We start from the raw sequence: 71,245 nt of genomic DNA, 5'->3' as shown, positions 1-71,245 counted from the left end.
ATCCGTTCCCAGTCCCGCGTATGCTGCACCTGTTCCCAGTCCCGGGAATGCTGCACCCATTCCCAGTCCAGAGAATGCTGCAACCCTTCCCAGTCCCGGGAATGCTGCACCCGTCCCCAGTCTCGGGAACACTGCCCCCGTTGCCTGTCTCAGGAATGCTTCCTCCTTTCCCAGTCCCTGGAATGCTGTGTCCGTTCCCAGTCCCGGGAAAGCTGTGTCTGTTCCCAGTCCCGGGAACTAATATCTTCTCCCAGTCCTTTGAACGCTGCATAAGTTCTCAGACCCGGGAATGCTGCACCCATTCCCAGTCCGGGAATGTTGCATCGTTCCCAATCCCGGGAATGCTGCATCTGTTCAAAGTCCTGGGAATGCTGCATCTATTGCCAGTCAGGGGAATGCTGCATTCGTTCGCAGTCCCGGGAATGCTGCATCTGTTCCTTGTCGCGGGAATGCTTCACCCGTTCCCAGTCCCAGGAATGCTATATCGTTCCCAGTCCCGGGATTGCTGCACCCGTTCCCAGTCCCGCGTATGCTGCACCTGTTCCCAGTCCGGGGAATGCTGCACCCATTCCCAGTCCAGAGAATGCTGCAACCCTTCCCAGTCCCGGGAATGCTGCACCCGTTCCCAGTCTCGGGAACACTTCCCCCGTTGCCTGTCTCAGGAATGCTTCCTCCCTTCCCAGTCCCTGGAATGCTGTGTCCGTTCCCAGTCCCGGGAACGCTGTGTCAGTTCCCAGTCCCGGGAATGTTGCACCCATTCCCAGTCGCGTGATTGCTGCACCCATTCCCAGTCCGGGAATGCTGCATCGTTCCCAGTCCCGGGAATGCTGCATCTGTTCCTTGTCGCGGGAATGCTTCACCCGTTCCCAGTCCCGGGAATGCTGCATCGTTCCCAGTCCCGGGAATGCTGTACCCGTTCCCAGTCCCGCGTATGCTGCACCCGTTCCCAGTCCCGGGAATGCTTCACACATTCCCAGTCCCGGGAATGTTGCACTCGTTCGCAGTCCCAGGAATGCTGCACTCGTTCCCAGTCCCGGGACTGCTGCAACCGTTCCCAGTCGCGTGAATGCTTCACCCATTCCCAGTCCCTGGAATGCTGCATCCGTTCAAAGTCCCGGGAATGCTGCATCTGTTCCTAGTCAGGAGAATGCTTCATTCGTTCCCAGTCCCGGGAATGCTGCATCTGTTCCCAGTCAGGAGAATGCTTCACCTGTTCCTAGTCCCGGGAATGCTGCATTGTTCCCAGTCCCGGGATTGCTGCACCCGTTCCCAGTCCCGCGTATGCTGCACCTGTTCACAGTCCCGGGAATGCTGCACCCATTCCCAGTCCAGAGAATGCTGCAACCCTTCCCAGTCCCGGGAATGCTGCACCCGTTCCCAGTCTCGGGAACACTTCCCCCGTTGCCTGTCTCAGGAATGCTTCCTCCCTTCCCAGTCCCTGGAAAGCTGTGTCCGTTCCCAGTCCCGGGAATGCTGTGTCAGTTCCCAGTCCCGGGAATGCTGCACCCATTCCCAGTCGCGTGATTGCTGCACCCATTCCCAGTCCGGGAATGCTGCATCGTTCCCAGTCCCGGGAATGCTGCATCTGTTCCTTGTCGCGGGAATGCTTCACCCGTTCCCAGTCCCGGGAATGCTGCATCGTTCCCAGTCCCGGGAATGCTGTACCCGTTCCCAGTCCCACGTATGCTGCACCCGTTCCCAGTCCCGGGAATGCTGCACCCATTCCCAGTCCAGGGAATGCTGCACCCCTTCCCAGTCTCGGGAATGCTGCCCCCGTTGCGAGTCTCAGGAACTCTGAATCCCATCCCAGTCGCAGGAATGCTGCATTTCGTCCCAGTCCCAAGAACGCTGCGTCCGTTCCCAGTCCTGAAACGCTGCGTTCGTTCCCAGTCCTGGGAATGCTGCATCTTCTCCCAGTCCTGGGAATGATGCATCCGTTCCCAGTCCCGGATTGCTGCACCCATTCCCAGTCTCAGGAATGCTGCACCCGTTCCCAGCCCCGGGAACACTGCACTCATTCCCAGTCCCCAGAATACTGCATCTGTTCTCAGTCACTGGAATACTGCATCTGTTCCTAGTTCCGAGAATGCTGCATCTGTTCCCAGTCCCGGGAATGATGCATCGTTCCCAGTCCCGGAAATGCTGCATCCGTTCAAAGTCCAGGGAATGCTGCGCCCGTTCCCATCACCGGGAATGCTGCACCCATCCCCAGACCCGGGAATGCTGCATCCATTCCCAGTCGCAGGAATGCTTCACTCGTTCCCAGTCCTGGGAATGATGCACCCGTTCCCAGTCCCGGATTGCTGCACCCATTCCCAGTCTCAGGAATGCTGCACCCGTTCCCAGCCCCGGGAACACTGCACTCATTCCCAGTCCCCAGAATACTGCATCTGTTCTCAGTCACTGGAATACTGCATCTGTTCCTAGTTCCGAGAATGCTGCATCTGTTCCCAGTCCCGGGAATGATGCATCGTTCCCAGTCCCGGAAATGCTGCATCCATTCAAAGTCCAGGGAATGCTGCGCCCGTTCCCATCACCGGGAATGCTGCACCCATCCCCAGACCCGGGAATGCTGCATCCATTCCCAGTCGCAGGAATGCTTCACTCGTTCCCAGTCCCGGGAATGCTGCATCCGTTCCCAGTGCCGGGAATGCTTCACCCGTTCCCAGTCCCGGGAATGCTGCATCGTTCCCAGTCCCGGAATGCTGCATCCGTTCAAAGCCCAGGGAATGCTGCGCCCGTTCCCATCACCGGGATTGCTGCACCCATTCCCAATCCAAGGAATGCTGCATCTATTCCCAGTTGCGGGAATGCTTCACCTTATCGCAGTCGCGTGAATGCTTCACCCGTTCCTAGTCCCGGGAATGCTGCATCCATTCCCAGTCCCGGGAATGCTGCATCTGTTCCCAGTCCCAGGAATGCTGCATCTGATCGCAGTCCCTGGAATGCTGCACCCGTTCCCAGTCCTGGGAATGCTGCACCCATTCACAGTCCCGGGAATTCTGCACTCATTCCCACTCCCGGGAATGCTGCATCAGTTTCCAGTCCCATAAATGCTGCATCTGTTCCCAGTCCCAGGAATACTACATCTATTCCCAGTCCCAGGAATGCTGCACCCGTTCCCAGTCCAGGGAATGCTGCACCCATTCACAGTCCCGGGAATTCTGCATCCGTTCCCAGTCCCGGGAATGCTGCACTCATTCCCACTCCCGGGAATGCTGCATCCGTTCCCAGTTGCGAGAACGCTGCACCCATTCCCAGTTGCGAGAACGCTGCACCCATTCCCAGTACCGGGCATACTGCATCTGTTCCCAGTCCTGTAAATGCTGCATCTGTTCCCATTCCCAGGAATACTACATCTGTTCCCAGTCCCAGGAATGCTGCATCTCTTCCCAGTCCCCGGAATGCTGCACCCGTTCCCAGTCCCAGGAATGTTGCACCCGTTCCCAGTCCTGCGAATGCTGTATCCGTTCCCAGTCCTGGGAACACTGCACCTGTTTCCAATCCCAGGAACGCTGCATTTGATTCCAGTCCCGTAAATGCTGCATCTGTTCCCATTGCCAGGAATACTACATCTGTTCCCAGTCCCAGGAATGCTGCATCTGATCGCAGTCGCTGGAATGCTGCACCCGTTCCCAGTCCTGGGAATGCTGCACCCATTCACAGTCCCGGGAATTCTGCATCCGTTCCCAGTTCCAGGAATGCTGCCCTCATTCCCACTCCCGGGAATGCTGCATCAGTTCCCAGTCCCATAAATGCTGCATCTGTTCCCAGCCCCAGGAATACTACATCTATTCCCAGTCCCAGGAATGCTGCACCCGTTCCCAGTCCAGGGAATGCTGCACCCATTCACAGTCCCGGGAATTCTGCATCCGTTCCCAGTCCCTGGAATGCTGCACTCATTCCCACTCCCGGGAATGCTGCATCCATTCCCAGTCGCGAGAACGCTGCACCCATTCCCAGTCCTGGGCATGCTGCATCAGTTCCCAGTCCCATAAATGCTGCATCTGGTCCCATTCCCAGGAATACTACATCTATTCCCAGTCCCAGGAATGCTGCACCCGTTCCCAGTCCTGGGAATGCTGCACCCATTCACAGTCCCGGGAATTCTGCATCCGTTCCCAGTCCAGGGAATGCTGCACTCATTGCCACTCCGGGAATGCTGCATCCGTTCCCAGTCGCGAGAACGCTGCACCCATTCCCAGTACCGGGCATACTGCATCAGCTCCCAGTCCTGTAAATGCTGCATCTCGTCCCATTCCCAGGAATGCTGCACCCATTCCCAGTCCTGGGAATTCTGCATCCGTTCCCAGTCCCTGGAATGCTGCATTCATTCCCACTCCCGGGAATGCTGCATCCATTCCCAGTCGCAAGAATGCTGCACCCATTCCCAGTCCTGGGCATGCTGCATCAGTTCCCAGTCCCATAAATGCTGCATCTGTTCCCAGTCCCAGGAATACTACATCCATTCCTAGTCCCAGGAATGCTGCACCCGTTCCCAGTCCTGGGAATGCTGCACACATTCACAGTCCCGGGAATTCTGCACTCATTCCCACTCCCGGGAATGCTGCATCAGTTTCCAGTCCCATAAATGCTGCATCTGTTCCCAGTCCCAGGAATACTACATCTATTCCCAGTCCTGGGAATGCTGCACCTCTTCCCAGTCTAGGAAATGCTGCAGCCGTTCCCAGTCTCGGGAACGCTGCCCCCGTTACTAGTTTCGGCTACGCTGCATCCCTTCCCAGTCCATGGAATGCTGCATCTCTTCACAGTCACGAGAATGCTGCACACGTTCCCAGTCCAAGGAATGCAGCGTCCGTTCCGTCGTGGGAACGCTGCGTCCGTTCCCAGTCCCATAAATGCTGCATCTGTTCCCAGTCCCAGGAATACTACATCTATTCCTAGTCCCAGGAATGCTGCACCCGTTCCCAGTCCTGGGAATGCTGCACACATTCACAGTCCCGGGAATTCTGCACTCATTCCCACTCCCGGGAATGCTGCATCAGTTTCCAGTCCCATAAATGCTGCATCTGTTCCCAGTCCCAGGAATACTACATCTATTCCCAGTCCTGGGAATGCTGCACCTCTTCCCAGTCTAGGAAATGCTGCAGCCGTTCCCAGTCTCGGGAACGCTGCCCCCGTTACTAGTTTCGGCTACGCTGCATCCCTTCCCAGTCCATGGAATGCTGCATCTCTTCACAGTCACGAGAATGCTGCACACGTTCCCAGTCCAAGGAACGCAGCGTCCGTTCCGTCGTGGGAACGCTGCGTCCGTTCCCAGTCCCGGGAATGCTGCGTCCGTTCCCAGTCCCGGGAATGCTGCATTTTCTCCCAGTCCCGGGAATGCTGCCGCTCTTCCCAGTTCCAGGAATTCTGCCCGCGTTCCCAGTCCCAGGAATGCTGTGTCAAATCCCGGTCCTGGGAATGCTGCACAAGTTCGCAGTCCCGGGAATGCTGCACAAGTTCCCAGTGCCCGGGAATGCTGAACAAGATCGCAGCCCCGGGAATGCTGCACCCGTTCCCAGTCCCATAAATGCTGCATCTGTTCCCAGTCCCAGGAATACTACATCTATTCCCAGTCCCAGGAATGCTGCACCCGTTCCCAGTCCTGGGAATGCTGCACCCATTCACAGTCCCGGGAATTCTGCATCCGTTCCCAGTCCCGGGAATGCTGCACTCATTCCCACTCCCGGGAATGCTGCATCCGTTCCCAGTCGCGAGAACGCTGCACCCATTCCCAGTTCCGGGCATACTGCATCTGTTCCCAGTCCTGTAAATGCTGCATCCATTCCCAGTCGCAAGAACGCTGCACCCATTCCCAGTCCTGGGCATGCTGCATCAGTTCCCAGTCCCATAAATGCTGCATCTGTTCCCAGTCCCAGGAATACTACATCTATTCCCAGTCCCAGGAATGCTGCACCCGTTCCCAGTCCTGGGAATGCTGCATCCATTCCCAGTCGCGAGAACGCTGCACCCATTCCCAGTACCGGGCATACTGCATCTGTTCCCAGTCCTGTAAATGCTGCATCTGTTCCCATTCCCAGGAATACTACATCTGTTCCCAGTCCCAGGAATGCTGCATCTGATCCCAGTCCCCGGAATGCTGCACCCATTCCCAGTCCCGGGAATTCTGCATCCGTTCCCAGTCCCGGGAATGCTGCACTCATTCCCACTCCCGGGAATGCTGCATCCATTCCCAGTCGCGAGAATGCTGCACCCATTCCCAGTCCCGTGCATGCTGCATCAGTTCCCACTCCTGTAAATGCTGCATCTGGTCCCATTCCCAGGAACACTACATCTGTTCCCAGTCCCAGGAATGCTGCATCTGATCCCAGTCCCGGGAATGCTGCACCTGTTCCCAGTCCTGGGAATTCTGCATCCGTTCCCAGTCCCTGGAATGCTGCACTCATTCCCACTCCCGGGAATGCTGCATCCATTCCCAGTCGCGAGAACGCTGCACCCATTCCCAGTCCTGGGCATGCTGCATCAGTTCCCAGTCCCATAAATGCTGCATCTGTTCCCAGTCCCAGGAATACTACATCTATTCCCAGTCCCAGGAATGCTGCTCCCGTTCCCAGTCCTGGGAATGCTGCGCCCATTCACAGTCCCGGGAATGCTGCATCCATTCCCAGTCACGAGAACGCTGCACCCATTCCCAGTACCGGGCATACTGCATCAGCTCCCAGTCCTGTAAATGCTGCATGTGGTCCCATTCCCAGGAATGCTGCACCCATTCCCAGTCCTGGGAATTCTGCATCCGTTCCCAGTCCCTGGAATGCTGCACTCATTCCCACTCCCGGGAATGCTGCATCCATTCCCAGTCGCGAGAACGCTGCACCCATTCCCAGTCCTGGGCATGCTGCATCAGTTCCCCGTCCCATAAATGCTGCATCTGTTCCCAGTCCCAGGAATACTACATCTATTCCCAGTCCCAGGAATGCTGCACCCGTTCCCAGTCCTGGGAATGCTGCACCCCTTCCCAGTCTAGGAAATGCTGCAGCCGTTCCCAGTCTCGGGAACGCTGCCCCCGTTACTAGTTTCGGCTACGCTGCATCCCTTCCCAGTCCATGGAATGCTGCATCTCTTCCCAGTCACGGGAATGCTGCACACGTTCCCAGTCCCAGGAACGCAGCGTCCGTTCCGTCGTGGGAACGCTGCGTCCGTTCCCAGTCCCGGGAACGCTGCGTCCGTTCCCAGTCCCGGGAATGCTGCGTCCGTTCCCAGTCCCGGGAATGCTGCCGCTCTTCCCAGTCCCGGGAATGCTGCCAGTCTTCCCAGTTCCAGGAATTCTGCCCCCGTTCCCAGTCCCAGGAATGCTGTGTCAAATCCCGGTCCTGGGAATGCTGCACAAGTTCGCAGTCCCGGGAATGCTGCACAAGTTCCCAGTGCCCGGGAATGCTGAACAAGATCCCAGCCCCGGGAATGCTGCACCCGTTCCCAGTCATGGGCATGCTGCATCCGCTCCCAGTCCCATAAATGCTGCATCTGTTCCCAGTCCCAGGAATACTACATCTATTCCCAGTGCCAGGAATGCTGCACCCGTTCCCAGTCCTGGGAATGCTGCACCCATTCACAGTCCCGGGAATTCTGCATCCGTTCCCAGTCCCGGGAATGCTGCACTCATTCCCACTCCCGGGAATGCTGCATCCATTCCCAGTCGCGAGAACGCTGCACCCATTCCCAGTTCCGAGCATACTGCATCTGTTCCCAGTCCTGTAAATGCTGCATCTGGTCCCATTCCCAGGAATGCTGCACCCATTCCCAGTCCTGGGAATTCTGCATCCGTTCCCAGTCCCTGGAATGCTGCACTCATTCCCACTCCCGGGAATGCTGCATCCATCCCCAGTCGCAAGAACGCTGCACCCATTCCCAGTCCTGGGCATGCTGTATCAGTTCCCAGTCCCATAAATGCTGCACCCGTTCCCAGTCCTGGGAATGCTGCACCCATTCACAGTCCCGGGAATTCTGCATCCGTTCCCAGTCCCGGGAATGCTGCACTCATTCCCACTCCCGGGAATGCTGCATCCGTTCCCAGTCGCGAGAACGCTGCACCCATTCCCAGTTCCGGGCATACTGCATCTGTTCCCAGTCCTGTAAATGCTGCATCCATTCCCAGTCGCAAGAACGCTGCACCCATTCCCAGTCCTGGGCATGCTGCATCAGTTCCCAGTCCCATAAATGCTGCATCTGTTCCCAGTCCCAGGAATACTACATCTATTCTCAGTCCCAGGAATGCTGCACCCGTTCCCAGTTTTGGGAATGCTGCATCCATTCCCAGTCCCGGGAATGCTGCATCTGTTTTCATCCCGGGAATTCTGCAACCGTTCCCGGTTCTGGGAATGCTGCATGTGTTTCCAGTCCTGGAAATGCGGCTTCTGTGGCCAGTCCATGGAATGCTGCATCTTTTCCCAGTCCCGGGAATGCTGCATCCGGTTCCAGTCCTGGGATACTGCATCCGTTCCCAGTCCCAGGAATGCTTCACCCATTCCTAGTCCTGTGTATGCTGCACCTGGTTCCAGTCCCGGGAATGTTGCACTCGTTCGCTGACCCAGGAATGCTGCACTCGTTCCCAGTCCCGGGAATGCTGCACCCGTTCCCAGTCTCGGGAATGCTGCCCCCGTTGCCAGTCTCAGAAATGCTGCATCCCTTCCCAGTCCCGAGAATGCTGCAACCCTTTCCAGTCCCAGGAACGCTGCACACATTCCCAGTCCCTGGAACGCTGCAGCCATTCCCTGTCCCGGGAATGCTGTTCCCAGTCTCAGGAACTTGCTTCTTCTCCCAGTCCTCTGAATGCTGCATACGTTCCCAGACCCGGGAAAGCTGCACCCATTCCCAGTCCCGAGAACGCTGCACCCGTTCGCAGTCCAGGGAACACTGTACCCGTTCCCAGTCCCGGGAACGCTGCATCCATTCCCAGTCCCAAGTATGCTGCATCGGTTCCCAGTCCCGGCAATGCTCCGTCTGTTCCCAGTCCCAGGAATGCTGTATCTTCTCCCAGTCGCGGGAATGTAGCATCCGTTCCCAGTCGCTGGTTTTTGCACCCATTCCCAGGTCGCAGGAATGTTGCAACTGTTCCCAGTCCGGGGAACGCTGCATCCGTTCCCAGTTCCAAGAAAGCTGCACCCATTCCCAGTCCTGGGAATGCTGCGTCAGCTCCCAGTCCCGGGAATGATGCAAATGTTCCCAGTCCCGGAAATGCTGCATCTGTTCCAGTCCCTGGAATACTGCATCTGATCCGAGTCCCGGGATAGCTGCATCCGTTCGCAGTCCCAGGAAAGCTTCACCCATTCCCAGTCCCAGGAATGCTGCACCCATTTCCAATTCCAGGAGCGCTGCGTCCATTCCCAGTCCCGGGAATGCTGCACCCATTCCCAGTCCAGAGAATGCTGCAACCATTCCCAGTCCCGGGAATGCTGCACCAGTCCCCAGTCTCGGGAACACTGCCCCCGTTGCCTGTCTCAGGAATGCTTCCTCCTTTCCCAGTCCCTGGAATGCTGTGTCCGTTCCCAGTCCCGGGAAAGCTGTGTCTGTTCCCAGTCCCGGGAACTAATATCTTCTCCCAGTCCTTTGAACGCTGCATAAGTTCTCAGACCCGGGAATGCTGCACCCATTCCCAGTCCGGGAATGTTGCATCGTTCCCAATCCCGGGAATGCTGCATCTGTTCAAAGTCCTGGGAATGCTGTATCTATTGCCAGTCAGGGGAATGCTGCATTCGTTCGCAGTCCCGGGAATGCTGCATCTGTTCCTTGTCGCGGGAATGCTTCACCCGTTCCCAGTCCCAGGAATGCTATATCGTTCCCAGTCCCAGGAATGCTGCATCTCTTCCCAGTCTCCGGAATGCTGCACCCGTTCCCAGTCCCAGGAATGTTGCACCCATTCCCACTCCTGCGAATGCTGTATCTGTTTCCAATGCCAGGAACGCTGCGTTTGTTCCCAGTCACGTAAATGCTGCATCTGTTCCCATTGCCAGGAATACTACATCTGTTCCTAGTCCCAGGAATGCTGCATCTGATCGCAGTCCCTGGAATGCTGCACCCGTTCCCAGTCCTGGGAATGCTGCATCCATTCCCAATCCTTGGAACACTGCACCCGTTTCCAGTCCCAGGAATGCTGCATTTGTTACCAGTCCCGGGAATGCTGCATCCATTCCCAGTCACGAGAACGCTGCACCCATTCCCAGTACCGGGCACACTGCATCAGTTCCTAGTCCTGTAAATGCTGCATCTGGTCCCATTCCCGGGAATTCTGCATCCGTTCCCAGTCCCGGGAATGCTGCATCTCTTCCCAGTCACAGGATTGCTGCACACGTTCCCATACACGGGAATGCTGCACACGTACCCAGTCTCAGGAACGTTGCGTCCGTTCCGTCGCGGGAACGCTGCATCTGTTCCCAGTCCCGGGAATGCTGCGTCTGTTCCCAGTCCCGGGAATGCTGCATCTTCTCCCAGTCCCGGGAATGCTGCCGCTGTTCCCAGTTCCAGGAATTCTGCCCCCGTTCCCAGTCCCAGGAATGCTGTGTCATATCCCGGTCCTGGGAATGCTGCACAAGTTTCCAATCCCAGGAATGCTGCATCCATTCCCAATCCTTGGAACACTGCACCCGTTTCCAATCCCAGGAATGCTGCATTTGTTACCAGTCCCGGGAATGCTTCACCCGTTCCCAGTCCAGGGAATGCTGCATCCGTTCCCAGTCCCGGGAATGCTGCACTCATTCCCACTCCCGGGAATGCTGCATCTGTTCCCAGTCGCGAGAATGCTGCACCCATTCCCAGTCGCGTGCATGCTGCATCAGTTCCCATTCCTGTAAATGCTGCATCTGGTCCCATTCCCAGGAATACTACATCTGTTCCCAGTCCCAGGAATGCTGCATCTGATCCAAGTCCCGGGAATGCTGCACCCGTTCCCAGTCCCAGGAATGTTGCACCCCTTCCCAGTCCTGGGAATGCTGCATCCATTCCCAATCCTTGGAACACTGCACCCGTTTCCAATCCCAGGAATGCTGCATTTGTTACCAGTCCCGGGAATGCTTCACCCGTTCCCAGTCCTGGGAATGCTGAATCCGTTCCCAGTCCCGGGAATGCTGCATCCGTTCTAAGTCTCATGAATACTACATCTGTTCCCAGTCCCAGGAATGCTGCATCTCTTCCCAGTCCCCGGAATGCTGCACCCATTCCCAGTCCCAGGAATGTTGCACCCGTGCCCAGTCCTGCGAATGCTGTATCCGTTCCCAGTCCTGGGAACACTGCACCTGTTTCCAATCCCAGGAACGCTGCGTTTGTTCCCAGTCGCGAGAACGCTGCACCCATTCCCAGTCCTGGGCATGCTGCATCTGTTCCCATTGCCAGGAATACTACATCTGTTCCCAGTCCCAGGAATGCTGCATCTGATCGCTGTCCCTGGAATGCTGCACCCATTCCCAGTCCTGGGAATGCTGCACCCATTCACAGTCCCGGGAATTCTGCATCCGTTCCCAGTCCCGGGAATGCTGCACACATTCCCACTCCCGGGAATGCTGCATCCATTCCCAGTCGCGAGAACGCTGCACCCATTCCCAGTCCTGGGCATGCTGCATCAGTTCCCAGTCCCATAAATCCTGCATCTGTTCCCAGTCCCAGGAATACTACATATATTCCCAGTGCCAGGAATGCTGCACCCGTTCCCAGTCCTGGGAATGCTGCACTCATTCCCACTCCCGGGAATGCTGCATCCATTCCCAGTCGCGAGAACGCTGCACCGATTCCCAGTCCTGGGCATGCTGCATCAGTTCCCAGTCCCATAAATGCTGCATCTGTTCCCAGTCCCATGAAATCTACATCTGTTCCCAGTCCCAGGAATGCTGCATCTCTTCCCAGTCTCCGGAATGCTGCACCCGTTCCCAGTCCCAGGAATGTTGCACCCATTCCCACTCCTGCGAATGCTGTATCTGTTTCCAATGCCAGGAACGCTGCGTTTGTTCCCAGTCACGTAAATGCTGCATCTGTTCCCATTGCCAGGAATACTACATCTGTTCCTAGTCCCAGGAATGCTGCATCTGATCGCAGTCCCTGGAATGCTGCACCCGTTCCCAGTCCTGGGAATGCTGCATCCATTCCCAATCCTTGGAACACTGCACCCGTTTCCAGTCCCAGGAATGCTGCATTTGTTACCAGTCCCGGGAATGCTGCATCCATTCCCAGTCACGAGAACGCTGCACCCATTCCCAGTACCGGGCACACTGCATCAGTTCCTAGTCCTGTAAATGCTGCATCTGGTCCCATTCCCGGGAATTCTGCATCCGTTCCCAGTCCCGGGAATGCTGCATCTCTTCCCAGTCACAGGAATGCTGCACACGTTCCCATACACGGGAATGCTGCACACGTACCCAGTCTCAGGAACGTTGCGTCCGTTCCGTCGCGGGAACGCTGCATCTGTTCCCAGTCCCGGGAATGCTGCGTCTGTTCCCAGTCCCGGGAATGCTGCATCTTCTCCCAGTCCCGGGAATGCTGCCGCTGTTCCCAGTTCCAGGAATTCTGCCCCCGTTCCCAGTCCCAGGAATGCTGTGTCATATCCCGGTCCTGGGAATGCTGCACAAGTTTCCAATCCCAGGAATGCTGCATCCATTCCCAATCCTTGGAACACTGCACCCGTTTCCAATCCCAGGAATGCTGCATTTGTTACCAGTCCCGGGAATGCTTCACCCGTTCCCAGTCCAGGGAATGCTGCATCCGTTCCCAGTCCCGGGAATGCTGCACTCATTCCCACTCCCGGGAATGCTGCATCTGTTCCCAGTCGCGAGAATGCTGCACCCATTCCCAGTCGCGTGCATGCTGCATCAGTTCCCACTCCTGTAAATGCTGCATCTGGTCCCATTCCCAGGAATACTACATCTGTTCCCAGTCCCAGGAATGCTGCATCTGATCGCTGTCCCTGGAATGCTGCACCCATTCCCAGTCCTGGGAATGCTGCACCCATTCACAGTTCTGGGAATTCTGCATCCGTTCCCAGTCCCGGGAATGCTGCACACATTCCCACTCCCGGGAATGCTGCATCCATTCCCAGTCGCGAGAACGCTGCACCCATTCCCAGTCCTGGGCATGCTGCATCAGTTCCCAGTCCCATAAATCCTGCATCTGTTCCCAGTCCCAGGAATACTACATCTATTCCCAGTGCCAGGAATGCTGCACCCGTTCCCAGTCCTGGGAATGCTGCACTCATTCCCACTCCCGGGAATGCTGCATCCATTCCCAGTCGCGAGAACGCTGCACCGATTCCCAGTCCTGGGCATGCTGCATCAGTTCCCAGTCCCATAAATGCTGCATCTGTTCCCAGTCCCATGAATACTACATCTGTTCCCAGTCCCAGGAATGCTGCATCTCTTCCCAGTCTCCGGAATGCTGCACCCGTTCCCAGTCCCAGGAATGTTGCACCCATTCCCACTCCTGCGAATGCTGTATCTGTTTCCAATGCCAGGAACGCTGCGTTTGTTCCCAGTCACGTAAATGCTGCATCTGTTCCCATTGCCAGGAATACTACATCTGTTCCTAGTCCCAGGAATGCTGCATCTGATCGCAGTCCCTGGAATGCTGCACCCGTTCCCAGTCCTGGGAATGCTGCATCCATTCCCAATCCTTGGAACACTGCACCCGTTTCCAGTCCCAGGAATGCTGCATTTGTTACCAGTCCCGGGAATGCTGCATCCATTCCCAGTCACGAGAACGCTGCACCCATTCCCAGTACCGGGCACACTGCATCAGTTCCTAGTCCTGTAAATGCTGCATCTGGTCCCATTCCCGGGAATTCTGCATCCGTTCCCAGTCCCGGGAATGCTGCATCTCTTCCCAGTCACAGGAATGCTGCACACGTTCCCATACACGGGAATGCTGCACACGTACCCAGTCTCAGGAACGTTGCGTCCGTTCCGTCGCGGGAACGCTGCATCTGTTCCCAGTCCCGGGAATGCTGCGTCTGTTCCCAGTCCCGGGAATGCTGCATCTTCTCCCAGTCCCGGGAATGCTGCCGCTGTTCCCAGTTCCAGGAATTCTGCCCCCGTTCCCAGTCCCAGGAATGCTGTGTCATATCCCGGTCCTGGGAATGCTGCACAAGTTTGCAGTCCCGGGAATGCTGCACAAGTTCCCAGTGCCCGGGAATGCTGAACAAGATCCCAGCCCCGGGAATGCAGCACCCGTTCCCAGTCCCGGGAATGCTGCGTCTGTTCCCAGTCATGGGCATGCTGCATCCATTCCCAGTCCCGGGAATGCTGCATCTGTTTTCATCCCGGGAATTCTGCAACCGTTCCCGGTTCTGGGAATGCTGCATGTGTTTCCAGTCCTGGAAATGCGGCTTCTGTGGCCAGTCCATGGAATGCTGCATCTTTTCCCAGTCCCGGGAATGCTGCATCCGGTTCCAGTCCTGGGATACTGCATCCGTTCCCAGTCCCAGGAATGCTTCACCCATTCCTAGTCCTGTGTATGCTGCACCTGGTTCCAGTCCCGGGAATGTTGCACTCGTTCGCTGACCCAGGAATGCTGCACTCGTTCCCAGTCCCGGGAATGCTGCACCCGTTCCCAGTCTCGGGAATGCTGCCCCCGTTGCCAGTCTCAGAAATGCTGCATCCCTTCCCAGTCCCGAGAATGCTGCAACCCTTTCCAGTCCCAGGAACGCTGCACACATTCCCAGTCCCTGGAACGCTGCAGCCATTCCCTGTCCCGGGAATGCTGTTCCCAGTCTCAGGAACTTGCTTCTTCTCCCAGTCCTCTGAATGCTGCATACGTTCCCAGACCCGGGAAAGCTGCACCCATTCCCAGTCCCGAGAACGCTGCACCCGTTCGCAGTCCAGGGAACACTGTACCCGTTCCCAGTCCCGGGAACGCTGCATCCATTCCCAGTCCCAAGTATGCTGCATCGGTTCCCAGTCCCGGCAATGCTCCGTCTGTTCCCAGTCCCAGGAATGCTGTATCTTCTCCCAGTCGCGGGAATGTAGCATCCGTTCCCAGTCGCTGGTTTTTGCACCCATTCCCAGGTCGCAGGAATGTTGCAACTGTTCCCAGTCCGGGGAACGCTGCATCCGTTCCCAGTTCCAAGAAAGCTGCACCCATTCCCAGTCCTGGGAATGCTGCGTCAGCTCCCAGTCCCGGGAATGATGCAAATGTTCCCAGTCCCGGAAATGCTGCATCTGTTCCAGTCCCTGGAATACTGCATCTGATCCGAGTCCCGGGATAGCTGCATCCGTTCGCAGTCCCAGGAAAGCTTCACCCATTCCCAGTCCCAGGAATGCTGCACCCATTTCCAATTCCAGGAGCGCTGCGTCCATTCCCAGTCCCGGGAATGCTGCACCCATTCCCAGTCCAGAGAATGCTGCAACCATTCCCAGTCCCGGGAATGCTGCACCAGTCCCCAGTCTCGGGAACACTGCCCCCGTTGCCTGTCTCAGGAATGCTTCCTCCTTTCCCAGTCCCTGGAATGCTGTGTCCGTTCCCAGTCCCGGGAAAGCTGTGTCTGTTCCCAGTCCCGGGAACTAATATCTTCTCCCAGTCCTTTGAACGCTGCATAAGTTCTCAGACCCGGGAATGCTGCACCCATTCCCAGTCCGGGAATGTTGCATCGTTCCCAATCCCGGGAATGCTGCATCTGTTCAAAGTCCTGGGAATGCTGTATCTATTGCCAGTCAGGGGAATGCTGCATTCGTTCGCAGTCCCGGGAATGCTGCATCTGTTCCTTGTCGCGGGAATGCTTCACCCGTTCCCAGTCCCAGGAATGCTATATCGTTCCCAGTCCCGGGATTGCTGCACCCGTTCCCAGTCCCGCGTATGCTGCACCTGTTCCCAGTCCGGGGAATGCTGCACCCATTCCCAGTCCAGAGAATGCTGCAACCCTTCCCAGTCCCGGGAATGCTGCACCCGCTCCCAGTCTCGGGAACACTTCCCCCGTTGCCTGTCTCAGGAATGCTTCCTCCCTTCCCAGTCCCTGGAATGCTGTGTCCGTTCCCAGTCCCGGGAACGCTGTGTCAGTTCCCAGTCCCGGGAATGCTGCACCCATTCCCAGTCGCGTGATTGCTGCACCCATTCCCAGTCCGGGAATGCTGCATCGTTCCCAGTCCCGGGAATGCTGCATCTGTTCCTTGTCGCGGGAATGCTTCACCCGTTCCCAGTCCCGGGAATGCTGCATCGTTCCCAGTCCCGGGAATGCTGTACCCGTTCCCAGTCCCGCGTATGCTGCACCCGTTCCCAGTCCCGGGAATGCTTCACACATTCCCAGTCCCGGGAATGTTGCACTCGTTCGCAGTCCCAGGAATGCTGCACTCGTTCCCAGTCCCGGGACTGCTGCAACCGTTCCCAGTCGCGTGAATGCTTCACCCATTCCCAGTCCCTGGAATGCTGCATCCGTTCAAAGTCCCGGGAATGCTGCATCTGTTCCTAGTCAGGAGAATGCTTCATTCGTTCCCAGTCCCGGGAATGCTGCATCTGTTCCCAGTCAGGAGAATGCTTCACCTGTTCCTAGTCCCGGGAATGCTGCATTGTTCCCAGTCCCGGGATTGCTGCACCCATTCCCAGTCCCGCGTATGCTGCACCTGTTCACAGTCCCGGGAATGCTGCACCCATTCCCAGTCCAGAGAATGCTGCAACCCTTCCCAGTCCCGGGAATGCTGCACCCGTTCCCAGTCTCGGGAACACTTCCCCCGTTGCCTGTCTCAGGAATGCTTCCTCCCTTCCCAGTCCCTGGAATGCTGTGTCCGTTCCCAGTCCCGGGAACGCTGTGTCAGTTCCCAGTCCCGGGAATGCTGCACCCATTCCCAGTCGCGTGATTGCTGCACCCATTCCCAGTCCGGGAATGCTGCATCGTTCCCAGTCCCGGGAATGCTGCATCTGTTCCTTGTCGCGGGAATGCTTCACCCGTTCCCAGTCCCGGGAATGCTGCATCGTTCCCAGTCCCGGGAATGCTGTACCCGTTCCCAGTCCCACGTATGCTGCACCCGTTCCCAGTCCCGGGAATGCTGCACCCATTCCCAGTCCAGGGAATGCTGCACCCCTTCCCAGTCTCGGGAATGCTGCCCCCGTTGCCAGTCTCAGGAACTCTGAATCCCATCCCAGTCGCAGGAATGCTGCATTTCGTCCCAGTCCCAAGAACGCTGCGTCCGTTCCCAGTCCTGAAACGCTGCGTTCGTTCCCAGTCCTGGGAATGCTGCATCTTCTCCCAGTCCTGGGAATGATGCACCCGTTCCCAGTCCCGGATTGCTGCACCCATTCCCAGTCTCAGGAATGCTGCACCCGTTCCCAGCCCCGGGAACACTGCACTCATTCCCAGTCCCCAGAATACTGCATCTGTTCTCAGTCACTGGAATACTGCATCTGTTCCTAGTTCCGAGAATGCTGCATCTGTTCCCAGTCCCGGGAATGATGCATCGTTCCCAGTCCCGGAAATGCTGCATCCGTTCAAAGTCCAGGGAATGCTGCGCCCGTTCCCATCACCGGGAATGCTGCACCCATCCCCAGACCCGGGAATGCTGCATCCATTCCCAGTCGCAGGAATGCTTCACTCGTTCCCAGTCCCGGGAATGCTGCATCCGTTCCCAGTGCCGGGAATGCTTCACCCGTTCCCAGTCCCGGGAATGCTGCATCGTTCCCAGTCCCGGGAATGCTGCATCCGTTCAAAGCCCAGGGAATGCTGCGCCCGTTCCCATCACCGGGATTGCTGCACCCATTCCCAATCCAAGGAATGCTGCATCTATTCCCAGTTGCGGGAATGCTTCACCTTATCGCAGTCGCGTGAATGCTTCACCCGTTCCCAGTCCCGGGAATGCTGCATCCATTCCCAGTCCCGGGAATGCTGCATCTGTTCCCAGTCCCAGGAATGCTGCACCCGTTCCCAGTACCAGGAATGCTGCATCCCTTCCCAGTCCTGGGAATGCTGCGTCTGCTCCCAGTCCCGGGAATGATGCAAATGTTCCCAGTCCCGGAAATGCTGCATCTGTTCCAGTCCCGGGAATACTGCATCTGTTCCCAGTACCTGGAATACTGCATCTGTTCCGAGTCCCGGGATAGCTGCATCCATTCCCAGTACCAGGAATGCTGCACCCGTTCCCAGTCTCGGGAATGCTGCACCGGTTCCCAATCCTGGGACTACTGCATCTGTTCCCAGTCCCTGGAATACTGCATCTGTTCCCAGTCCCAGGAATGCTGCACCAATTCAAATCCCGGGAATGCTGCATCGCTTCGCAGTCCCGGGAATGATGCACCCCTTCCCAGTCTCGGGAACGTTGCACCCATTCCCAGTCTCGGGAACTCTGCCCACGTTGCCAGTCTCAGGAACGCTGCATCCCTTCCCAGTCCCGGGAATGCTGTGTCCATTCCCAATCCCGGGAACACTGTTCCATTTCCAATCCCAGGAATGCTGGGTTTGTTACCAGTTCCGGGAATGCAGCACACGTTCCCAGTCCCGGCAATGCTCCGTCTGTTCCCAGTCCCGGGAATGCTGCATCTTCTCCCAGTCGCAGGAATGTAGCATCCATTCCCAGTCCCGGATTGCTGCACCCATTCCCAGGTCACAGGAATGCTGCACTTGTTCCCACTCCGGGGAACGCTGCCCCCATTTCCAGTCCCGGGAACGCTGCATCCATTCCCAGTCCCAAGAATGCTGCACCCATTCCCAGTCCTGTGAATGCTGCGTCTGCTCCCAGTCCCGAAAACGATGCAAATGTTCCCAGTCCTGGGAATACTGCATCTGTTCCCAGTCCCTGGAATACTGCTTCTGTTCCGAGTCCCGGGATAGCTGCATCCGTTCGCAGTCCCGGGAATGCTTCACCCATTCCCAGTTCCAGGAATGCTGCACCCCTTCCCGGTCTCGGGAACACTGAACCCATTGCCAGTCTCAGGAATGCTGACTACCTTCCCAGTCCCAGGAATGCTGCACCCGTTCCCAGCCTCCGGAACACTGCCGCCGTTGCCAGTCTCAGGAACGCTGCCAGCCTTCGCAGTCCCTGGAACACTGCGTCCATTCCCATTCCCGGGAACGCTGTGTCTGTTCCCAGTCCCGGAACTTGCATCTTCTCCCAGTCCTCTGAACGCTGCATACGTTCCCAGACCCGGGAATGCTGCACCCATTCCCAGTCCCGAGAATGCTGCATTCATTCCCAGTCGCGTGAATGCTTCACCCATTCCCAGTCAGGAGAATGCTTCATCCGTTCCTAGTCCCGGGAATGCTGCATTGTTCCCAGTCCCGGGAATGCTGCATCGTTCCCAGTACCGGGAATGCTGCATCCGTTCAAAGTCCCGGGAATGCTGCATCTGTTCCCAGTCAGGAGAATGCTTCATTCGTTCCCAGTCCCGGGAATGCTGCATCTGTTCCCAGTCAGGAGAATGCTTCATCCGTTCCTAGTCCCGGGAATGCTGCATTGTTCCCAGTCCCGGGAATTCTGCACCCGTTCCCAGTCCCGCGTATGCTGCACCTGTTCCCAGTCCCGGGAATGCTGCACCCATTCTCAGTCCAGAGAATGCTGCAACCCTTCCCAGTCCTGAAACGCTGCGTTCATTCCCAGTCCCGGGAATGCTGCATCTTCTCCCAATCCTGGGAATGCTGCATCCGTTCCCAGTCCCGGATTGCTGCACCCATTCCCAGTCTCAGGAATGCTGCACCCGTTCCCAGCCCCGGGAATGCTAAACTCATTCCCAGTCCCCAGAATACTGCATCTGTTCTCAGTCACTGGAATAATGCATCTGTTCCCAGTCCCGGGTTTGCTGCATTTGTTCCTAGTTCCGGGAATGCTGCATCTATTCCCAGTCCCGAGAATGCTGCAACTGTTCAAAGCCCAGGGAATGCTGTGCCCGTTCCCATCACCGGGAATTCTGCACCCATCCCCAGTCCCGGGAATGCTGCAACCATTCCCAGTCACGTGAATGCTTCACCCGTTCCCAGTCCCGGGAATGCTGCATCCGTTCAAAGTCCCGGGAATGCTGCATCTGTTCCTAGTCAGGAGAATGCTTCATTCGTTCCCAGTCCTGGAAATGCTGGATCTGTTCCCAGTCAGGAGAATGCTTCACCCGTTCCTAGTCCCGGGAATGCTGCATTGTTCCCAGACCCGGGATTGCTGCATCCGTTCCCAGTCCCGCGTATGCTGCACCTGTTCCCAGTCCCGGGAATGCTGCACCCATTCCCAGTCCAGAGAATGCTGCAACCCTTCCCAGTCCCGGGAATGCTGCACCCGTCCCCAGTCTCGGGAACACTGCCCCCGTTGCCTGTCTCAGGAATGCTTCCTCCTTTCCCAGTCCCTGGAATGCTGTGTCCGTTCCCAGTCCCGGGAAAGCTGTGCCTGTTCCCAGTCCCGGGAACTAATATCTTCTCCCAGTCCTTTGAACGCTGCATAAGTTCTCAGACCCGGGAATGCTGCACCCATTCCCAGTCCGGGAATGTTGCATCGTTCCCAATCCCGGGAATGCTGCATCTGTTCAAAGTCCTGGGAATGCTGCATCTATTGCCAGTCAGGGGAATGCTGCATTCGTTCGCAGTCCCGGGAATGCTGCATCTGTTCCTTGTCGCGGGAATGCTTCACCCGTTCCCAGTCCCAGGAATGCTATATCGTTCCCAGTCCCGGGATTGCTGCACCCGTTCCCAGTCCCGCGTATGCTGCACCTGTTCCCAGTCCGGGGAATGCTGCACCCATTCCCAGTCCAGAGAATGCTGCAACCCTTCCCAGTCCCGGGAATGCTGCACCCGTTCCCAGTCTCGGGAACACTTCCCCCGTTGCCTGTCTCAGGAATGCTTCCTCCCTTCCCAGTCCCTGGAATGCTGTGTCCGTTCCCAGTCCCGGGAACGCTGTGTCAGTTCCCAGTCCCGGGAATGTTGCACCCATTCCCAGTCGCGTGATTGCTGCACCCATTCCCAGTCCGGGAATGCTGCATCGTTCCCAGTCCCGGGAATGCTGCATCTGTTCCTTGTCGCGGGAATGCTTCACCCGTTCCCAGTCCCGGGAATGCTGCATCGTTCCCAGTCCCGGGAATGCTGTACCCGTTCCCAGTCCCGCGTATGCTGCACCCGTTCCCAGTCCCGGGAATGCTTCACACATTCCCAGTCCCGGGAATGTTGCACTCGTTCGCAGTCCCAGGAATGCTGCACTCGTTCCCAGTCCCGGGACTGCTGCAACCGTTCCCAGTCGCGTGAATGCTTCACCCATTCCCAGTCCCTGGAATGCTGCATCCGTTCAAAGTCCCGGGAATGCTGCATCTGTTCCTAGTCAGGAGAATGCTTCATTCGTTCCCAGTCCCGGGAATGCTGCATCTGTTCCCAGTCAGGAGAATGCTTCACCTGTTCCTAGTCCCGGGAATGCTGCATTGTTCCCAGTCCCGGGATTGCTGCACCCGTTCCCAGTCCCGCGTATGCTGCACCTGTTCACAGTCCCGGGAATGCTGCACCCATTCCCAGTCCAGAGAATGCTGCAACCCTTCCCAGTCCCGGGAATGCTGCACCCGTTCCCAGTCTCGGGAACACTTCCCCCGTTGCCTGTCTCAGGAATGCTTCCTCCCTTCCCAGTCCCTGGAAAGCTGTGTCCGTTCCCAGTCCCGGGAATGCTGTGTCAGTTCCCAGTCCCGGGAATGCTGCACCCATTCCCAGTCGCGTGATTGCTGCACCCATTCCCAGTCCGGGAATGCTGCATCGTTCCCAGTCCCGGGAATGCTGCATCTGTTCCTTGTCGCGGGAATGCTTCACCCGTTCCCAGTCCCGGGAATGCTGCATCGTTCCCAGTCCCGGGAATGCTGTACCCGTTCCCAGTCCCACGTATGCTGCACCCGTTCCCAGTCCCGGGAATGCTGCACCCATTCCCAGTCCAGGGAATGCTGCACCCCTTCCCAGTCTCGGGAATGCTGCCCCCGTTGCGAGTCTCAGGAACTCTGAATCCCATCCCAGTCGCAGGAATGCTGCATTTCGTCCCAGTCCCAAGAACGCTGCGTCCGTTCCCAGTCCTGAAACGCTGCGTTCGTTCCCAGTCCTGGGAATGCTGCATCTTCTCCCAGTCCTGGGAATGATGCATCCGTTCCCAGTCCCGGATTGCTGCACCCATTCCCAGTCTCAGGAATGCTGCACCCGTTCCCAGCCCCGGGAACACTGCACTCATTCCCAGTCCCCAGAATACTGCATCTGTTCTCAGTCACTGGAATACTGCATCTGTTCCTAGTTCCGAGAATGCTGCATCTGTTCCCAGTCCCGGGAATGATGCATCGTTCCCAGTCCCGGAAATGCTGCATCCGTTCAAAGTCCAGGGAATGCTGCGCCCGTTCCCATCACCGGGAATGCTGCACCCATCCCCAGACCCGGGAATGCTGCATCCATTCCCAGTCGCAGGAATGCTTCACTCGTTCCCAGTCCTGGGAATGATGCACCCGTTCCCAGTCCCGGATTGCTGCACCCATTCCCAGTCTCAGGAATGCTGCACCCGTTCCCAGCCCCGGGAACACTGCACTCATTCCCAGTCCCCAGAATACTGCATCTGTTCTCAGTCACTGGAATACTGCATCTGTTCCTAGTTCCGAGAATGCTGCATCTGTTCCCAGTCCCGGGAATGATGCATCGTTCCCAGTCCCGGAAATGCTGCATCCATTCAAAGTCCAGGGAATGCTGCGCCCGTTCCCATCACCGGGAATGCTGCACCCATCCCCAGACCCGGGAATGCTGCATCCATTCCCAGTCGCAGGAATGCTTCACTCGTTCCCAGTCCCGGGAATGCTGCATCCGTTCCCAGTGCCGGGAATGCTTCACCCGTTCCCAGTCCCGGGAATGCTGCATCGTTCCCAGTCCCGGAATGCTGCATCCGTTCAAAGCCCAGGGAATGCTGCGCCCGTTCCCATCACCGGGATTGCTGCACCCATTCCCAATCCAAGGAATGCTGCATCTATTCCCAGTTGCGGGAATGCTTCACCTTATCGCAGTCGCGTGAATGCTTCACCCGTTCCTAGTCCCGGGAATGCTGCATCCATTCCCAGTCCCGGGAATGCTGCATCTGTTCCCAGTCCCAGGAATGCTGCATCTGATCGCAGTCCCTGGAATGCTGCACCCGTTCCCAGTCCTGGGAATGCTGCACCCATTCACAGTCCCGGGAATTCTGCACTCATTCCCACTCCCGGGAATGCTGCATCAGTTTCCAGTCCCATAAATGCTGCATCTGTTCCCAGTCCCAGGAATACTACATCTATTCCCAGTCCCAGGAATGCTGCACCCGTTCCCAGTCCAGGGAATGCTGCACCCATTCACAGTCCCGGGAATTCTGCATCCGTTCCCAGTCCCGGGAATGCTGCACTCATTCCCACTCCCGGGAATGCTGCATCCGTTCCCAGTTGCGAGAACGCTGCACCCATTCCCAGTTGCGAGAACGCTGCACCCATTCCCAGTACCGGGCATACTGCATCTGTTCCCAGTCCTGTAAATGCTGCATCTGTTCCCATTCCCAGGAATACTACATCTGTTCCCAGTCCCAGGAATGCTGCATCTCTTCCCAGTCCCCGGAATGCTGCACCCGTTCCCAGTCCCAGGAATGTTGCACCCGTTCCCAGTCCTGCGAATGCTGTATCCGTTCCCAGTCCTGGGAACACTGCACCTGTTTCCAATCCCAGGAACGCTGCATTTGATTCCAGTCCCGTAAATGCTGCATCTGTTCCCATTGCCAGGAATACTACATCTGTTCCCAGTCCCAGGAATGCTGCATCTGATCGCAGTCGCTGGAATGCTGCACCCGTTCCCAGTCCTGGGAATGCTGCACCCATTCACAGTCCCGGGAATTCTGCATCCGTTCCCAGTTCCGGGAATGCTGCCCTCATTCCCACTCCCGGGAATGCTGCATCAGTTCCCAGTCCCATAAATGCTGCATCTGTTCCCAGCCCCAGGAATACTACATCTATTCCCAGTCCCAGGAATGCTGCACCCGTTCCCAGTCCAGGGAATGCTGCACCCATTCACCGTCCCGGGAATTCTGCATCCGTTCCCAGTCCCGGGAATGCTGCACTCATTCCCACTCCCGGGAATGCTGCATCCGTTCCCAGTCGCGAGAATGCTGCATCTTGTCCCATTCCCAGGAACACTACATCTGTTCCCAGTCCCAGGAATGCTGCATCTGATCCCAGTCCCGGGAATGCTGCACCCGTTCCCAGTCCTGGGAATTCTGCATCCGTTCCCAGTCCCTGGAATGCTGCACTCATTCCCACTCCCGGGAATGCTGCATCCATTCCCAGTCGCGAGAACGCTGCACCCATTCCCAGTCCTGGGCATGCTGCATCAGTTCCCAGTCCCATAAATGCTGCATCTGGTCCCATTCCCAGGAATACTACATCTATTCCCAGTCCCAGGAATGCTGCACCCGTTCCCAGTCCTGGGAATGCTGCACCCATTCACAGTCCCGGGAATTCTGCATCCGTTCCCAGTCCAGGGAATGCTGCACTCATTGCCACTCCGGGAATGCTGCATCCGTTCCCAGTCGCGAGAACGCTGCACCCATTCCCAGTACCGGGCATACTGCATCAGCTCCCAGTCCTGTAAATGCTGCATCTCGTCCCATTCCCAGGAATGCTGCACCCATTCCCAGTCCTGGGAATTCTGCATCCGTTCCCAGTCCCTGGAATGCTGCATTCATTCCCACTCCCGGGAATGCTGCATCCATTCCCAGTCGCAAGAATGCTGCACCCATTCCCAGTCCTGGGCATGCTGCATCAGTTCCCAGTCCCATAAATGCTGCATCTGTTCCCAGTCCCAGGAATACTACATCCATTCCTAGTCCCAGGAATGCTGCACCCGTTCCCAGTCCTGGGAATGCTGCACACATTCACAGTCCCGGGAATTCTGCACTCATTCCCACTCCCGGGAATGCTGCATCAGTTTCCAGTCCCATAAATGCTGCATCTGTTCCCAGTCCCAGGAATACTACATCTATTCCCAGTCCTGGGAATGCTGCACCTCTTCCCAGTCTAGGAAATGCTGCAGCCGTTCCCAGTCTCGGGAACGCTGCCCCCGTTACTAGTTTCGGCTACGCTGCATCCCTTCCCAGTCCATGGAATGCTGCATCTCTTCACAGTCACGAGAATGCTGCACACGTTCCCAGTCCAAGGAACGCAGCGTCCGTTCCGTCGTGGGAACGCTGCGTCCGTTCCCAGTCCCATAAATGCTGCATCTGTTCCCAGTCCCAGGAATACTACATCTATTCCTAGTCCCAGGAATGCTGCACCCGTTCCCAGTCCTGGGAATGCTGCACACATTCACAGTCCCGGGAATTCTGCACTCATTCCCACTCCCGGGAATGCTGCATCAGTTTCCAGTCCCATAAATGCTGCATCTGTTCCCAGTCCCAGGAATACTACATCTATTCCCAGTCCTGGGAATGCTGCACCTCTTCCCAGTCTAGGAAATGCTGCAGCCGTTCCCAGTCTCGGGAACGCTGCCCCCGTTACTAGTTTCGGCTACGCTGCATCCCTTCCCAGTCCATGGAATGCTGCATCTCTTCACAGTCACGAGAATGCTGCACACGTTCCCAGTCCAAGGAACGCAGCGTCCGTTCCGTCGTGGGAACGCTGCGTCCGTTCCCAGTCCCGGGAATGCTGCGTCCGTTCCCAGTCCCGGGAATGCTGCATTTTCTCCCAGTCCCGGGAATGCTGCCGCTCTTCCCAGTTCCAGGAATTCTGCCCGCGTTCCCAGTCCCAGGAATGCTGTGTCAAATCCCGGTCCTGGGAATGCTGCACAAGTTCGCAGTCCCGGGAATGCTGCACAAGTTCCCAGTGCCCGGGAATGCTGAACAAGATCGCAGCCCCGGGAATGCTGCACCCGTTCCCAGTCCCATAAATGCTGCATCTGTTCCCAGTCCCAGGAATACTACATCTATTCCCAGTCCCAGGAATGCTGCACCCGTTCCCAGTCCTGGGAATGCTGCACCCATTCACAGTCCCGGGAATTCTGCATCCGTTCCCAGTCCCGGGAATGCTGCACTCATTCCCACTCCCGGGAATGCTGCATCCGTTCCCAGTCGCGAGAACGCTGCACCCATTCCCAGTTCCGGGCATACTGCATCTGTTCCCAGTCCTGTAAATGCTGCATCCATTCCCAGTCGCAAGAACGCTGCACCCATTCCCAGTCCTGGGCATGCTGCATCAGTTCCCAGTCCCATAAATGCTGCATCTGTTCCCAGTCCCAGGAATACTACATCTATTCCCAGTCCCAGGAATGCTGCACCCGTTCCCAGTCCTGGGAATGCTGCATCCATTCCCAGTCGCGAGAACGCTGCACCCATTCCCAGTACCGGGCATACTGCATCTGTTCCCAGTCCTGTAAATGCTGCATCTGTTCCCATTCCCAGGAATACTACATCTGTTCCCAGTCCCAGGAATGCTGCATCTGATCCCAGTCCCCGGAATGCTGCACCCATTCCCAGTCCCGGGAATTCTGCATCCGTTCCCAGTCCCGGGAATGCTGCACTCATTCCCACTCCCGGGAATGCTGCATCCATTCCCAGTCGCGAGAATGCTGCACCCATTCCCAGTCCCGTGCATGCTGCATCAGTTCCCACTCCTGTAAATGCTGCATCTGGTCCCATTCCCAGGAACACTACATCTGTTCCCAGTCCCAGGAATGCTGCATCTGATCCCAGTCCCGGGAATGCTGCACCTGTTCCCAGTCCTGGGAATTCTGCATCCGTTCCCAGTCCCTGGAATGCTGCACTCATTCCCACTCCCGGGAATGCTGCATCCATTCCCAGTCGCGAGAACGCTGCACCCATTCCCAGTCCTGGGCATGCTGCATCAGTTCCCAGTCCCATAAATGCTGCATCTGTTCCCAGTCCCAGGAATACTACATCTATTCCCAGTCCCAGGAATGCTGCTCCCGTTCCCAGTCCTGGGAATGCTGCGCCCATTCACAGTCCCGGGAATGCTGCATCCATTCCCAGTCACGAGAACGCTGCACCCATTCCCAGTACCGGGCATACTGCATCAGCTCCCAGTCCTGTAAATGCTGCATGTGGTCCCATTCCCAGGAATGCTGCACCCATTCCCAGTCCTGGGAATTCTGCATCCGTTCCCAGTCCCTGGAATGCTGCACTCATTCCCACTCCCGGGAATGCTGCATCCATTCCCAGTCGCGAGAACGCTGCACCCATTCCCAGTCCTGGGCATGCTGCATCAGTTCCCCGTCCCATAAATGCTGCATCTGTTCCCAGTCCCAGGAATACTACATCTATTCCCAGTCCCAGGAATGCTGCACCCGTTCCCAGTCCTGGGAATGCTGCACCCCTTCCCAGTCTAGGAAATGCTGCAGCCGTTCCCAGTCTCGGGAACGCTGCCCCCGTTACTAGTTTCGGCTACGCTGCATCCCTTCCCAGTCCATGGAATGCTGCATCTCTTCCCAGTCACGGGAATGCTGCACACGTTCCCAGTCCCAGGAACGCAGCGTCCGTTCCGTCGTGGGAACGCTGCGTCCGTTCCCAGTCCCGGGAACGCTGCGTCCGTTCCCAGTCCCGGGAATGCTGCGTCCGTTCCCAGTCCCGGGAATGCTGCCGCTCTTCCCAGTCCCGGGAATGCTGCCAGTCTTCCCAGTTCCAGGAATTCTGCCCCCGTTCCCAGTCCCAGGAATGCTGTGTCAAATCCCGGTCCTGGGAATGCTGCACAAGTTCGCAGTCCCGGGAATGCTGCACAAGTTCCCAGTGCCCGGGAATGCTGAACAAGATCCCAGCCCCGGGAATGCTGCACCCGTTCCCAGTCATGGGCATGCTGCATCCGCTCCCAGTCCCATAAATGCTGCATCTGTTCCCAGTCCCAGGAATACTACATCTATTCCCAGTGCCAGGAATGCTGCACCCGTTCCCAGTCCTGGGAATGCTGCACCCATTCACAGTCCCGGGAATTCTGCATCCGTTCCCAGTCCCGGGAATGCTGCACTCATTCCCACTCCCGGGAATGCTGCATCCATTCCCAGTCGCGAGAACGCTGCACCCATTCCCAGTTCCGAGCATACTGCATCTGTTCCCAGTCCTGTAAATGCTGCATCTGGTCCCATTCCCAGGAATGCTGCACCCATTCCCAGTCCTGGGAATTCTGCATCCGTTCCCAGTCCCTGGAATGCTGCACTCATTCCCACTCCCGGGAATGCTGCATCCATCCCCAGTCGCAAGAACGCTGCACCCATTCCCAGTCCTGGGCATGCTGTATCAGTTCCCAGTCCCATAAATGCTGCACCCGTTCCCAGTCCTGGGAATGCTGCACCCATTCACAGTCCCGGGAATTCTGCATCCGTTCCCAGTCCCGGGAATGCTGCACTCATTCCCACTCCCGGGAATGCTGCATCCGTTCCCAGTCGCGAGAACGCTGCACCCATTCCCAGTTCCGGGCATACTGCATCTGTTCCCAGTCCTGTAAATGCTGCATCCATTCCCAGTCGCAAGAACGCTGCACCCATTCCCAGTCCTGGGCATGCTGCATCAGTTCCCAGTCCCATAAATGCTGCATCTGTTCCCAGTCCCAGGAATACTACATCTATTCTCAGTCCCAGGAATGCTGCACCCGTTCCCAGTTTTGGGAATGCTGCATCCATTCCCAGTCGCGAGAACGCTGCACCCATTCCCAGTACCGGGCATACTGCATCTGTTCCCAGTCCTGTAAATGCTGCATCTGTTCCCATTCCCAGGAATACTACATCTGTTCCCAGTCCCAGGAATGCTGCATCTGATCCCAGTCCCCGGAATGCTGCACCCATTCCCAGTCCCGGGAATTCTGCATCCGTTCCCAGTCCCGGGAATGCTGCACTCATTCCCACTCCCGGGAATGCTGCATCCATTCCCAGTCGCGAGAATGCTGCACCCATTCCCAGTCCCGTGCATGCTGCATCAGTTCCCACTCCTGTAAATGCTGCATCTGGTCCCATTCCCAGGAACACTACATCTGTTCCCAGTCCCAGGAATGCTGCATCTGATCCCAGTCCCGGGAATGCTGCACCTGTTCCCAGTCCTGGGAATTCTGCATCCGTTCCCAGTCCCTGGAATGCTGCACTCATTCCCACTCCCGGGAATGCTGCATCCATTCCCAGTCGCGAGAACGCTGCACCCATTCCCAGTCCTGGGCATGCTGCATCAGTTCCCAGTCCCATAAATGCTGCATCTGTTCCCAGTCCCAGGAATAATACATCTATTCCCAGTCCCAGGAATGCTGCTCCCGTTCCCAGTCCTGGGAATGCTGCGCCCATTCACAGTCCCGGGAATGCTGCATCCATTCCCAGTCACGAGAACGCTGCACCCATTCCCAGTACCGGGCATACTGCATCAGCTCCCAGTCCTGTAAATGCTGCATGTGGTCCCATTCCCAGGAATGCTGCACCCATTCCCAGTCCTGGGAATTCTGCATCCGTTCCCAGTCCCTGGAATGCTGCACTCATTCCCACTCCCGGGAATGCTGCATCCATTCCCAGTCGCGAGAACGCTGCACACATTCCCAGTCCTGGGCATGCTGCATCAGTTCCCCGTCCCATAAATGCTGCATCTGTTCCCAGTCCCAGGAATACTACATCTATTCCCAGTCCCAGGAATGCTGCACCCGTTCCCAGTCCTGGGAATGCTGCACCCCTTCCCAGTCTAGGAAATGCTGCAGCCGTTCCCAGTCTCGGGAACGCTGCCCCCGTTACTAGTTTCGGCTACGCTGCATCCCTTCCCAGTCCATGGAATGCTGCATCTCTTCCCAGTCACGGGAATGCTGCACACGTTCCCAGTCCCAGGAACGCAGCGTCCGTTCCGTCGTGGGAACGCTGCGTCCGTTCCCAGTCCCGGGAACGCTGCGTCCGTTCCCAGTCCCGGGAATGCTGCGTCCGTTCCCAGTCCCGGGAATGCTGCCGCTCTTCCCAGTCCCGGGAATGCTGCCAGTCTTCCCAGTTCCAGGAATTCTGCCCCCGTTCCCAGTCCCAGGAATGCTGTGTCAAATCCCGGTCCTGGGAATGCTGCACAAGTTCGCAGTCCCGGGAATGCTGCACAAGTTCCCAGTGCCCGGGAATGCTGAACAAGATCCCAGCCCCGGGAATGCTGCACCCGTTCCCAGTCATGGGCATGCTGCATCCGCTCCCAGTCCCATAAATGCTGCATCTGTTCCCAGTCCCAGGAATACTACATCTATTCCCAGTGCCAGGAATGCTGCACCCGTTCCCAGTCCTGGGAATGCTGCACCCATTCACAGTCCCGGGAATTCTGCATCCGTTCCCAGTCCCGGGAATGCTGCACTCATTCCCACTCCCGGGAATGCTGCATCCATTCCCAGTCGCGAGAAAGCTGCACCCATTCCCAGTTCCGAGCATACTGCATCTGTTCCCAGTCCTGTAAATGCTGCATCTGGTCCCATTCCCAGGAATGCTGCACCCATTCCCAGTCCTGGGAATTCTGCATCCGTTCCCAGTCCCTGGAATGCTGCACTCATTCCCACTCCCGGGAATGCTGCATCCATCCCCAGTCGCAAGAACGCTGCACCCATTCCCAGTCCTGGGCATGCTGTATCAGTTCCCAGTCCCATAAATGCTGCATCTGTTCCCAGTCCCAGGAATACTACATCTATTCCCAGTCCCAGGAATGCTGCACCCGTTCCCAGTCCTGGGAATGCTGCACCCATTCACAGTCCCGGGAATTCTGCATCCGTTCCCAGTCCCGGGAATGCTGCACTCATTCCCACTCCCGGGAATGCTGCATCCGTTCCCAGTCGCGAGAACGCTGCACCCATTCCCAGTTCCGGGCATACTGCATCTGTTCCCAGTCCTGTAAATGCTGCATCCATTCCCAGTCGCAAGAACGCTGCACCCATTCCCAGTCCTGGGCATGCTGCATCAGTTCCCAGTCCCATAAATGCTGCATCTGTTCCCAGTCCCAGGAATACTACATCTATTCCCAGTCCCAGGAATGCTGCACCCGTTCCCAGTCCTGGGAATGCTGCATCCATTCCCAGTCGCGAGAACGCTGCACCCATTCCCAGTACCGGGCATACTGCATCTGTTCCCAGTCCTGTAAATGCTGCATCTGTTCCCATTCCCAGGAATACTACATCTGTTCCCAGTCCCAGGAATGCTGCATCTGATCCCAGTCCCCGGAATGCTGCACCCATTCCCAGTCCCGGGAATTCTGCATCCGTTCCCAGTCCCGGGAATGCTGCACTCATTCCCACTCCCGGGAATGCTGCATCCATTCCCAGTCGCGAGAATGCTGCACCCATTCCCAGTCCCGTGCATGCTGCATCAGTTCCCACTCCTGTAAATGCTGCATCTGGTCCCATTCCCAGGAACACTACATCTGTTCCCAGTCCCAGGAATGCTGCATCTGATCCCAGTCCCGGGAATGCTGCACCTGTTCCCAGTCCTGGGAATTCTGCATCCGTTCCCAGTCCCTGGAATGCTGCACTCATTCCCACTCCCGGGAATGCTGCATCCATTCCCAGTCGCGAGAACGCTGCACCCATTCCCAGTCCTGGGCATGCTGCATCAGTTCCCAGTCCCATAAATGCTGCATCTGTTCCCAGTCCCAGGAATAATACATCTATTCCCAGTCCCAGGAATGCTGCTCCCGTTCCCAGTCCTGGGAATGCTGCGCCCATTCACAGTCCCGGGAATGCTGCATTCATTCCCAGTCACGAGAACGCTGCACCCATTCCCAGTACCGGGCATACTGCATCAGCTCCCAGTCCTGTAAATGCTGCATGTGGTCCCATTCCCAGGAATGCTGCACCCATTCCCAGTCCTGGGAATTCTGCATCCGTTCCCAGTCCCTGGAATGCTGCACTCATTCCCACTCCCGGGAATGCTGCATCCATTCCCAGTCGCGAGAACGCTGCACCCATTCCCAGTCCTGGGCATGCTGCATCAGTTCCCCGTCCCATAAATGCTGCATCTGTTCCCAGTCCCAGGAATACTACATCTATTCCCAGTCCCAGGAATGCTGCACCCGTTCCCAGTCCTGGGAATGCTGCACCCCTTCCCAGTCTAGGAAATGCTGCAGCCGTTCCCAGTCTCGGGAACGCTGCCCCCGTTACTAGTTTCGGCTACGCTGCATCCCTTCCCAGTCCATGGAATGCTGCATCTCTTCCCAGTCACGGGAATGCTGCACACGTTCCCAGTCCCAGGAACGCAGCGTCCGTTCCGTCGTGGGAACACTGCGTCCGTTCCCAGTCCCGGGAACGCTGCGTCCGTTCCCAGTCCCGGGAATGCTGCGTCCGTTCCCAGTCCCGGGAATGCTGCCGCTCTTCCCAGTCCCGGGAATGCTGCCAGTCTTTCCAGTTCCAGGAATTCTGCCCCCGTTCCCAGTCCCAGGAATGCTGTGTCAAATCCCGGTCCTGGGAATGCTGCACAAGTTCGCAGTCCCGGGAATGCTGCACAAGTTCCCAGTGCCCGGGAATGCTGAACAAGATCCCAGCCCCGGGAATGCTGCACCCGTTCCCAGTCATGGGCATGCTGCATCCGCTCCCAGTCCCATAAATGCTGCATCTGTTCCCAGTCCCAGGAATACTACATCTATTCCCAGTGCCAGGAATGCTGCACCCGTTCCCAGTCCTGGGAATGCTGCACCCATTCACAGTCCCGGGAATTCTGCATCCGTTCCCAGTCCCGGGAATGCTGCACTCATTCCCACTCCCGGGAATGCTGCATCCATTCCCAGTCGCGAGAACGCTGCACCCATTCCCAGTTCCGAGCATACTGCATCTGTTCCCAGTCCTGTAAATGCTGCATCTGGTCCCATTCCCAGGAATGCTGCACCCATTCCCAGTCCTGGGAATTCTGCATCCGTTCCCAGTCCCTGGAATGCTGCACTCATTCCCACTCCCGGGAATGCTGCATCCATCCCCAGTCGCAAGAACGCTGCACCCATTCCCAGTCCTGGGCATGCTGTATCAGTTCCCAGTCCCATAAATGCTGCATCTGTTCCCAGTCCCAGAAATACTACATCTATTCCCAGTCCCAGGAATGCTGCACCCGTTCCCAGTCCTGGGAATGCTGCACCCATTCACAGTCCCGGGAATTCTGCATCCGTTCCCAGTCCCGGGAATGCTGCACTCATTCCCACTCCCGGGAATGCTGCATCCATTCCCAGTCGCGAGAATGCTGCACCCATTCCCAGTACCGGGCATCCTGCATCTGTTCCCAGTCCTGTAAATGCTGCATCTGTTCCCATTCCCAGGAATACTACATCTGTTCCCAGTCCCAGGAATGCTGCATCTGATCCCAGTCCCCGGAATGCTGCACCCATTCCCAGTCCCGGGAATTCTGCATCCGTTCCCAGTCCCGGGAATGCTGCACTAATTCCCACTCCCGGGAATGCTGCATCCATTCCCAGTCGCAAGAATGCTGCACCCATTCCCAGTCCCGTGCATGCTGCATCAGTTCCCACTCCTGTAAATGCTGCATCTGGTCCCATTCCCAGGAACACTACATCTGTTCCCAGTCCCAGGAATGCTGCATCTGATCCCAGTCCCGGGAATGCTGCACCTGTTCCCAGTCCTGGGAATTCTGCATCCGTTCCCAGTCCCTGGAATGCTGCACTCATTCCCACTCCCGGGAATGCTGCATCCATTCCCAGTCGCGAGAACGCTGCACCCATTCCCAGTCCTGGGCATGCTGCATCAGTTCCCAGTCCCTTAAATGCTGCATCTGTTCCCAGACCCAGGAATACTACATCTATTCCCAGTCCCAGGAATGCTGCTCCCGTTCCCAGTCCTGGGAATGCTGCACCCATTCACAGTCCCGGGAATTCTGCATCCGTTCCCAGTCCCGGGAATGCTGCACTCATTGCCACTCCCGGGAATGCTGCATCCATTCCCAGTCGCGAGAACGCTGCACCCATTCCCAGTACCGGGCATACTGCATCAGCTCCCAGTCCTGTAAATGCTGCATCTGGTCCCATTCCCAGGAATGCTGCACCCATTCCCAGTCCTGGGAATTCTGCATCCGTTCCCAGTCCCTGGAATGCTGCACTCATTCCCACCTCCGGGAATGCTGCATCCATTCCCAGTCGCGAGAACGCTGCACCCATTCCCAGTCCTGGGCATGCTGCATCAGTTCCCCGTCCCATAAATGCTGCATCTGTTCCCAGTCCCAGGAATACTACATCTATTCCCAGTCCCAGGAATGCTGCACCCGTTCCCAGTCCTGGGAATGCAGCACCCCTTCCCAGTCTAGGAAATGCTGCAGCCGTTCCCAGTCTCGGGAACGCTGCCCCCGTTACTAGTTTCGGCTACGATGCATCCCTTCCCAGTCCATGGAATGCTGAATCTCGTCACAGTCACGGGAATGCTGCACACGTTCCCAGTCCCAGGAACGCAGCGTCCGTTCCGTCGTGGGAACGCTGCGTCCGTTCCCAGTTCCGGGAATGCTGCGTCCGTTCCCAGTCCCGGGAATGCTGCATCTTCTCCCAGTCCCGGGAATGCTGCTGCTCTTCCCAGTTCCAGGAATTCTGCCCCCGTTCCCAGTCCCAGGAATGCTGTGTCAAATCCCGGTCCTGGGAATGCTGCACAATTTCGCAGTCCCGGGAATGCTGCACAAGTTTCCAGTGCCCAGGAATGCTGAACAAGATCCCAGCCCCGGGAATGCTGCACCCGTTCCCAGTCATGGGCATGCTGCATCCGTTCCCAGTCCCATAAATGCTGCATCTGTTCCCATCCCAGGAATACTACATCTATTCCCAGTGCCAGGAATGCTGCACCCATTCCCAGTCCTGGGAATGCTGCACCCATTCACAGTCCCGGGAATTCTGCATCCGTTCCCAGTCCCGGGAATGCTGCACTCATTCCCACTCCCGGGAATGCTGCATCCGTTCCCAGTCGCGAGAACGCTGCACCCATTCCCACTTCCGGGCATACTGCATCTGTTCCCAGTCCTGTAAATGCTGCATCTGGACCCATTCCCAGGAATGCTGCACCCATTCCCAGTCCTGGGAATTCTGCATCCGTTCCCAGTCCCTGGAATGCTGCACTCATTCCCACTCCCGGGAATGCTGCATCCTTTCCCAGTCGCAAGAATGCTGCACCCATTCCCAGTCCTGGGCATGCTGCATCAGTTCCCAGTCCCATAAATGCTGCATCTGTTCCCAGTCCCAGGAATACTACATCTATTCCCAGTCCCAGTAATGCTGCACCCGTTCCCAGTCCTGGGAATGCTGCACACATTCACAGTCCCGGGAATTCTGCATCCGTTCCCAGTCCCGGGAATGCTGCACTCATTGCCACTCCCGGGAATGCTGCATCCGTTCCCAGTCGCGAGAACGCTGCACCCATTCCCAGTACCGGGCATACTGCATCAGCTCCCAGTCCTGTAAATGCTGCATCTGGTCCCATTCCCTGGAATGCTGCACTCATTCCCACTCCCGGGAATGCTGCATCCATTCCCAGTCGCGAGAACGCTGCACCCATTCCCAGTCCTGGTCATGCTGCATCAGTTCCCAGTCCCATAAATGCTGCATCTGTTCCCAGTCCCAGGAATACTACATCTATTCCCAGTCCCAGGAATGCTGCACCCGTTCCCAGTCCTGGGAATGCTGCACCCCTTCCCAGTCTAGGAAATGCTGCAGCCGTTCCCAGTCTCGGGAACGCTGCCCCCGTTACTAGTTTCGGCTACGCTGCATCCCTTCCCAGTCCATGGAATGCTGCATCTCTTCCCAGTCCCGGGAATGCTGCATACGTTCCCAGTCCCAGGAACGTAGCATCCGTTCCGTCGTGGGAACGCTGCGTCCGTTCCCAGTCCCGGGAATGCTGCGTCCGTTCCCAGTCCCGGGAATGCTGCATCTTCTCCCAGTCCCGGGAATGCTGCCGCTCTTCCCAGTTCCAGGAATTCTGCCCCCGTTCCCAGTCCCAGGAATGCTGTGTCAAATCCCGGTCCTGGGAATGCTGCACAAGATCGCAGTCCCGGGAATGCTGCACAAGTTCCCAGTGCCCGGGAATGCTGAACAAGATCCCAGCCCCGGGAATGCTGCATCTGATCCCAGTCCCCGGAATGCTGCACCCATTCCCAGTCCCGGGAATTCTGCATCCGTTCCCAGTCCCGGGAATGCTGCACTCATTCCCACTCCCGGGAATGCTGCATCCGTTCCCACTCGTGAGAATGCTGCACCCATTCCCAGTCCCGTGCATGCTGCATCAGTTCCCACTCCTGTAAATGCGGCATCTGGTCCCATTCCCAGGAACACTACATCTGTTCCCAGTACCAGGAATGCTGCATCTGATCCCAGTCCCGGGAATGCTGCACCTGTTCCCAGTCCTGGGAATTCTGCATCCGTTCCCAGTACCTGGAATGCTGCACTCATTCCCACTCCCGGGAATGCTGCATCCATTCCCAGTCGCGAGAACGCTGCACCCATTCCCAGTCCTGGGCATGCTGCATCAGTTCCCAGTCCCATAAATGCTGCATCTGTTCCCAGTCCCAGGAATACTACATCTATTCCCAGTCCCAGGAATGCTGCACCCGTTCCCAGTCCTGGGAATGCTGCACCCATTCACAGTCCCGGGAATTCTGCATCCGTTCCCAGTCCCGGAAATGCTGCACTCATTGCCACTCCCGGGAACGCTGCACCCATTCCCAGTACCGGGCATACTGCATCAGCTCCCAGTCCTGTAAATGCTGCATCTGGTCCCATTCCCAGGAATGCTGCACCCATTCCCAGTCCTGGGAATTCTGAATCCGTTCCCAGTCCCTGGAATGCTGCACTCATTCCCACTCCCGGGAATGCTGCATCTATTCCCAGTCGCGAGAACGCTGCACCCATTCCCAGTCCTGGGCATGCTGCATCAGTTCCCAGTCCCATAAATGCTGCATCTGTTCCCAGTCCCAGGAATACTACATCTATTCCCAGTCCCAGGAATGCTGCACCCGTTCCCAGTCCTGGGAATGCTGCACCCCTGCCCAGTCTAGGAAATGCTGCAGCCGTTCCCAGTCTCGGGAACGCTGCCCCCGTTACTAGTTTCGGCTACACTGCATCCCTTCCCAGTCCATGGAATGCTGCATCTCTTCACAGTCCTGGGTATGCTGCACACGTTCCCAGTCCCAGGAACGCAGCGTCCGTTCCGTCGTGGGAACGCTGCATCCGTTCCCAGTCCTGGGAAGGCTGCGTCCGTTCCCAGTCCCGGGAATGCTGCATCTTCTCCCAGTCCCGGGAATGCTGCCGCTCTTCCCAGTTCCAGGAATTCTGCCCCCGTTCCCAGTCCCAGGAATGCTGTGTCAAATCCCGGTCCTGGGAATGCTGCACAAGTTCGCAGTCCCGGGAATGCTACACAAGTTCCCAGTGCCCGGGAATGCTGAACAAGATCCCAGCCCCGGGAATGCTGCACCCGTTCCCAGTCATGGGCATGCTGCATCCGTTCCCAGTCCTGGGATGCTGCTTCCGTTCCCAGTCCCGGGAATGCTGCATCTGTTTTCATCCCGGGAATTCTGCAACCGTTCCCGGTTCTGGGAATGCTGCATCTGTTTCCAGTCCTGGAAATGCGGCTTCTGTGGCCAGTCCATGGAATGCTGCATCTTTTCCCAGTCCCGGGAATGCTGCATCCGGTTCCAGTCCTGGGATACTGCATCCGTTCCCAGTCGCAGGAATGCTTCACCCATTCCTAGTCCTGTGTATGCTGCACCTGGTTCCAGTCCCGGGAATGTTGCACTCGTTCGCTGACCCAGGAATGCTGCACTCGTTCCCAGTCCCGGGAATGCGGCACCCGTTCCCAGTCTCGGGAATGCTGCCCCCGTTGCCAGTCTCAGAAATGCTGCATCCCTTCCCAGTCCCGAGATTGCTGCAACCCTTTCCAGTCCCGGGAACGCTGCACACATTCCCAGTCCCTGGAACGCTGCAGCCATTCCCAGTCCCGGGAACGCTGTTCCCAGTCTCAGGAACTTGCTTCTTCTCCCAGTCCTCTGAATGCTGCATACATTCCAAGACCCGGGAAAGCTGCACCCATTCCCAGTCCCGAGAATGCTGCACATAGCGTTCCCAGTCCAGGGAACACTGCACCCGTTCCCAGTCCCGGGAACGCTGCATCCATTCCCAGTCCCAAGTATGCTGCATCGGTTCCCAGTCCCGGCAATGCTCCGTCTGTTCCCAGTCCCAGGAATGCTGTATCTTCTCCCAGTCGCGGGAATGTAGCATCCGTTCCCAGTCCCTGATTGCTGCACCCATTCCCAGGTCATAGGAATGCTGCATCCGTTCCCAGTTCCAAGAAAGCTGCACCCATTCCCAGTCCTGGGAATGCTGCGTCTGCTCCCAGTCCCGGGAATGATACAAATGTTCCCAGTCCCGGAAATGCTGCATCTGTTCCAGTCCCTGGAATACTGCATCTGATCCGAGTCCCGGGATAGCTGCATCCGTTCGCAGTCACGGGAATGCTTCACCCATTCCCAGTCCAGGAAATGCTGCAAATGTTCCCAGTCCCAGAAATGCTGCATCTGTTCCAGTCCCGGGAATACTGCATCTGTTCCCAGTCCCTGGAATACTGCATCTATTCCGAGTCCCGGTATAGCTGCATCCGTTCGCAGTCCCGGGAATGCTTCACCCGTTCCCAGTCCCAGGAATGCTGCACCCATTTCCAATTCCAGGAGCGCTGCGTCCATTCCCAGTCCTGTGAATGCTGCACCCATTCCCAGTCCCGGGAATGCTGCACCCATTCCCACTCCCGGAAAAGCTGCATCCATTCCCAGTCGCGAGAAGGCTGCACCCATTCCCAGTCCCGGGTGTGCTGCTTCAGTTCCCAGTCCTGTAAATGCTGCATCTGTTCCCATTCCCAGGAATACTACATCTGTTCCCAGTCCCAGGAATGCTGCATCTGATCCCAGTCCCCGGAATGCTGCACCCATTCCCAGTCCCGGGAATTCTGCATCCGTTCCCAGTCCTGGGAATGCTGCACTCATTCCCACTCCCGGGAATGCTGCATCCGTTCCCAGTCGCGAGAATGCTGCACCCATTCCCAGTCCCGTGCATGCTGCATCAGTTCCCACTCCTGTAAATGCTGCATCTGGTCCCATTCCCAGGAATACTACATCTATTCCCAGTCCCAGGAATGCTGCACCCGTTCCCAGTCCTGGGAATGCTGCACCCCTTCCCAGTCTAGGAAATGCTGCAGCCGTTCCCAGTCTCGGGAACGCTGCCCCCGTTACTAGTTTCGGCTACGCTGCATCCCTTCCCAGTCCATGGAATGCTGCATCTCTTCACAGTCCTGGGAATGCTGCACACGTTCCCAGTCCCAGGAACGCAGCGTCCGTTCCGTCGTGGGAATGCTGCGTCCGTTCCCAGTCCTGGGAATGCTGCGTCCGTTCCCAGTCCCGGGAATGCTGCATCTTCTCCCCGTCCCGGGAATGCTGCCGCTCTTCCCAGTTCCAGGAATTCTGCCCCCGTTCCCAGTCCCAGGAATGCTGTGTCAAATCCCGGTCCTGGGAATGCTGCACGTTCGCAGTCCCGGGAATGCTGCACAAGTTCCCAGTCCCTGGAATGCTGCCGCTCTTCCCAGTTCCAGGAATTCTGCCCCCGTTCCCAGTCCCGGGAATGCTGCGTCTGCTCCCAGTCCTAGGAATGCTGCAAATGTTCCCAGTCCCAGAAATGCTGCATCTGTTCCAGTCCCGGGAATACTGCATCTGTTCCCAGTCCCGGGAATGCTGCATTCGTTCCCACTCCCGTGAATGCTGCTTCCATTCCCAGTCCGGGGAATACTGCATCCGTTCCCAGACCCGGGAATACTGCATCTGTTCCCAGTCCAGGGAATACTGCATCCGTTCCCAGTCCCTGGAACGCTGCTTCCATTCTCAGCCCTGGGAATGCTGCACCCATTTCCAATCCCGGGAGCACTGCATCCGTTCACAGTCCAATGAATGCTACACCCATTCCCAGTCCCGGGAATGTTGCATCCGTTCCCAGTGCCGGGAATGCTGCATTGCTTCCCAGTCCCGGGAACGCTGCTTCCATTCCCAGTCCTGGGAATGCTGCATCCATTCCCAGTCCTGCGAATTCTGCATCCATTCCTAGTCCCGGGAATTCTGCACCCATTCCCACTCCCGGGAATGCTGCATCTGTTCCCAGTCGCGAGAACGCTGCACCCATTCCCAGTCCCCGGCATGCTGCATCAGTTCCCAGTCCCGTAAATGCTGCATCTGTTCCCATTCCCAGGAATACTACATCAGTTCCCAGTCCCAGGAATGCTGCATCTGATACCAGTCCCCGGAATGCTACACCCATTCCCAGTCCGAGGAATGTTGCACCGTCCCAGTCCTGGGAATGCTGCGCCCCTTCCCAGTCTAGGAAACGCTGCAGCCGTTCCCAGTCTCGGGAACGCTGCCCCCATTGCCAATTTCGGGTACACTGCATCCCTTCACAGTCCCTGGAATGCTGCATCTCTTCCCAGTCCCGAAAATGCTGCACACGTTCCCAGTCACTGGAACGCTGCGTGAATTCCCAGTCCTGGGAACACGGTGTCCGTTTCCAGCCCCGGGAACACTGCATCCGTTCCGTCGCGGGAACTCTGCTTCCGTTCCCAGTCCCGGGAATGCTGCGTCCGTTCCCAGTCCCGGGAATGCTGCATCTTCTCCCAGTCCCGGGAATGCTGCCGCTGTTCCCAGTTCCGGGAATGCTGTCCCCATTCCCAGTCCCAGGAATGCCGCGTCCATTCCCAGTCCCGGGAATGCTGCAGAAGTTCGCAGTCCCGGGAATGCTGCAGAAGTTCGCAGTTCCGGGAATGCTGCACAAGTTCTCAGTGCCCGGGAATGCTGAACCAGTTCCCAGCCCCTGGAATACTGCATCCATTCCCAGTCCCCGGATGCTGCTTCCGTTCCCAGTCCCGGGAATGCTGCATCCGTTCTCAGTCCCGGGAATGCTGCACCCGTTCCTGGTTCTGGGAATGCTGCATCTGTTTCTAGCCCTGGAAATGTGGCAACTGTTGCCAGTCCATGGAATTCTGCATCCTTTCCCAGTCCCAGGTATGCTGCATCCGGTCCCAGTCCCAGGATACTGCATCCATTCCCAGTCCCAGGAATGCTGCACCCGTTCCCAGTCCCGGGTATGCTGCACCTGTTTCCAGTCCCGGGAATGTTGCACTTGTTCGCAGTCCCAGGAATGCTGCATTCGTTCCCAGTCCCGGGACTGCTGCGCCCGTTCCCAGTCTCGGGAACACTGACCCCATTGCCAGTCTCAGGAATGCTGCCTCCCTTCCCAGTCCCAGGAATGCTGCACCCGTTCCCAGTCTCCGGAACACTGCCGCCGTTGCCAGTCTCAGGAACGCTGCCAGCCTTCGCAGTCCCTGGAACGCTGCGTCCATTCCCATTCCCGGGAACTTGCATCTTCTCCCAGTCCTCTGAACACTGCATACGTTCCCAGACCCGAGAATGCTGCACCCATTCCCAGTCCCGAGAATGCTGCATCCGTTCCCAGTTGCGTGAATGCTTCACCCATTCCCAGTCCCGGGAATGCTGCATCCGTTCAAAGTCCAGGGAATGCTGCATCTGTTCCCAGTCAGGAGAATGCTTCATTCGTTCCCAGTCCCGGGAATGCTGCATCTGTTCCCAGTCAGGAGAATGCTTCAACCGTTTCTAGTCCCGGAAATGCTGCATTGTTCACAGTCCCGGGAATGCTGCACCCGTTCCCAGTACCGCGTATGCTGTACATGTTCCCAGTCCCGGGAATGCTGCACCCATTCCCAGTCCAGAGAATGCTGCACCCCTTCCCAGTCTCGGGAATGCTGCCCTCGTTGCCAGTCTCAGGAACTCTGAATCCCATCCCAGTTCCGAGAATGCTGCATTTCGTCCCAGTCCCAGGAACGCTGCACACGTTCCCAGTCTCAAGAATGCTGCGTCCGTTCCCAGTCCTGAAACGCTGCGTTCGTTCCCAGTCCTGGGAATGCTGCATCTCTCCCAGTCCTGGGAATGTTGCATCCGTTCTCAGTCCCGGATTGCTGCACCCATTCCCAGTCTCAGGAATGCTGCACCCGTTCCCAGCCCCGGGAACGCTGCACTCATTCCTTTCCCCAGAATACTGCATCTGTTCTCAGTCAATGGAATACTGCATCTGTTCCCAGTCCCGGGTTTTCTGCATCTGTTCCTAGTTCCGGGAATGCTGCATCTATTCCCAGTCCCGAGAATGCTGCATCATTCCCAGTCCCGGGAATGCTGCATCCGTTCAAAGCCCAGGGAATGCTGTGCCCGTTCCCATCAAATGGAATTCTGCAACCATCCCCAGTCCCGGGAATGCTGCTTCCATTCCCAGTCACAGGAATGCTTCACACATTCCCAGTCCCGGGAATGTTGCACTCGTTCACAGTCCCAGGAATGCTGCACTCGTTCCCAGTCCCGGGACTGCTGCAACCATTCCCAGTCGTGTGAATGCTTCACCCATTCCCAGTCCCGGGAATGCGGCATTGTTCCCAGTCCCGGGAATGCTGCATCCGTTCAAAGTCCCGGGAATGCTGCATCTATTCCGAGTCAGGAGAATGCTTCATTTGTTCCCAGTCCCGGGAATGTTGCATCTGTTCCTAGTCAGGAGAATGCTTCACCCGTTCCTAGTCCCGGGAATGCTGCATTGTTCCCAGTCCCGGGAATGCTGCACCCGTTCCCAGTCCCGCGTATGCTGCACCTGTTCCCAGTACCGGGAATGCTGCACCCATTCCCAGTCCAGAGAATGCTGCAACCCTTCCCAGTCCCGGGAATGCTGCACCCGTTCCCAGTCTCGGGAACACTGCCCCCGTTGCCTGTCACAGGAATGCTTCCTCCCTTCCCAGTCCCTGGAATGCTGTGTCCGTTCCCAGTCCCGGGAACACTGTGTCTGTTCCCAGTCCCGGGAAATTGCATCTTCTCCCAGTCCTTTGAATGCTGCATACGTTCCCAGACCCGGGAATGCTGCACCCATTCCCAGTCGCATGATTGCTGCACCCATTCCCAGTCCGGGAATGCTGCATCGTTCCCAGTCCCGGGAATGCTGCATCCGTTCAAAGTCCTGGGAATGCTGCATCTGTTGCCAGTCAGGGGAATGCTTCATTCGTTCCCAGTCCCGGGAATGCTGCATCTGTTCCTTGTCGTGGGAATGCTTCACCCGATCCCAGTCCCGGGAATGCTGCATCGTTCCCAGTCCCGGGAATGCTGCACCCGTTCAAGTCCCGCGTATGCTGCACCCGTTCCCAGTCCCGGGAATGCTGCACCCATTCCCAGTCCAGGGAATGTGCTTCCCTTCCCAGTCTCGGGAATGCTGCCCACGTTGCCAGTCTCAGGAACTCTAACTCCCATCCCAGTCCAAGGAATGCTGCCTTTCGTCCCAGTCCCAGGAACGCTGCACACGTTCCCAGTCCCAAGAACACTGCGTCCGTTCCCAGAACTGAAACGCTGCGTTCGTTCCCAGTCCTGGGAATGCTGCATCTTCTCCCAGTCCTGGGAATGATGCATCCGTTCCCAGTCCCCGATTGCTGCACCCATACCCAGTCTCAGGAATGCTGCACCCGTTCCCAGCCCCGGGAACACTGCACTCATTCCCAGTCCCGGGAATGCTGCATCGTTCCCAGTCCCGGAAATGCTGCATCTGTTCAAAGTCCAGGGAATGCTGCGCCCGTTCCCATCACCGGGAATGCTGCACCCATCCCCAGACCCGGGAATGCTGCATCCATTCCCAGTCGCAGGAATGCTTCACCCGTTCCCAGTCCCGGGAATGCTGCAACCGTTCCCAGTGCCGGGAATGCTTCACCCGTTCCCAGTCCCGTGAATGCTGCATAGTTCCCAGTCCCGGGAATGCTGCATCCGTTCAAAGTCCAGGGAATGCTGCGCCTGTTCCCATCACCGGGATTGCTGCACCCATTCCCAATCCAAGGAATGCTGCATCTATTCCCAGTTGCGGGAATGCTTCACCTGATCGCAGTCGCGTGAATGCTTCACCCGTTCCCAGTCCCGGGAATGCTGCATCCATTCCCAGTCCCGGGAATGCTGCATCCGTTCCCAGTCCCAGGAATGCTGCACCCGTTCCCAGTACCAGGAATGCTGCATCCCTTCCCAGTCCCGGGAATGGTGCGTCTGCTCCCAGTCCCAGGAATGATGCAAATGTTCCCAGTCCCGGAAATGCTGCATCTGTTCCAGCCCCGGGAATACTGCATCTGTTCCCAGTCCCTGGAATACTGCATCTGTTCCGAGTCCCGGGATAGCTGCATCCGTTCGCAGTCATGGGAATGCTTCACCTGTTCCCAGTCCAGGGAATGCTGCATCCGTTCCCAGCCCCAGGAATGCTGCACCCATTCCCAGTACCGGGAATGCTGCACCCGTTCCCAGTCCCGGGAATGCTGCACCGGTTCCCAATCCTGGGACTACTGCATCTGTTCCCAGTCCCTGGAATACTGCATCTGTTCCCAGTCCCAGGAATGCTGCACCAATTCCAAGTCCCATGAATGCTGCATCGCTTCGCAGTCCTGGGAATGATGCGCCCCTTCCCAGTCTCGGGAACTCTGCCCACGTTGCCAGTCTCAGGAACGCTGCATCCCTTCCCAGTCCCGGGAATGCTGTGTCCATTCCCAATCCCGGGAACACTGTTCCGTTTCCAATCTCAGGAATGTTGCGTTTGTTACCAGTTCCGGGAATGCTGCACACGTTCCCAGTCCCGGCAATGCTCCATCTGTTCCCAGTCCCGGGAATGCTGCATCTTCTCCCAGTCGCAGGAATGTAGCATCCGTTCCCAGTCCCGGATTGCTGCACCCTTTCCCAGGTCACAGGAATGCTGCACTTGTTCCCACTCCGGGGAACGCTGCCCCCATTTCCAGTCCCGGGAACGCTGCATCCGTTCCCAGTCCTGTGAATGCTGTGTCTGCTCCCAGTCCCGGGAATGATGCAAATGTTCCCAATCCTGGGAATACTGCATCTGTTCCCAGTCCCTGGAATACTGCTTCTGTTCCGAGTCCCGGGATAGCAGAATCCGTTCGCAGTCCCGGGAATGCTTCACCCATTCCTGGTTCAGGGAATGCTGCACCCCTTCCCAGTCTCGGGAACACTGACCCCATTGCCAGTCTCAGGAACGCTGCCAGCTTTCGCAGTCCCTGGAACGCTGCATCCATTCCCATTCCCGGGAACGCTGTGTCTGTTCCCAGTCCTGGGAAGTTGCATCTTCTCCCAGTCCTCTGAACGCTGCATACGTTCCCAGACCCGGGAATGCTGCACCCATTCCCAGTCCCGAGAATGCTGCATCCGTTCCCAGTCGCGTGAATGCTTCACCCATTCCCAGTCCCGGGAATGCTGCACCGGTTCCCAATCCTGGGAATACTGCATCCGTTCCCAGTCCCTGGAACGCTGCTTCCATTCTCAGCCCTGGGAATGCTGCACCCATTTCCAATCCCGGGAGCACTGCATCCGTTCACAGTCCAATGAATGCTACACCCATTCCCAGTCCCGGGAATGTTGCATCCGTTCCCAGTGCCGGGAATGCTGCATTGCTTCCCAGTCCCGGGAACGCTGCTTCCATTCCCAGTCCTGGGAATGCTGCATCCATTCCCAGTCCTGCGAATTCTGCATCCATTCCTAGTCCCGGGAATTCTGCACCCATTCCCACTCCCGGGAATGCTGCATCTGTTCCCAGTCGCGAGAACGCTGCACCCATTCCCAGTCCCCGGCATGCTGCATCAGTTCCCAGTCCCGTAAATGCTGCATCTTTTCCCATTCCCAGGAATACTACATCAGTTCCCAGTCCCAGGAATGCTGCATCTGATACCAGTCCCCGGAATGCTACACCCATTCCCAGTCCGAGGAATGTTGCACCGTCCCAGTCCTGGGAATGCTGCGCCCCTTCCCAGTCTAGGAAACGCTGCAGCCGTTCCCAGTCTCGGGAACGCTGCCCCCATTGCCAATTTCGGGTACACTGCATCCCTTCACAGTCCCTGGAATGCTGCATCTCTTCCCAGTCCCGAAAATGCTGCACACGTTCCCAGTCACTGGAACGCTGCGTGAATTCCCAGTCCTGGGAACACGGTGTCCGTTTCCAGCCCTGGGAACACTGCATCCGTTCCGTCGCGGGAACTCTGCTTCCGTTCCCAGTCCCGGGAATGCTGCGTCCGTTCCCAGTCCCGGGAATGCTGCATCTTCTCCCAGTCCCGGGAATGCTGCCGCTGTTCCCAGTTCCGGGAATGCTGTCCCCATTCCCAGTCCCAGGAATGCCGCGTCCATTCCCAGTCCCGGGAATGCTGCAGAAGTTCGCAGTCCCGGGAATGCTGCAGAAGTTCGCAGTTCCGGGAATGCTGCACAAGTTCTCAGTGCCCGGGAATGCTGAACCAGTTCCCAGCCCCTGGAATACTGCATCCATTCCCAGTCCCCGGATGCTGCTTCCGTTCCCAGTCCCGGGAATGCTGCATCCGTTCTCAGTCCCGGGAATGCTGCACCCGTTCCTGGTTCTGGGAATGCTGCATCTGTTTCTAGCCCTGGAAATGTGGCAACTGTTGCCAGTCCATGGAATTCTGCATCCTTTCCCAGTCCCAGGTATGCTGCATCCGGTCCCAGTCCCAGGATACTGCATCCATTCCCAGTCCCAGGAATGCTGCACCCGTTCCCAGTCCCGGGTATGCTGCACCTGTTTCCAGTCCCGGGAATGTTGCACTTGTTCGCAGTCCCAGGAATGCTGCATTCGTTCCCAGTCCCGGGAACGCTGCCCCCATTGCCAATTTCGGGTACACTGCATCCCTTCACAGTCCCTGGAATGCTGCATCTCTTCCCAGTCCCGAAAATGCTGCACACGTTCCCAGTCACTGGAACGCTGCGTGAATTCCCAGTCCTGGGAACACGGTGTCCGTTTCCAGCCCCGGGAACACTGCATCCGTTCCGTCGCGGGAACTCTGCTTCCGTTCCCAGTCCCGGGAATGCTGCGTCCGTTCCCAGTCCCGGGAATGCTGCATCTTCTCCCAGTCCTGGGAATGCTGCCGCTGTTCCCAGTTCCGGGAATGCTGTCCCCATTCCCAGTCCCAGGAATGCCGTGTCCATTCCCAGTCCCGGGAATGCTGCAGAAGTTCGCAGTCCCGGGAATGCTGCAGAAGTTCGCAGTTCCGGGAATGCTGCACAAGTTCTCAGTGCCCGGGAATGCTGAACCAGTTCCCAGCCCCTGGAATACTGCATCCATTCCCAGTCCCCGGATGCTGCTTCCGTTCCCAGTCCCGGGAATGCTGCATCCGTTCTCAGTCCCGGGAATGCTGCACCCGTTCCTGGTTCTGGGAATGCTGCATCTGTTTCTAGCCCTGGAAATGTGGCAACTGTTGCCAGTCCATGGAATTCTGCATCCTTTCCCAGTCCCAGGTATGCTGCATCCGGTCCCAGTCCCAGGATACTGCATCCATTCCCAGTCCCAGGAATGCTGCACCCGTTCCCAGTCCCGGGTATGCTGCACCTGTTTCCAGTCCCGGGAATGTTGCACTTGTTCGCAGTCCCAGGAATGCTGCATTCGTTCCCAGTCCCGGGACTGCTGCGCCCGTTCCCAGTCTCGGGAACACTGACCCCATTGCCAGTCTCAGGAATGCTGCCTCCCTTCCCAGTCCCAGGAATGCTGCACCCGTTCCCAGTCTCCGGAACACTGCCGCCGTTGCCAGTCTCAGGAACGCTGCCAGCCTTCGCAGTCCCTGGAACGCTGCGTCCATTCCCATTCCCGGGAACTTGCATCTTCTCCCAGTCCTCTGAACACTGCATACGTTCCCAGACCCGAGAATGCTGCACCCATTCCCAGTCCCGAGAATGCTGCATCCGTTCCCAGTTGCGTGAATGCTTCACCCATTCCCAGTCCCGGGAATGCTGCATCCGTTCAAAGTCCAGGGAATGCTGCATCTGTTCCCAGTCAGGAGAATGCTTCATTCGTTCCCAGTCCCGGGAATGCTGCATCTGTTCCCAGTCAGGAGAATGCTTCAACCGTTTCTAGTCCCGGAAATGCTGCATTGTTCACAGTCCCGGGAATGCTGCACCCGTTCCCAGTACCGCGTATGCTGTACATGTTCCCAGTCCCGGGAATGCTGCACCCATTCCCAGTCCAGAGAATGCTGCACCCCTTCCCAGTCTCGGGAATGCTGCCCTCGTTGCCAGTCTCAGGAACTCTGAATCCCATCCCAGTTCCGAGAATGCTGCATTTCGTCCCAGTCCCAGGAACGCTGCACACGTTCCCAGTCTCAAGAATGCTGCGTCCGTTCCCAGTCCTGAAACGCTGCGTTCGTTCCCAGTCCTGGGAATGCTGCATCTCTCCCAGTCCTGGGAATGTTGCATCCGTTCTCAGTCCCGGATTGCTGCACCCATTCCCAGTCTCAGGAATGCTGCACCCGTTCCCAGCCCCGGGAACGCTGCACTCATTCCTTTCCCCAGAATACTGCATCTGTTCTCAGTCAATGGAATACTGCATCTGTTCCCAGTCCCGGGTTTTCTGCATCTGTTCCTAGTTCCGGGAATGCTGCATCTATTCCCAGTCCCGAGAATGCTGCATCATTCCCAGTCCCGGGAATGCTGCATCCGTTCAAAGCCCAGGGAATGCTGTGCCCGTTCCCATCAAATGGAATTCTGCAACCATCCCCAGTCCCGGGAATGCTGCTTCCATTCCCAGTCACAGGAATGCTTCACACATTCCCAGTCCCGGGAATGTTGCACTCGTTCACAGTCCCAGGAATGCTGCACTCGTTCCCAGTCCCGGGACTGCTGCAACCATTCCCAGTCGTGTGAATGCTTCACCCATTCCCAGTCCCGGGAATGCGGCATTGTTCCCAGTCCCGGGAATGCTGCATCCGTTCAAAGTCCCGGGAATGCTGCATCTATTCCGAGTCAGGAGAATGCTTCATTTGTTCCCAGTCCCGGGAATGTTGCATCTGTTCCTAGTCAGGAGAATGCTTCACCCGTTCCTAGTCCCGGGAATGCTGCATTGTTCCCAGTCCCGGGAATGCTGCACCCGTTCCCAGTCCCGCGTATGCTGCACCTGTTCCCAGTACCGGGAATGCTGCACCCATTCCCAGTCCAGAGAATGCTGCAACCCTTCCCAGTCCCGGGAATGCTGCACCCGTTCCCAGTCTCGGGAACACTGCCCCCGTTGCCTGTCACAGGAATGCTTCCTCCCTTCCCAGTCCCTGGAATGCTGTGTCCGTTCCCAGTCCCGGGAACACTGTGTCTGTTCCCAGTCCCGGGAAATTGCATCTTCTCCCAGTCCTTTGAATGCTGCATACGTTCCCAGACCCGGGAATGCTGCACCCATTCCCAGTCGCATGATTGCTGCACCCATTCCCAGTCCGGGAATGCTGCATCGTTCCCAGTCCCGGGAATGCTGCATCCGTTCAAAGTCCTGGGAATGCTGCATCTGTTGCCAGTCAGGGGAATGCTTCATTCGTTCCCAGTCCCGGGAATGCTGCATCTGTTCCTTGTCGTGGGAATGCTTCACCCGATCCCAGTCCCGGGAATGCTGCATCGTTCCCAGTCCCGGGAATGCTGCACCCGTTCAAGTCCCGCGTATGCTGCACCCGTTCCCAGTCCCGGGAATGCTGCACCCATTCCCAGTCCAGGGAATGTGCTTCCCTTCCCAGTCTCGGGAATGCTGCCCACGTTGCCAGTCTCAGGAACTCTAACTCCCATCCCAGTCCAAGGAATGCTGCCTTTCGTCCCAGTCCCAGGAACGCTGCACACGTTCCCAGTCCCAAGAACACTGCGTCCGTTCCCAGAACTGAAACGCTGCGTTCGTTCCCAGTCCTGGGAATGCTGCATCTTCTCCCAGTCCTGGGAATGATGCATCCGTTCCCAGTCCCCGATTGCTGCACCCATACCCAGTCTCAGGAATGCTGCACCCGTTCCCAGCCCCGGGAACACTGCACTCATTCCCAGTCCCGGGAATGCTGCATCGTTCCCAGTCCCGGAAATGCTGCATCTGTTCAAAGTCCAGGGAATGCTGCGCCCGTTCCCATCACCGGGAATGCTGCACCCATCCCCAGACCCGGGAATGCTGCATCCATTCCCAGTCGCAGGAATGCTTCACCCGTTCCCAGTCCCGGGAATGCTGCAACCGTTCCCAGTGCCGGGAATGCTTCACCCGTTCCCAGTCCCGTGAATGCTGCATAGTTCCCAGTCCCGGGAATGCTGCATCCGTTCAAAGTCCAGGGAATGCTGCGCCTGTTCCCATCACCGGGATTGCTGCACCCATTCCCAATCCAAGGAATGCTGCATCTATTCCCAGTTGCGGGAATGCTTCACCTGATCGCAGTCGCGTGAATGCTTCACCCGTTCCCAGTCCCGGGAATGCTGCATCCATTCCCAGTCCCGGGAATGCTGCATCCGTTCCCAGTCCCAGGAATGCTGCACCCGTTCCCAGTACCAGGAATGCTGCATCCCTTCCCAGTCCCGGGAATGGTGCGTCTGCTCCCAGTCCCAGGAATGATGCAAATGTTCCCAGTCCCGGAAATGCTGCATCTGTTCCAGCCCCGGGAATACTGCATCTGTTCCCAGTCCCTGGAATACTGCATCTGTTCCGAGTCCCGGGATAGCTGCATCCGTTCGCAGTCATGGGAATGCTTCACCTGTTCCCAGTCCAGGGAATGCTGCATCCGTTCCCAGCCCCAGGAATGCTGCACCCATTCCCAGTACCGGGAATGCTGCACCCGTTCCCAGTCCCGGGAATGCTGCACCGGTTCCCAATCCTGGGACTACTGCATCTGTTCCCAGTCCCTGGAATACTGCATCTGTTCCCAGTCCCAGGAATGCTGCACCAATTCCAAGTCCCATGAATGCTGCATCGCTTCGCAGTCCTGGGAATGATGCGCCCCTTCCCAGTCTCGGGAACTCTGCCCACGTTGCCAGTCTCAGGAACGCTGCATCCCTTCCCAGTCCCGGGAATGCTGTGTCCATTCCCAATCCCGGGAACACTGTTCCGTTTCCAATCTCAGGAATGTTGCGTTTGTTACCAGTTCCGGGAATGCTGCACACGTTCCCAGTCCCGGCAATGCTCCATCTGTTCCCAGTCCCGGGAATGCTGCATCTTCTCCCAGTCGCAGGAATGTAGCATCCGTTCCCAGTCCCGGATTGCTGCACCCTTTCCCAGGTCACAGGAATGCTGCACTTGTTCCCACTCCGGGGAACGCTGCCCCCATTTCCAGTCCCGGGAACGCTGCATCCGTTCCCAGTCCTGTGAATGCTGTGTCTGCTCCCAGTCCCGGGAATGATGCAAATGTTCCCAATCCTGGGAATACTGCATCTGTTCCCAGTCCCTGGAATACTGCTTCTGTTCCGAGTCCCGGGATAGCAGAATCCGTTCGCAGTCCCGGGAATGCTTCACCCATTCCTGGTTCAGGGAATGCTGCACCCCTTCCCAGTCTCGGGAACACTGACCCCATTGCCAGTCTCAGGAACGCTGCCAGCCTTCGCAGTCCCTGGAACGCTGCATCCATTCCCATTCCCGGGAACGCTGTGTCTGTTCCCAGTCCTGGGAAGTTGCATCTTCTCCCAGTCCTCTGAACGCTGCATACGTTCCCAGACCCGGGAATGCTGCACCCATTCCCAGTCCCGAGAATGCTGCATCCGTTCCCAGTCGCGTGAATGCTTCACCCATTCCCAGTCCCGGGAATGCTGCACCGGTTCCCAATCCTGGGAATACTGCATCCGTTCCCAGTCCCTGGAACGCTGCTTCCATTCTCAGCCCTGGGAATGCTGCACCCATTTCCAATCCCGGGAGCACTGCATCCGTTCACAGTCCAATGAATGCTACACCCATTCCCAGTCCCGGGAATGTTGCATCCGTTCCCAGTGCCGGGAATGCTGCATTGCTTCCCAGTCCCGGGAACGCTGCTTCCATTCCCAGTCCTGGGAATGCTGCATCCATTCCCAGTCCTGCGAATTCTGCATCCATTCCTAGTCCCGGGAATTCTGCACCCATTCCCACTCCCGGGAATGCTGCATCTGTTCCCAGTCGCGAGAACGCTGCACCCATTCCCAGTCCCCGGCATGCTGCATCAGTTCCCAGTCCCGTAAATGCTGCATCTGTTCCCATTCCCAGGAATACTACATCAGTTCCCAGTCCCAGGAATGCTGCATCTGATACCAGTCCCCGGAATGCTACACCCATTCCCAGTCCGAGGAATGTTGCACCGTCCCAGTCCTGGGAATGCTGCGCCCCTTCCCAGTCTAGGAAACGCTGCAGCCGTTCCCAGTCTCGGGAACGCTGCCCCCATTGCCAATTTCGGGTACACTGCATCCCTTCACAGTCCCTGGAATGCTGCATCTCTTCCCAGTCCCGAAAATGCTGCACACGTTCCCAGTCACTGGAACGCTGCGTGAATTCCCAGTCCTGGGAACACGGTGTCCGTTTCCAGCCCTGGGAACACTGCATCCGTTCCGTCGCGGGAACTCTGCTTCCGTTCCCAGTCCCGGGAATGCTGCGTCCGTTCCCAGTCCCGGGAATGCTGCATCTTCTCCCAGTCCCGGGAATGCTGCCGCTGTTCCCAGTTCCGGGAATGCTGTCCCCATTCCCAGTCCCAGGAATGCCGCGTCCATTCCCAGTCCCGGGAATGCTGCAGAAGTTCGCAGTCCCGGGAATGCTGCAGAAGTTCGCAGTTCCGGGAATGCTGCACAAGTTCTCAGTGCCCGGGAATGCTGAACCAGTTCCCAGCCCCTGGAATACTGCATCCATTCCCAGTCCCCGGATGCTGCTTCCGTTCCCAGTCCCGGGAATGCTGCATCCGTTCTCAGTCCCGGGAATGCTGCACCCGTTCCTGGTTCTGGGAATGCTGCATCTGTTTCTAGCCCTGGAAATGTGGCAACTGTTGCCAGTCCATGGAATTCTGCATCCTTTCCCAGTCCCAGGTATGCTGCATCCGGTCCCAGTCCCAGGATACTGCATCCATTCCCAGTCCCAGGAATGCTGCACCCGTTCCCAGTCCCGGGTATGCTGCACCTGTTTCCAGTCCCGGGAATGTTGCACTTGTTCGCAGTCCCAGGAATGCTGCATTCGTTCCCAGTCCCGGGAACGCTGCCCCCATTGCCAATTTCGGGTACACTGCATCCCTTCACAGTCCCTGGAATGCTGCATCTCTTCCCAGTCCCGAAAATGCTGCACACGTTCCCAGTCACTGGAACGCTGCGTGAATTCCCAGTCCTGGGAACACGGTGTCCGTTTCCAGCCCCGGGAACACTGCATCCGTTCCGTCGCGGGAACTCTGCTTCCGTTCCCAGTCCCGGGAATGCTGCGTCCGTTCCCAGTCCCGGGAATGCTGCATCTTCTCCCAGTCCTGGGAATGCTGCCGCTGTTCCCAGTTCCGGGAATGCTGTCCCCATTCCCAGTCCCAGGAATGCCGTGTCCATTCCCAGTCCCGGGAATGCTGCAGAAGTTCGCAGTCCCGGGAATGCTGCAGAAGTTCGCAGTTCCGGGAATGCTGCACAAGTTCTCAGTGCCCGGGAATGCTGAACCAGTTCCCAGCCCCTGGAATACTGCATCCATTCCCAGTCCCCGGATGCTGCTTCCGTTCCCAGTCCCGGGAATGCTGCATCCGTTCTCAGTCCCGGGAATGCTGCACCCGTTCCTGGTTCTGGGAATGCTGCATCTGTTTCTAGCCCTGGAAATGTGGCAACTGTTGCCAGTCCATGGAATTCTGCATCCTTTCCCAGTCCCAGGTATGCTGCATCCGGTCCCAGTCCCAGGATACTGCATCCATTCCCAGTCCCAGGAATGCTGCACCCGTTCCCAGTCCCGGGTATGCTGCACCTGTTTCCAGTCCCGGGAATGTTGCACTTGTTCGCAGTCCCAGGAATGCTGCATTCGTTCCCAGTCCCGGGACTGCTGCGCCCGTTCCCAGTCTCGGGAACACTGACCCCATTGCCAGTCTCAGGAATGCTGCCTCCCTTCCCAGTCCCAGGAATGCTGCACCCGTTCCCAGTCTCCGGAACACTGCCGCCGTTGCCAGTCTCAGGAACGCTGCCAGCCTTCGCAGTCCCTGGAACGCTGCGTCCATTCCCATTCCCGGGAACTTGCATCTTCTCCCAGTCCTCTGAACACTGCATACGTTCCCAGACCCGAGAATGCTGCACCCATTCCCAGTCCCGAGAATGCTGCATCCGTTCCCAGTTGCGTGAATGCTTCACCCATTCCCAGTCCCGGGAATGCTGCATCCGTTCAAAGTCCAGGGAATGCTGCATCTGTTCCCAGTCAGGAGAATGCTTCATTCGTTCCCAGTCCCGGGAATGCTGCATCTGTTCCCAGTCAGGAGAATGCTTCAACCGTTTCTAGTCCCGGAAATGCTGCATTGTTCACAGTCCCGGGAATGCTGCACCCGTTCCCAGTACCGCGTATGCTGTACATGTTCCCAGTCCCGGGAATGCTGCACCCATTCCCAGTCCAGAGAATGCTGCACCCCTTCCCAGTCTCGGGAATGCTGCCCTCGTTGCCAGTCTCAGGAACTCTGAATCCCATCCCAGTTCCGAGAATGCTGCATTTCGTCCCAGTCCCAGGAACGCTGCACACGTTCCCAGTCTCAAGAATGCTGCGTCCGTTCCCAGTCCTGAAACGCTGCGTTCGTTCCCAGTCCTGGGAATGCTGCATCTCTCCCAGTCCTGGGAATGTTGCATCCGTTCTCAGTCCCGGATTGCTGCACCCATTCCCAGTCTCAGGAATGCTGCACCCGTTCCCAGCCCCGGGAACGCTGCACTCATTCCTTTCCCCAGAATACTGCATCTGTTCTCAGTCAATGGAATACTGCATCTGTTCCCAGTCCCGGGTTTTCTGCATCTGTTCCTAGTTCCGGGAATGCTGCATCTATTCCCAGTCCCGAGAATGCTGCATCATTCCCAGTCCCGGGAATGCTGCATCCGTTCAAAGCCCAGGGAATGCTGTGCCCGTTCCCATCAAATGGAATTCTGCAACCATCCCCAGTCCCGGGAATGCTGCTTCCATTCCCAGTCACAGGAATGCTTCACACATTCCCAGTCCCGGGAATGTTGCACTCGTTCACAGTCCCAGGAATGCTGCACTCGTTCCCAGTCCCGGGACTGCTGCAACCATTCCCAGTCGTGTGAATGCTTCACCCATTCCCAGTCCCGGGAATGCGGCATTGTTCCCAGTCCCGGGAATGCTGCATCCGTTCAAAGTCCCGGGAATGCTGCATCTATTCCGAGTCAGGAGAATGCTTCATTTGTTCCCAGTCCCGGGAATGTTGCATCTGTTCCTAGTCAGGAGAATGCTTCACCCGTTCCTAGTCCCGGGAATGCTGCATTGTTCCCAGTCCCGGGAATGCTGCACCCGTTCCCAGTCCCGCGTATGCTGCACCTGTTCCCAGTACCGGGAATGCTGCACCCATTCCCAGTCCAGAGAATGCTGCAACCCTTCCCAGTCCCGGGAATGCTGCACCCGTTCCCAGTCTCGGGAACACTGCCCCCGTTGCCTGTCACAGGAATGCTTCCTCCCTTCCCAGTCCCTGGAATGCTGTGTCCGTTCCCAGTCCCGGGAACGCTGTGTCTGTTCCCAGTCCCGGGAAATTGCATCTTCTCCCAGTCCTTTGAATGCTGCATACGTTCCCAGACCCGGGAATGCTGCACCCATTCCCAGTCGCATGATTGCTGCACCCATTCCCAGTCCGGGAATGCTGCATCGTTCCCAGTCCCGGGAATGCTGCATCCGTTCAAAGTCCTGGGAATGCTGCATCTGTTGCCAGTCAGGGGAATGCTTCATTCGTTCCCAGTCCCGGGAATGCTGCATCTGTTCCTTGTCGTGGGAATGCTTCACCCGATCCCAGTCCCGGGAATGCTGCATCGTTCCCAGTCCCGGGAATGCTGCACCCGTTCAAGTCCCGCGTATGCTGCACCCGTTCCCAGTCCCGGGAATGCTGCACCCATTCCCAGTCCAGGGAATGTGCTTCCCTTCCCAGTCTCGGGAATGCTGCCCACGTTGCCAGTCTCAGGAACTCTAACTCCCATCCCAGTCCAAGGAATGCTGCCTTTCGTCCCAGTCCCAGGAATGCTGCACACGTTCCCAGTCCCAAGAACACTGCGTCCGTTCCCAGTACTGAAACGCTGCGTTCGTTCCCAGTCCTGGGAATGCTGCATCTTCTCCCAGTCCTGGGAATGATGCATCCGTTCCCAGTCCCCGATTGCTGCACCCATACCCAGTCTCAGGAATGCTGCACCCGTTCCCAGCCCCGGGAACACTGCACTCATTCCCAGTCCCGGGAATGCTGCATCGTTCCCAGTCCCGGAAATGCTGCATCTGTTCAAAGTCCAGGGAATGCTGCGCCCGTTCCCATCACCGGGAATGCTGCACCCATCGCCAGACCCGGGAATGCTGCATCCATTCCCAGTCGCAGGAATGCTTCACCCGTTCCCAGTCCCGGGAATGCTGCAACCGTTCCCAGTGCCGGGAATGCTTCACCCGTTCCCAGTCCCGTGAATGCTGCATAGTTCCCAGTCCCGGGAATGCTGCATCCGTTCAAAGTCCAGGGAATGCTGCGCCTGTTCCCATCACCGGGATTGCTGCACCCATTCCCAATCCAAGGAATGCTGCATCTATTCCCAGTTGCGGGAATGCTTCACCTGATCGCAGTCGCGTGAATGCTTCACCCGTTCCCAGTCCCGGGAATGCTGCATCCATTCCCAGTCCCGGGAATGCTGCATCCGTTCCCAGTCCCAGGAATGCTGCACCCGTTCCCAGTACCAGGAATGCTGCATCCCTTCCCAGTCCCGGGAATGGTGCGTCTGCTCCCAGTCCCAGGAATGATGCAAATGTTCCCAGTCCCGGAAATGCTGCATCTGTTCCAGTCCCGGGAATACTGCATCTGTTCCCAGTCCCTGGAATACTGCATCTGTTCCGAGTCCCGGGATAGCTGCATCCGTTCGCAGTCATGGGAATGCTTCACCTGTTCCCAGTCCAGGGAATGCTGCATCCGTTCCCAGCCCCAGGAATGCTGCACCCATTCCCAGTACCGGGAATGCTGCACCCGTTCCCAGTCCCGGGAATGCTGCACCGGTTCCCAATCCTGGGACTACTGCATCTGTTCCCAGTCCCTGGAATACTGCATCTGTTCCCAGTCCCAGGAATGCTACACCAATTCCAAGTCCCATGAATGCTGCATCGCTTCGCAGTCCTGGGAATGATGCGCCCCTTCCCAGTCTCGGGAACTCTGCCCACGTTGCCAGTCTCAGGAACGCTGCATCCCTTCCCAGTCCCGGGAATGCTGTGTCCATTCCCAATCCCGGGAACACTGTTCCGTTTCCAATCTCAGGAATGTTGCGTTTGTTACCAGTTCCGGGAATGCTGCACACGTTCCCAGTCCCGGCAATGCTCCATCTGTTCCCAGTCCCGGGAATGCTGCATCTTCTCCCAGTCGCAGGAATGTAGCATCCGTTCCCAGTCCCGGATTGCTGCACCCTTTCCCAGGTCACAGGAATGCTGCACTTGTTCCCACTCCGGGGAACGCTGCCCCCATTTCCAGTCCCGGGAACGCTGCATCCGTTCCCAGTCCTGTGAATGCTGTGTCTGCTCCCAGTCCCGGGAATGATGCAAATGTTCCCAATCCTGGGAATACTGCATCTGTTCCCAGTCCCTGGAATACTGCTTCTGTTCCGAGTCCCGGGATAGCAGAATCCGTTCGCAGTCCCGGGAATGCTTCACCCATTCCTGGTTCAGGGAATGCTGCACCCCTTCCCAGTCTCGGGAACACTGACCCCATTGCCAGTCTCAGGAACGCTGCCAGCCTTCGCAGTCCCTGGAACGCTGCATCCATTCCCATTCCCGGGAACGCTGTGTCTGTTCCCAGTCCTGGGAAGTTGCATCTTCTCCCAGTCCTCTGAACGCTGCATACGTTCCCAGACCCGGGAATGCTGCACCCATTCCCAGTCCCGAGAATGCTGCATCCGTTCCCAGTCGCGTGAATGCTTCACCCATTCCCAGTCCCGGGAATGCTGCACCGGTTCCCAATCCTGGGAATACTGCATCCGTTCCCAGTCCCTGGAACGCTGCTTCCATTCTCAGCCCTGGGAATGCTGCACCCATTTCCAATCCCGGGAGCACTGCATCCGTTCACAGTCCAATGAATGCTACACCCATTCCCAGTCCCGGGAATGTTGCATCCGTTCCCAGTGCCGGGAATGCTGCATTGCTTCCCAGTCCCGGGAACGCTGCTTCCATTCCCAGTCCTGCGAATTCTGCATCCATTCCTAGTCCCGGGAATTCTGCACCCATTCCCACTCCCGGGAATGCTGCATCTGTTCCCAGTCGCGAGAACGCTGCACCCATTCCCAGTCCCCGGCATGCTGCATCAGTTCCCAGTCCCGAAAATGCTGCATCTGTTCCCATTCCCAGGAATACTACATCAGTTCCCAGTCCCAGGAATGCTGCATCTGATACCAGTCCCCGGAATGCTACACCCATTCCCAGTCCGAGGAATGTTGCACCGTCCCAGTCCTGGGAATGCTGCGCCCCTTCCCAGTCTAGGAAACGCTGCAGCCGTTCCCAGTCTCGGGAACGCTGCCCCCATTGCCAATTTCGGGTACACTGCATCCCTTCACAGTCCCTGGAATGCTGCATCTCTTCCCAGTCCCGAAAATGCTGCACACGTTCCCAGTCACTGGAACGCTGCGTGAATTCCCAGTCCTGGGAACACGGTGTCCGTTTCTAGCCCCGGGAACACTGCATCCGTTCCGTCGCGGGAACTCTGCTTCCGTTCCCAGTCCCGGGAATGCTGCGTCCGTTCCCAGTCCCGGGAATGCTGCATCTTCTCCCAGTCCCGGGAATGCTGCCGCTGTTCCCAGTTCCGGGAATGCTGTCCCCATTCCCAGTCCCAGGAATGCCGTGTCCATTCCCAGTCCCGGGAATGCTGCAGAAGTTCGCAGTCCCGGGAATGCTGCAGAAGTTCGCAGTTCCGGGAATGCTGCACAAGTTCTCAGTGCCCGGGAATGCTGAACCAGTTCCCAGCCCCTGGAATACTGCATCCATTCCCAGTCCCCGGATGCTGCTTCCGTTCCCAGTCCCGGGAATGCTGCATCCGTTCTCAGTCCCGGGAATGCTGCACCCGTTCCTGGTTCTGGGAATGCTGCATCTGTTTCTAGCCCTGGAAATGTGGCAACTGTTGCCAGTCCATGGAATTCTGCATCCTTTCCCAGTCCCAGGTATGCTGCATCCGGTCCCAGTCCCAGGATACTGCATCCATTCCCAGTCCCAGGAATGCTGCACCCGTTCCCAGTCCCGGGTATGCTGCACCTGTTTCCAGTCCCGGGAATGTTGCACTTGTTCGCAGTCCCAGGAATGCTGCATTCGTTCCCAGTCCCGGGACTGCTGCGCCCGTTCCCAGTCTCGGGAACACTGACCCCATTGCCAGTCTCAGGAATGCTGCCTCCCTTCCCAGTCCCAGGAATGCTGCACCCGTTCCCAGTCTCCGGAACACTGCCGCCGTTGCCAGTCTCAGGAACGCTGCCAGCCTTCGCAGTCCCTGGAACGCTGCGTCCATTCCCATTCCCGGGAACTTGCATCTTCTCCCAGTCCTCTGAACACTGCATACGTTCCCAGACCCGAGAATGCTGCACCCATTCCCAGTCCCGAGAATGCTGCATCCGTTCCCAGTTGCGTGAATGCTTCACCCATTCCCAGTCCCGGGAATGCTGCATCCGTTCAAAGTCCAGGGAATGCTGCATCTGTTCCCAGTCAGGAGAATGCTTCATTCGTTCCCAGTCCCGGGAATGCTGCATCTGTTCCCAGTCAGGAGAATGCTTCAACCGTTTCTAGTCCCGGAAATGCTGCATTGTTCACAGTCCCGGGAATGCTGCACCCGTTCCCAGTACCGCGTATGCTGTACATGTTCCCAGTCCCGGGAATGCTGCACCCATTCCCAGTCCAGAGAATGCTGCACCCCTTCCCAGTCTCTGGAATGCTGCCCTCGTTGCCAGTCTCAGGAACTCTGAATCCCATCCCAGTTCCGAGAATGCTGCATTTCGTCCCAGTCCCAGGAACGCTGCACACGTTCCCAGTCTCAAGAATGCTGCGTCCGTTCCCAGTCCTGAAACGCTGCGTTCGTTCCCAGTCCTGGGAATGCTGCATCTCTCCCAGTCCTGGGAATGTTGCATCCGTTCTCAGTCCCGGATTGCTGCACCCATTCCCAGTCTCAGGAATGCTGCACCCGTTCCCAGCCCCGGGAACGCTGCACTCATTCCTTTCCCCAGAATACTGCATCTGTTCTCAGTCAATGGAATACTGCATCTGTTCCCAGTCCCGGGTTTTCTGCATCTGTTCCTAGTTCCGGGAATGCTGCATCTATTCCCAGTCCCGAGAATGCTGCATCATTCCCAGTCCCGGGAATGCTGCATCCGTTCAAAGCCCAGGAAATGCTGTGCCCGTTCCCATCAAATGGAATTCTGCAACCATCCCCAGTCCCGGGAATGCTGCTTCCATTCCCAGTCACAGGAATGCTTCACACATTCCCAGTCCCGGGAATGTTGCACTCGTTCACAGTCCCAGGAATGCTGCACTTGTTCCCAGTCCCGGGACTGCTGCAACCATTCCCAGTCGTGTGAATGCTTCACCCATTCCCAGTCCCGGGAATGCGGCATTGTTCCCAGTCCCGGGAATGCTGCATCCGTTCAAAGTCCCGGGAATGCTGCATCTATTCCGAGTCAGGAGAATGCTTCATTTGTTCCCAGTCCCGGGAATGTTGCATCTGTTCCTAGTCAGGAGAATGCTTCACCCGTTCCTAGTCCCGGGAATGCTGCATTGTTCCCAGTCCCGGGAATGCTGCACCCGTTCCCAGTCCCGCGTATGCTGCACCTGTTCCCAGTACCGGGAATGCTGCACCCATTCCCAGTCCAGAGAATGCTGCAACCCTTCCCAGTCCCGGGAATGCTGCACCCGTTCCCAGTCTCGGGAACACTGCCCCCGTTGCCTGTCACAGGAATGCTTCCTCCCTTCCCAGTCCCTGGAATGCTGTGTCCGTTCCCAGTCCCGGGAACGCTGTGTCTGTTCCCAGTCCCGGGAAATTGCATCTTCTCCCAGTCCTTTGAATGCTGCATACGTTCCCAGACCCGGGAATGCTGCACCCATTCCCAGTCGCATGATTGCTGCACCCATTCCCAGTCCGGGAATGCTGCATCGTTCCCAGTCCCGGGAATGCTGCATCCGTTCAAAGTCCTGGGAATGCTGCATCTGTTGCCAGTCAGGGGAATGCTTCATTCGTTCCCAGTCCCGGGAATGCTGCATCTGTTCCTTGTCGTGGGAATGCTTCACCCGATCCCAGTCCCGGGAATGCTGCATCGTTCCCAGTCCCGGCAATGCTGCACCCGTTCAAGTCCCGCGTATGCTGCACCCGTTCCCAGTCCCGGGAATGCTGCACCCATTCCCAGTCCAGGGAATGTGCTTCCCTTCCCAGTCTCGGGAATGCTGCCCACTTTGCCAGTCTCAGGAACTCTAACTCCCATCCCAGTCCAAGGAATGCTGCCTTTCGTCCCAGTCCCAGGAACGCTGCACACGTTCCCAGTCCCGGAAATGCTGCATCTGTTCAAAGTTGCGGGAATGCTTCACCTGATCGCAGTCGCGTGAATGCTTCACCCGTTCCCAGTCCCGGGAATGCCGCATCCATTCCCAGTCCCGGGAATGCTGCATCCGTTCCCAGTCCCAGGAATGCTGCACCCGTTCCCAGTACCAGGAATGCTGCATCCCTTCCCAGTCCCGGGAATGGTGCGTCTGCTCCCAGTCCCAGGAATGATGCAAATGTTCCCAGTCCCGGAAATGCTGCATCTGTTCCAGTCCCGGGAATACTGCATCTGTTCCCAGTCCCTGGAATACTGCATCTGTTCCGAGTCCCGGGATAGCTGCATCCGTTCGCAGTCATGGGAATGCTTCACCTGTTCCCAGTCCAGGGAATGCTGCATCCGTTCCCAGCCCCAGGAATGCTGCACCCATTCCCAGTACCGGGAATGCTGCACCCGTTCCCAGTCCCGGGAATGCTGCACCGGTTCCCAATCCTGGGACTACTGCATCTGTTCCCAGTCCCTGGAATACTGCATCTGTTCCCAGTCCCAGGAATGCTGCACCAATTCCAAGTCCCATGAATGCTGCATCGCTTCGCAGTCCTGGGAATGATGCGCCCCTTCCCAGTCTCGGGAACTCTGCCCACGTTGCCAGTCTCAGGAACGCTGCATCCCTTCCCAGTCCCGGGAATGCTGTGTCCATTCCCAATCCCGGGAACACTGTTCCGTTTCCAATCTCAGGAATGTTGCGTTTGTTACCAGTTCCGGGAATGCTGCACACGTTCCCAGTCCCGGCAATGCTCCATCTGTTCCCAGTCCCGGGAATGCTGCATCTTCTCCCAGTCGCAGGAATGTAGCATCCGTTCGCAGTCCCGGATTGCTGCACCCTTTCCCAGGTCACAGGAATGCTGCACTTGTTCCCACTCCGGGGAACGCTGCCCCCATTTCCAGTCCCGGGAACGCTGCATCCGTTCCCAGTCCTGTGAATGCTGTGTCTGCTCGCAGTCCCGGGAATGATGCAAATGTTCCCAATCCTGGGAATACTGCATCTGTTCCCAGTCCCTGGAATACTGCTTCTGTTCCGAGTCCCGGGATAGCAGAATCCGTTCGCAGTCCCGGGAATGCTTCACCCATTCCTGGTTCAGGGAATGCTGCACCCCTTCCCAGTCTCGGGAACACTGACCCCATTGCCAGTCTCAGGAACGCTGCCAGCCTTCGCAGTCCCTGGAACGCTGCATCCATTCCCATTCCCGGGAACGCTGTGTCTGTTCCCAGTCCTGGGAAGTTGCATCTTCTCCCAGTCCTCTGAACGCTGCATACGTTCCCAGACCCGGGAATGCTGCACCCATTCCCAGTCCCGTGAATGCTGCATCCGTTCCCAGTCGCGTGAATGCTTCACCCATTCCCAGTCCCGGGAATGCTGCTTCGTTCCCAGTCCCGGGAATGCTGCATCCGTTCAAAGTCCCGGGAATGCTGCATCTGTTCCCAGTCAGGAGAATGCTTCATTCGTTCCCAGTCCCGGGAATTCTGCATCTGTTCCCAGTCAGGAGAATGCTTCACCCATTCCTAGTCCCGGGAATGCTGCATTGTTCCCAGTCCCGGGAATGCTGCACCCATTCCCAGTCCCGCGTATGCTGCACCTGTTCTCAGTCCCGGGAATGCTGCACCCATTCCCAGTCCAGAGAATGCTGCATCCGTTCCCAGTCTTGAAACGCTGCGTTCGTTCCCAGTCCCGGGAATGCTGCATCTTCTCCCAGTCCTGGGAATGCTGCATCCGTTCCCAGTCCCGGATTGCTGCACCCATTCCCAGTCTCAGGAATGCTGCACCCGTTCCCAGCCCCGCAAACGCTGCACTCATTCCTTTCCCCAGAATACTGCATCTGTTCTCAGTCAATGGAATACTGCATCTGTTCCCAGTCCCGGGTTTTCTGCATCTGTTCCTAGTTCCGGGAATGCTGCATCTATTCCCAGTCCCGAGAATGCTGCATCATTCCCAGTCCCGGGAATGCTGCATCCGTTCAAAGCCCAGGGAATGCTGTGCCCGTTCCCATCACCGGGAATTCTGCAACCTTCCCCAGTCCCGGGATTGCTGCTTCCATTCCCAGTCGCAGGAATGCTTCACACATTCCCAGTCCCGGGAATGTTGCACTCGTTCGCAGTCCCAGGAATGCTGCACTCGTTCCCAGTCCCGGGACTGCTGCAACCGTTCCCAGTCACGTGAATGCTTCACCCATTCCCAGTCCCGGGAATGCTGCATCCGTTCAAAGTCCCGGGAATGCTGCATCTGTTCCTAGTCAGGAGAATGCTTCATTCGTTCCCAGTCCCGGGAATGCTGCATCTGTTCCCAGTCAGGAGAAGGCTTCACCTGTTCCTAGTCCCGGGAATGCTGATTGTTCCCAGTCCCGGGATTGCTGCACCCGTTCCCAGTCCCGCGTATGCTGCACCTCTTCACAGTCCCGGGAATGCTGCACCCATTCCCAGTCCAGAGAATGCTGCAACCCTTCCCAGTCCCGGGAATGCTGCACCCGTTCCCAGTCTCGGGAACACTTCCCCCGTTGCCTGTCTCAGGAATGCTTCCTCCCTTCCCAGTCCCTGGAATGCTGTGTCCGTTCCCAGTCCCGGGAACGCTGTGTCAGTTCCCAGTCCCGGGAATGCAGCACCCATTCCCAGTCGCGTGATTGCTGCACCCATTCCCAGTCCGGGAATGCTGCATCGTTCCCAGTCCCGGGAATGCTGCATCTGTTCCTTGTCGCGGGAATGCTTCACCCGTTCCCAGTCCCGGGAATGCTGCATCGTTCCCAGTCCCGGGAATGCTGTACCCGTTCCCAGTCCCGCGTATGCTGCACCCGTTCCAAGTCCCGGGAATGCTGCACCCATTCCAAGTCCAGGGAATGCTGCACCCCTTCCCAGTCTCGGGAATGCTGCCCCCGTTGCCAGTCTCAGGAACTCTGAATCCCATCCCAATCCCAGGAATGCTGCATTTCGTCCCAGTCCCAAGAACGCTGCGTCCGTTCCCAGTCCTGAAACGCTGCGTTCGTTCCCAGTCCTGGGAATGCTGCATCTTCTCCCAGTCCTGGGAATGATGCATCCGTTCCCAGTCCCGGATTGCTGCACCCATTCCCAGTCTCAGGAATGCTGCACCCGTTCCCAGCCCCGGGAACACTGCACTCATTCCCAGTCCCCAGAATACTGCATCTGTTCTCAGTCACTGGAATACTGCATCTGTTCCTAGTTCCGAGAATGCTGCATCTGTTCCCAGTCCCGGGAATGATGCATCGTTCCCAGTCCCGGAAATGCTGCATCCGTTCAAAGTCCAGGGAATGCTGCGCCCGTTCCCATCACCGGGAATGCTGCACCCATCCCCAGACCCGGGAATGCTGCATCCATTCCCAGTCACAGGAATGCTTCACCCGTTCCCAGTCCCGGGAATGCTGCATCCGTTCCCAGTGCCGGGAATGCTTCACCCGTTCCCAGTCCCGGGAATGCTGCATCGTTCCCAGTCCCGGGAATGCTGCATCCGTTCAAAGCCCAGGGAATGCTGCGCCCGTTCCCATCACCGGGATTGCTGCACCCATTCCCAATCCAAGGAATGCTGCATCTATTCCCAGTTGCGGGAATGCTTCACCTTATCGCAGTCACGTGAATGCTTCACCCGTTCCCAGTCCCGGGAATGCTGCATCCATTCCCAGTCCCGGGAATGCTGCATCTGTTCCCAGTCCCAGGAATGCTGCACCCGTTCCCAGTACCAGGAATGCTGCATCCCTTCCCAGTCCTGGGAATGCTGCGTCTGCTCCCAGTCCCGGGAATGATGCAAATGTTCCCAGTCCTGGAAATGCTGCATCTGTTCCAGTCCCGGGAATACTGCATCTGTTCCCAGTCCCTGGAATACTGCATCAGTTCCGAGTCCCGGGATAGCTGCATCCATTCGCAGTCCCGGGAATGCTTCACCCGTTCCCAGTCCAGGGAATGCTGCAACCGTTCCCAGTCCCAGGAATGCTGCACCCATTCCCAGTACCATGAATGCTGCACCCGTTCCCAGTCCCGGGAATGCTGCACCGGATCCCAATCCTGGGACTACTGTATCTGTTCCCAGTCCCTGGAATACTGCATCTGTTCCCAGTCCCAGGAATGCTGCACCAATTCCAAGTCCCGGGAATGCTGCATCGCTTCGCAGTCCCGGGAATGATGCACCCCTTCCCAGTCTCGGGAACGTTGCACCCGTTCCCAGTCTCGGGAACTCTGCCCACGTTGCCGGTCTCAGGAACGCTGCATCCCTTCCCAGTCCCGGGAATGCTGTGTCCATTCCCAATCCCGGGAACACTGTTCCATTTCCAATCCCAGGAATGCTGGTTTTGTTACCAGTTCCGGGAATGCTGCACACGTTCCCAGTCCCGGCAATGCTCCGTCTGTTCCCAGTCCCGGGAATGCTGCATCTTCTCCCAGTCGCAGGAATGTAGCATCCGTTCCCAGTCCCGGATTGCTGCACCCATTTCCAGGTCACAGGAATGCTGCACTTGTTCCCACTCCGGGGAACGCTGCCCCCATTTCCAGTCCCGGGAACGCTGCATCCGTTCCCAGTCCCGGGAATGCTGCACCCATTCCCAGTCCTGTGAATGCTGCATCTGCTCCCAGTCCCGGGAATGATGCAAATGTTCCCAGTCCTGGGAATGCTGCATCTGTTCCCAGTCAGGAGAATGCTTCACCCGTTCCTAGTCCAGGGAATGCTGCATTGTTCCCAGTCCCGGGAATGCTGCACCCGTTCCCAGTCCCGCGTATGCTGCACCTGTTCCCAGTCTCGGGAATGCTGCACCCATTCCCAGTCCAGAGAATGCTGCATCCGTTCCCAGTCCTGAAACGCTGTGTTCGCTCCCAGTCCCGGGAATGCTGCATCTTCTCCCAGTCCTGGGAATGCTGCATCCGTTCCCAGTCCCGGATTGCTGCACCCATTCCCAGTCTCAGGAATGCTGCACCCGTTCCCAGCCCCGGGAATGCTAACCTCATTCCCAGTCCCCAGAATACTGCATCTGTTCTCAGTAACTGGAATACTGCATCTGTTCCCAGTCCCGGGTTTGCTGCATCTGTTCCTAGTTCCGGGAATGCTGCATCTATTCCCAGTCCCGAGAATGCTGCAACTGTTCAAAGCCCAGGGAATGCTGTGCCCGTTCCCATCACCGGGAATTCTGCACCCATCCCCAGTCCCGGGAATGCTGCAACCATTCCCAGTCGCGTGAATGCTTCACCCGTTCCGAGTCCCGGGAATGCTGCATCCGTTCAAAGTCCCGGGAATGCTGCATCTGTTCCTAGTCAGGAGAATGCTTCATTCGTTCCCAGTCCCGGGAATGCTGGATCTGTTCCCAGTCAGGAGAATGCTTCACCCGTTCCTAGTCCCGGGAATGCTGCATTGTTCCCAGACCCGGGATTGCTGCATCCGTTCCCAGTCCCGTGTATGCTGCACCTGTTCCCAGTCCCGGGAATGCTGCACCCATTCCCAGTCCAGAGAATGCTGCAACCCTTCCCAGTCCCGGGAATGCTGCACCCGTCCCCAGTCTCGGGAACACTGCCCCCGTTGCCTGTCTCAGGAATGCTTCCTCCTTTCCCAGTCCCTGGAATGCTGTGTCCGTTCCCAGTCCCGGGAAAGCTGTGTCTGTTCCCAGTCCCGGGAACTAACATCTTCTCCCAGTCCTTTGAACGCTGCATAAGTTCTCAGACCCGGGAATGCTGCACCCATTCCCAGTCCGGGAATGTTGCATCGTTCCCAATCCCGGGAATGCTGCATCTGTTCAAAGTCCTGGGAATGCTGCATCTATTGCCAGTCAGGGGAATGCTGCATTCGTTCCCAGTCCCGGGAATGCTGCATCTGTTCCTTGTCGCGGGAATGCTTCACCCGTTCCCAGTCCCGGGAATGCTATATCGTTCCCAGTCCCGGGATTGCTGCACCCGTTCCCAGTCCCGCGTATGCTGCACCTGTTCCCAGTCCCGGGAATGCTGCACCCATTCCCAGTCCAGAGAATGCTGCAACCCTTCCCAGTCCCGGGAATGCTGCACCCGTTCCCAGTCTCGGGAACACTGCCCCCATTGCCTGTCTCAAGAATGCTTCCTCCCTTCCCAGTCCCTGGAATGCTGTGTCCGTTCCCAGTCCCGGGAACATTGTGTCTGTTCCCAGTTCCGGGAACTAACATCTCCTCCCAGTCCTTTGAACGCTGCATACGTTCCCAGACCCGGGAATGCTGCACCCATTCCCAGTCACGTGATTGCTGCACCCATTCCCAGTCCGGGAATGCTGCATCGTTCCCAGTCCCGGGAATGCTGCATCCGTTCAAAGTCCTGGGAATGCTGCATCTATTGCCAGTCAGAGGAATGCTTCATTCGTTCCCAGTACCGGGAATGCTGCATCTGTTCCTTGTCGCGGGAATGCTTCACCCGTTCCCAGTCCCGGGAATGCTGCATCATTCCCAGTCCCGGTAATGCTGCACCGGTTCCCAGTCCCGCGTATGCTGAACCCGTTCCCAGTCCCTGAAATGCTGCACCCATTCCCAGTCCAGGGAAAGCTGCACCCCTTCCCAGTCGCGGGAATGCTGCCCCCGTTGCCAGTCTCAGGAACTCTGAATCCCATCCCAGTCCCAGGAATGCTGCATTCCGTCCCAGTCCCAGGAACGCTGCACACGTTCCCAGTCCCAATAACGCTGCGTCCGTTCCCAGTCCTGAAACGCTGCGTTCATTCCCATTCCTGGGAATGCTGCATCTTCTCCCAGTCCTGGGAATGATGCATCCGTTCCCAGTCCCGGATTGCTGCACCCATTCCCAGTCTCAGGAATGCTGCACCCGTTCCCAGCCCTGGGAATACTGCACTCATTCCCAGTCCCCAGAATACTGCATCTGTTCTCAGTCACTGGAATACTGCATCTGTTCCCAGTTCCGGGAATGCTGCATCTGTTCCCAGTCCCGGGAATGATGCATCGTTCCCAGTCCCGGAAATGCTGCATCCATTCAAAGTCCAGGGAAAGCTGTGCCCGTTCCCATCACCGGGAATGCTACACCCATTCCCAATCCTGGGACTACTGCATCTGTTCCCAGTCCCTGGAATACTGCATCTGCTCCCAGTCCCAGGAACGCTAAACCAATTCCAAGTCCCGGGAATGCTCCATCGCTTCGCAGTCCCGGGAATGCTGCACCACTTCCCAGTCTCAGGAACGCTGCTCCCGTTCCCAGTCTCGGGAACTCTGCCCACGTTGCCAGTCTCAGGAACGCTGCATCCCTTCCCAGTCCCAGGAATGCTGCATCCGTTCCCAGTCGCGGGAATGCTTCACCCGTTCCCAGTCCCGGGAATGCTGCATGGTTCCCAGTCCCGGGAATGCTGCATCCGTTCAAAGTCCAGGGAATGCTGCGCCCTTTCCCATCACCGGGATTGCTGCACCCATTCCCAATCCAAGGAATGCTGCATCTATTCCCAGTTGCAGGAATGCTTCACCTGATCGCAGTCGTGTGAGTGCTTCACCCGTTCCCAGTCCCGGAAATGCTGCATCCATTCCCAGTCCCGGGAATGCTGCATCCGTTCCCAGTCCCAGGAATGCTGCACCCGTTCCCAGTACCAGGAATGCTGCATCTCTTCCCAGTCTCGGGAATGCTGCGTCTGCTCCCAGTCCCGGGAATGATGCAAATGTTCCCAGTCCCGGAAATGCTGCATCTGTTCCAGTACCGGGAATACTACATCTGTTCCCAGTCCCTGGAATACTGCATCTGTTCCGAGTCCCGGGATAGCTGCATCCGTTCGCAGTCCCGGGAATACTTCACCCGTTCCCAGTCCAGGGAATGCTGCACCGGTTCCCAATCCTGGGACTACTGCATCTTTTCCCAGTCCCTGGAATACTGCATCTGTTTCCAGTCGCAGGAATGCTTCACCCGCTCCCAGTCCCAGGAATGCTGCATCCGTTCCCAGTCGCGGGAATGCTTCACCCGTTCCTAGTCCCGGGAATGCTGCATCGTTCCCAGTCCCGGGAATGCTGCATCCGTTCAAAGTCCAGGGAATGCTGCGCCCGTTCCCATCACCGGGATTGCTGCACCCATTCCCAATCCAAGCAATGCTGCATCTATTCCCAGTCCCGGGAATGCTGCACCGGTTCCCAATCCTGGGACTACTGCATCTGTTCCCAGTCCCTGGAATACTGCATCTGTTTCCAGTCGCAGGAATGCTTCACCCGCTCCCAGTCCCAGGAATGCTGCATCCGTTCCCAGTCGCGGGAATGCTTCACCCGTTCCCAGTCCCGGGAATGCTGCATCGTTCCCAGTCCCGGGAATGCTGCATCCGTTCAAAGTCCAGGGAATGCTGCGCCCGTTCCCATCACCGGGATTGCTGCACCCATTCCCAATCCAAGCAATGCTGCATCTATTCCCAGTCCCGGGAATGCTGCACCGGTTCCCAATCCTGGGACTACTGCATCTGTTCCCAGTCCCTGGAATACTGCATCTGCTCCCAGTCCCAGGAACGCTAAACCAATTCCAAGTCCCGGGAATGCTCCATCGCTTCGCAGTCCCGGGAATGCTGCACCACTTCCCAGTCTCAGGAACGCTGCTCCCGTTCCCAGTCTCGGGAACTCTGCCCACGTTGCCAGTCTCAGGAACGCTGCATCCCTTCCCAGTCCCGGGAATGCTGTGTCCATTCCCAGTCCCGGGAACACTGTTCCGTTTCCAATCCCAGGAATGCTGCGTTTGTTACCAGTTCCGGGAATGCTGCACATGTTCCCAGTCCCGGCAATGCTCCGTCTGTTCCCAGTCCCGGGAATGCTGCATCTTCTCCCAGTCGCAGGAATGTAGCATCCGTTCCCAGTCCCGGATTGCTGCACCCATTCCCAGGTCACAGGAATGCTGCACTTGTTCCCACTCCGGGGAACGCTGCCCCCATTTCCAGTCCTGGGAACGCTGCATCCGTTCCCAGTCCCAAGAATACTGCACCCATTCTCACTCCTGTGAATGCTGCGTCTGCTCCCAGTCCCGGGAATGATGCAAATGTTCCCAGTCCTGGGAATACTGCATCTGTTCCCAGTCCCTGGAATACTGCTTCTGTTCCGAGTCCCGGGATAGCTGCATCCGTTTGCAGTCCCGGGAATGCTTCACCCATTCCCAGTTCCGGGAATGCTGCACACCTTCCCAGTCCCAAGAATGCTGCACCCGTTTGCAGTTCTGGGAATGCTGCATCTGCTCCCAGTACTGGGAATGCTGCAAATGCTCCCAGTCCCAGAAATGCTGCATCTGTTCCAGTCCTGGGAATACTGCATCTGCTCCCAATCCCTGGAATACTGCATCTGTTCCCAGTCCCGGGAATGCTACATCCATTCCCAGTCCCGGGAGTGCTGCATTCATTCCCAGTCCTGGGAATGCTGCATCCGTTCCCAGTCGCGGGAATGCTTCACCCGTTCCCAGTCCCGGGAATGCTGCATGGTTCCCAGTCCCGGGAATGCTGCATCCGTTCAAAGTCCAGGGAATGCTGCGCCCTTTCCCATCACCGGGATTGCTGCACCCATTCCCAATCCAAGGAATGCTGCATCTATTCCCAGTTGCAGGAATGCTTCACCTGATCGCAGTCGTGTGAGTGCTTCACCCGTTCCCAGTCCCGGAAATGCTGCATCCATTCCCAGTCCCGGGAATGCTGCATCCGTTCCCAGTCCCAGGAATGCTGCACCCGTTCCCAGTACCAGGAATGCTGCATCTCTTCCCAGTCTCGGGAATGCTGCGTCTGCTCCCAGTCCCGGGAATGATGCAAATGTTCCCAGTCCCGGAAATGCTGCATCTGTTCCAGTACCGGGAATGCTGCAACCAACCCTTCCCAGTCCCGGGCATGCTGCATCAATTCCCAGTCCCGTAAATGCTGCATCTGTTCCCATTCCCAGGAATACTACATCTGTTCCCAGTCCC

This window comes from Pristiophorus japonicus, chromosome 14 (genome assembly GCF_044704955.1).
Source record: "Pristiophorus japonicus isolate sPriJap1 chromosome 14, sPriJap1.hap1, whole genome shotgun sequence".
Taxonomy (NCBI): domain Eukaryota; kingdom Metazoa; phylum Chordata; class Chondrichthyes; family Pristiophoridae; genus Pristiophorus; species Pristiophorus japonicus.
This window is presented reverse-complemented; position numbering follows the sequence as displayed.